At 33.9% G+C, this 72,089-nt stretch overlaps 4 protein-coding genes across 5 annotated transcripts in view; 1 reads left to right on the top strand and 3 right to left on the bottom strand.

The window, feature by feature from the left end:
* LOC110716949 overlaps positions 1-4,432 on the bottom strand; it is a 5,261-nt gene extending 829 nt beyond the window's left edge. Inside the window, exons 1-3 of one of the 2 annotated variants that reach the window (XM_021895601.1) lie at positions 4,338-4,432; positions 3,008-3,582; positions 331-397 (exon numbers count right to left, since the gene is read on the bottom strand). In XM_021895601.1, the coding sequence (XP_021751293.1) occupies positions 331-397; positions 3,008-3,573 (633 nt within the window). In that variant the 5' untranslated portion in view covers positions 3,574-3,582; positions 4,338-4,432. Of the gene's footprint in view, positions 1-330; positions 398-3,007; positions 3,590-4,337 lie in introns of both variants that reach the window. The other variant, XM_021895602.1, reaches the window with a different exon arrangement.
* Positions 4,433-36,815: 32,383 nt separating this feature from the next.
* LOC110716967 (23 kDa jasmonate-induced protein-like) lies at positions 36,816-38,232 on the bottom strand. Its single transcript, XM_021895617.1, has 2 exons — positions 37,611-38,232; positions 36,816-37,237 (listed from the first exon to the last, which is right to left on the bottom strand). Exons 1-2 carry the CDS (start codon positions 38,061-38,063, stop codon positions 37,055-37,057), a joined length of 636 nt encoding a protein of 211 aa, XP_021751309.1. The 5' UTR covers positions 38,064-38,232; the 3' UTR covers positions 36,816-37,054.
* A 15,276-nt stretch (positions 38,233-53,508) lies between these two features.
* On the top strand, positions 53,509-55,317 carry LOC110716950 (23 kDa jasmonate-induced protein-like). Its single transcript, XM_021895603.1, has 2 exons — positions 53,509-54,048; positions 54,827-55,317. The coding sequence occupies exons 1-2, from the start codon at positions 53,599-53,601 to the stop codon at positions 55,025-55,027; spliced, it is 651 nt and encodes a 216-aa protein (XP_021751295.1). The 5' UTR covers positions 53,509-53,598; the 3' UTR covers positions 55,028-55,317.
* A 7,994-nt stretch (positions 55,318-63,311) lies between these two features.
* On the bottom strand, positions 63,312-68,096 carry LOC110716909. The gene is made up of 3 exons (XM_021895562.1): positions 67,192-68,096; positions 63,976-64,017; positions 63,312-63,876 (listed from the first exon to the last, which is right to left on the bottom strand). Exons 1-3 carry the CDS (start codon positions 68,094-68,096, stop codon positions 63,312-63,314), a joined length of 1,512 nt encoding a protein of 503 aa, XP_021751254.1.
* Positions 68,097-72,089: the final 3,993 nt, after the last annotated feature.

Raw genomic sequence — 72,089 nt, 5'->3', positions numbered from 1 at the left:
GTAAGATAATGATGTCTAGGTAATTTGGTGGACATTTAAAATAAGATAGTGGGGGGAATGCTAGCTAGGATGTGTATCTCACATTGAAGAACAAAAAAAAGTTACTTTTAGTTATAGACTGATGAGCTACATCTCTCATTGCCATATAATTTTAAAGTGGATCTTATTTAGACTTATAAAGTGAATTCTCGTAACTGGTGCATGTTAGTTTAACATAATTTGATATAAGAGTAAAATGAGAATTTTATTTAGGGAGAAGAGTTTAGGCATGTTGAAAAGTTAATCTAACAAAAAAGTTACTCATATAAAATAAAATGATTGATTGCATACCAAAATCTTCTGAGCATCTTCCAATTCCTCAAATTCAATTGACGTATACCCAAGCCGGTTCTTGTAACTACAAGACATTGACAAAAGTTATTATTAGTCGTTGCTTGGCTAGTTGGCAACCACCAACTACTCCCTTTTTTTTTTTTGCCCTATTTGACTTTTTACGGTATTCAAGACGCATTTCAAAGTGTATATAACTTCATTTTTATACACGTAAAAATTGTAAGAACATGATTTTAATATAATATTCATTGAAACGAATCTAACAAAACCCAACATGACTATATTATCTCTTATTGGTTAATAAGAATAATTTATTGTAATTTTTATTGAAGTTTTAACCCATTTATTTGCAATGGGGCAAAAAAATGATGACATGGGGAGTATATATTAGCGAAAACTTAATATATACCTGAATCTATATTCTGATCTTCATTTCGAAATAATTATAACATAGTTTTTACATTCTCATAATTATTGCAACACTCGTCTATTAACTATTACTAAAACAGAAAATTGCTGACATCATCATCTCCCAAACTGTATACGTGTCGCTTTCTCATAAAAAAAATTCCCGCCTAATGCACTTATAATGTCATATATATTTTTGGTTATTTTTTATTTTTAATCATTTTCATTTCAATCTTTTGACTGTGTCAATAAATAAATAAATAATAATTATTTGTGGTAACTACGAATATTTTTTTATTATTATTTTTTATCTTTCTAAGGTGTTTTTTATTTTTATTTTTTTTTATTTTTTTTTACACAGGATTGTGCAAGCAACCTAACTATGAAGTTATACAAAAATGAACTAATGTTATCGGTAAATGTTTTCATTATTTTGTATTTCCAAGGTGCTTCTATTTATTTAAATTACAAGTATTTTTAATTTGTATTTCGAACTCTTAGATGACATATAAATTCATATGCATATGGTTTGATTAGATCAGATTGGTCGGCTTTCATTTTCATAATTTGTTACTTATGTAATTTATGATGATAGATATGTTTTTATGATCTAATTTATAAGTATGTCCGGAGAAATAAATAACAGAAATAAGTTATTTCATTCCAATAATTTTTTTAATCCGTGCATCGCACGGGCCTAATTCTAGTTTATTTAATAAGGACTCAATATTATTTTATTAAATATCTCTATCACTAACTCCATTTGCACAAATATTTTATTATTTTTTCTCCCCAATAACTCTACATTTATAAGAAGTATTATAAAATCCATTTTTTGTTCCCAACCTATAATTTTTCAAAAAATTTGTGCATAATTTCTCCGTGTTTAACTGTTTTATTTGTTTTTTAACAAAAAAAACTACATTTTGATGTTATATTTATCTCCTCTCATGATCTCCATGCACCCAATTTTTAAATATTTCTTTTCTCTTACATTCATTATTTTTCAATAAACTGGTAACCTTACTATTTTTGTTTGGGAAAATTGACAACAATAATCCCACCTTTAATAGACCTTCTCATATTAATCTCACCTTTTAATTAACTCAATATAATCCCACCTTTTAACATACTCTTTTTAAAATGATCCATTTTACAATATGACCTGCTATAATAGGTTACTATTTGATGTGTCATAATTTTTTTTTTTAAGGAAAGTCAACTAAGTCCCCAAGGCCCCAACTATCCAACAATTACAAGTTTCCCCTTTCACCCTCCGTATCCAACCATCAATTCCATCAACAATCATGGACGCCATTACTAAGGTATGTGATGTCACTTTTATGGAAGCTCGCCATTACTGAGGGCTTCTGCCGCTTCACTTGCGGGAAATTTGAGAAAATAAGATTGTCCCTTTTGAATTTTACTTCAATTTTTTTTATTTTATTTTTTTTTGGGGGGGGGGGGGGGTAGGGGGGCAAAGGATGGCTATTGATGTGTGTAATAATCGCAAGTTAATGATGTGAGTTCCTTATTTGGTTGAATTTATGGTGATTATTTTGTTTAATTTCTAATTTACAGTTTTATATTTAGAAATTTTTGAGTAATTTCAGAAAAGTTACATGTTGGGTTTTTTCTGTAAATAATTATGAATTTTGAGGTTTAATCGAAGAGTTGTGTAGTTGTTGTATTGTTGTTTGTTAGTTATGTAATTGCTGGCTGTTTCTTAATAGGCTTATAGATTGGATCGGAGGATGTTGATGCTACCATAGAACTTCTTGCCAACATTTGGCCTTGATCTAACAATACGCAAAACAAATTCGTTGTTGTACTGATAGTTGATATTCTACAAAGTTTTGAGCTTGAGAAAAATTGGAAGGGAAGAGAGATGTTATAATGTTTCTCTCTGTAAAAAGGTAATGGAAAAACAGAGGGGAAAGAAGGTGGGTTATAAGAAGCAAACATATTCCAATGGGGGCAACGCCACATCAGATGCTAACCTGTTATAGCAGGTCAAATTGTAAATGGGACCATTTTAAGAAGAAGGTGTTAAAATTGAGATTATATTGAGTTAATCAAAAGGTGGGACTAATATGAGAAGATCTATTAAAGGTGGGATTATTTCCATCAATTTTTCCTTTTTCTTTCTCATTTACCTCGTACTTTATTTAAGTCAATTGAATTGGCTAAAACAATATGCCAGTTAAAGTGTTACCTTTAAAAAAAACGGAGTAATAAATTTATAATTAGTATAGAATTCGCTTACTCATTGAGCATTTCCGGAAATGTGGTGCCTGTATCCTTGAGACTCTGGGAAAATATCTTTGAGAGAGCTCGAGCAGATCCACTTCTGCAGTTTTCAGCGGTCTCCAATGTCTGCTTTGCGTAAAGTTCTGCTTCTTCAAACAAACGTTGAATCTCAACCATGTCTCCGGGGTCTGTCTCCAAAAGTTTAGCAGCCATTTCGGTGTAGTGAGTACTAATTTTGCTAACAGCGCTCGCTCGCAAACAACAGTTTCTGATACACTGCATGCTCATATTAATGGCATATTTCAAATAATAATGGATGGTCTCAGCAACATCGGCTTTCGTTTTGTGATCTTCGGCCTTCGTTCTGTGATCTTCATACTTGCTCTTAATATCGTTGGCATTTTCAAGCAGACTAATCACTTTGTCATAGGATTCATTGCATTGTTTCAGGTATTTGTTACGTTCAGGCCCTGACTCTATATTTGCCATCAGCGATTCTTCTCGATTCAACAGTAGCTTAGCAAGCCTCCGCAGTTGCTTGTCGTCCACCAATATCGCAACGTCATCATTTTTTAATTCCATTTAGAGAGTCTAAAATCTCAAGTCAATAAAAGTGTGTCAAATAGATAATAGTAATAATACACAAGCTCTAGATGCAGTATGAAATTACCTAAATACAGGATTGTAAAATATAGCACATAAACATAAAGACTATTTCTTATATACTAATTTCCTATCCTCCATTATTAATTAAATTTAAAAAAATTTAACTATAATTTTGTACTTAATTCATTTTCTATTTGTATGTATTATTTCTGTTTCATTTGAATTATGTAATGTACGGAGTAAAACGACTGCATTGGCGACTCCTGCAGCCGGTATTAGCAGTAGTGGATTCTAGTAGTCTACTTTGGTTGCCGGATCTAAATCAAGTAGTGGAATTAAACTACGGGCTAGATGAGCCGGTATACCCTTTCAAAGTGTATTGTTATCTAGAGCATGACTAATGAAGTGATAATTGCAGGAAATGATAGTGGCATTAGAAGTGGGGATTAAGGATTTTGTGAAAGCAAAGTTAACACTAAATTTTTCAAAAATCGGAGAGTATTAACTACAGAATCGGATATAGCTTGATTGATGAAATTAATACAGTTCATTACTGGCCGTGAATCTGTAAGGAAAATTATAGGGTATCAAATAAGATGAATAGTTGTACAAGATAAATGTTACGGGGTTATTAAATAATTATCGATGAAAAGTATGTCCTTTAATTTTTCTCAACCAAAACACAATATTTATTGAATCGAATAGTGAATCATAATTGAAGTATGGGAAAAAGAACTTACGAGTTGAGTTATGGTCGACGTGTGAGGATTCTAGAAATATGCTTTATATGAAGTTGCAAATATAATGGGTTGAGTTCCAATGCCTTGATTAGCATTGCTATTTATCGTAGTTGGAGTTGATGACGAATTACAATACTTTTCTATTATCTGTGGATTACGAATTAAAATATTTGACCACAACCTTTTTTCTTTAAATAAAAGGAAAATAGACGGCTAATACTTCAACTTAAAATACTAGAGTTAAGCAAGTAGGAAGCTATTCAAATTAATAATTATTCTTGACGGAATTATTCAATAATTTTCTTCACATTACACCATTATTATCAATTTTCATTCCACGTGATGACGCGACTAAAATCTCACTTGAAGTTAATAAGGAAATATTTATGTAAATAACATAATCCGTGTGTAAATAATGATAAATTTAAAGTGTTGCAAGTAGGGGAAAAAAAAATCAAAGAAAGTATATACAAATTACAAAGTATTTGCTAAACAACAAAGGGCAGAACTATCAAATTATTTACGGGGACCTAATTCTCATTTGACTTTTGGAATAGCCAAGTAAAAAATATCTATATTCAAAAGTAATTTAAACATTTATACCTTATTTGATTTTTAAAATTCAAAAATTGAGGCCTGGGAGTTGCCGATTACCCATGAATACAACGTGAAATCGACAGACGTGTACCATGTACTTATGTGACTCTGAAGTTTATGAGAATATTTAAATAAATAAAAAAACATAATTTTTTATTTATTTTTGTTATTCTTGTGTCATTGTACCATATGTGATTAGTTAAAAAAAAAAAGTACCTTATTTGATTTTAACAATTCTCAATAGTTAACTAGTGTGTGGCCCGGACGATACTCCGAGATGCTAGTTTATACTCAATGCGTGGTTCCTATAGACACCTGTACGATGTGCTACATTCTGTAAAAAAAAAAAGACGGAGATAACATATTATAGAAAAGTAATGAACATATAGGTATAGTAAAAAGAACATACTATTAAAATGTAATGAATATATATCTAGAGTGAAAAGAACATATTTGCACCAAAAAAGAGTGAAAAGAACATATGTCAATGTTCTTTGATTGTCAGTGTAATATACTTATATTTATGACATGATATTTATTGCTTATTGTGAAATGTTTTTTTAATATTGTCTTTAAATTATGGTGGGTATATGTAAATAATATTCATTACATAATATTATCATGATGTTTCTACAATGGTCATCCTTAAAACAACCACCATTATTCTTAATTCTTATTGGCTAATTTTTCCTTTTTTTTTTTGGCTTGGTCAAACCTCTTTTTCGGTTTTTTTTATTTTTGAAATTCAATTTCTTTTTTTTGAAAATTAAATTCTGATTTTTCAAAAATCTATATTTTTTCATAATTATTTTATAAAAATTAGTTTTTAATAAAATCAAAAATAAATATTCAATTAAAAGAATTAAAATCAAAATATTGTTTTTCTATGTCATTCATCCATTGATGAAAATAACCATCATCATTAGAATCTTTGATCATCCTTAGATGAAAATAACCACCATTTATCATTAGAATCTTTGTTCATCCTTAGATAAAAATAATCACCATCATTAGAATCTTTGTCCCATAAGTAAACTCACACATCAATGCAAATTGAAAATAGGTCTCGATCTACATAGTAAATGCAAAATTTGAGTTCGTTCGAAATCGAGGTTCATGTGTACGAATTTGGGTTCGAATTAAATCCTAAAAAATACATGTTAATTGGACAATCACAATTAAGATATGCATAATCGCCAATTATATCTATGTGAAAATAAAAAATAAATAAATAAAAATAAAAAAATAAATCAATTTTTTGACAGTATGGGTTCGTGAGGCAAAGTGAAGAAGAAAGCATTTTATTTTTTCGAAAGCATGTTTGATCCAAAAAACAAAGATGGAATTTTAAAACTTGTTTGTGTATTCACTAATATGCTATTAGGACATTACCTGTAACTAACAAACAATTTTATTGTTTATTTGTTTGCAACGACCATAGGTTATTTTGGACATTTCCAATTATTATAATGTACTGCACTATATTACGATTGTCAATTCGTTGGAGAAAGATTTATACGAATCCTATATAATTATTTTTTTAAAAAAAAGTATGAACTTAATATCTTTTAATGTTAGAAAGATTATTTAATTTTTTGGAACCTTTTAAAACAACAATTATAATCGTGATATTTTCCTAATTTCTTATCTTACTATTTTAAAGAATATTATGACTTCAATATCTTCTTCTTTTTATTTTTTGTCAAAAAATATCTTTTAATATTTGAATATATAATTTTCAAATTTTTTAGGAATCTATAAAATATTAATTTTAATTAGGTTATTTTTTTATGAAGATGAGAATTTTAATGATTTGGGCATAGAAAATGAAGGTTCTGGAAAAGAATCTTCAATGATAATTAGGCATTATGCTTTTTTGTTAATTTAATTGTGATGTTACAACTTTATTAATACGATAACTTTAGTATGTAGGACCTCAGTTTACTTTGTAATGTAAATGTGGCTCTAACTTCTTTTTTTTTTTTTTCCTATTTATAAGTTTACTTTATGTTTCTAACTTAGTTTTTTCAAAAAAAAATTTGTATGGTGATTACTCTTAGCTTTCTTAATTTTTTCACATTAACCTATAGTTTATATGATACTTTTATCAACTTAAATTTACATGTTTTCAATGATACTCTTGCTTTAATTTTTTTTTTTTAAAAAAAATTACCCTATACATGATAATATACATGTTTTCAATAATACTTTTGTCAACTTAAATATTAAAACTCAAGACATTTATTTCTTTAATTTGCATGTAAATTTAATAATATCAATATATTAATACTTGTATATTACTTGTATTATTTATTTTTTGAAAGTTAAATTTTAAAAATAAATTTATATTAACATTTTTTTTTTTTGGACAAATATTAATTAATATCTCTTTTATATGAACTTAATTTAGGATCATTAAATATTCCATTCTATCAATTTATTAGGATAACATCAATATATGAAATACAATTTAGGATGTTAATAAGTAATTAACTATAATAACTCAATTTATTGAAGATGTTATCTTTTAAATTGGAATATTGTAAGATTTGTAACATAAGTTTGCCAATCTTTTGTCAAATGTTAAAAGGCATTTAGACTTCAATTGTTAAGTTGACCATACTCCCTCCATTCCTGAAAGTTCGACTCACTTTACATTTGTGCGGTCTCCAATGAACAATTTTGAGCATGATTATCTTCGGCTATGTATAAGTGAAAATTATAAAAAGTAGATATTTGAAAATTTTATAATAACAGGAATCTAAGATCTCATATGCTAATTTATTTATATAGTATAAGTCATTAAATGTGGTCAAAATTATTTTATTTTGACCCCATAAATAGTAAGTGATTCGAACTTTCAGAAACGGAGGTAGTATGATTGTTGATTAACCTTTTTTTGCGAAACAATGTTACAATTTCTTTCTTTTTTTGTTTAACTTTCAAAAATCACACCAGTGTTTTTTTTTTTTTTGGGCAAATGAGGATTAAACCAAAAAAACACAAAAACAAGCAAAATAAAACAACCAAATAATCTATCAAGGAGGCACAAAACGTAGGAAAGCCACACCTTGCACATCCTCACTAAGAATCCTACGAAGCTCCATAGGAGCGCTACCTAGAATAACATGATTAAATAAATTAAATAATTCATAGGTCGTTTATCGTTGATACTTAATTAGTTGAATCAAATTTCTAAATAAACACTTCATGACATAAGCTTGACATATTGTTTCATAATGTAATGACCTATAATATATACGATCATAACCTTCTGATCTTTATTGTTATAAACATGTTAAAGTTTTCATTGTAATTCAGATTAATTATTAATAGTTAAATTGAATTTTCATTGATAATCTAATGAAAATTGTTTTATAATTACATAAATATAATTACAAAAGTCGTCCTAATCATAGAATTTAATATGATTACAAAACTTCTTATGGTCATATATAGACGAATAAAAAATAAAACTATTTGTTATAGGTAATGACCTATTAGCATATTGGTAAATAACTTATACACAAACAAGTTTTAAATTCCAGCTTTGTTTTTTTGGATCAAACAGGCTTTCGGAAAAAATTATGGTTTCTTCTCCAATTTGCCTCACAAACCTAAACTATCAAAAAATTGAAATTTTTTTTTTTTCGCAAAAACATAATTGGTGATTAATGATTATGCATCCCTAACCTTGATTGTGATTGTCAAATTAGCATACATGTATTGTATTAGGATTTTAATAGAACCCAGGTTCGTACGAACCCCAATTTCGAGCGAACTCAAATTTCATATTTACTATATAGATCGATGCATAATTTCAATCTTCGTCGATGCGTGAGTGTCTTAGGGGATAAAGATTATGATAATGATAGATATTTTCATCTAAGGAAGAAGAACATGGAAGAAGATTAGAATCGATATTTAGATTTTTTAATTATGTTAATTCAATCTTTATTTTTTATTTTAATGAAAACTGATATTAGAAAAATAAAAAATAGATTTTTGATTAATAAGATATTAATTTTCGAAAATAAGAAAATCAATTAAAAAAGAAAAAAAATCCAAAAACAGGTTTGACCAAACCCAAAAAAAAACAAAAAAAGGAAAAATTTGACCAAACCCTAAAAAAAGGAAAAAATAGCCAACAAGAATTAAGAACAGTGACGATCATTTTAAGGATGACCATTGTAGAATTTTTCAATATTATCATGTTCTTTATTAATATTACAGATATTCTTTAATTATACAAAAAAAAAAAAAAAAAAAAAAAAAAACATAGAGCTGAATGTTCTTTACAAAATAGCAATATGTTCTTTACAAAATCGCTACATGTTCTTTCGACGTTTTTTGTCAGTACCAAACATAATACAGACGCCTATACCTTAAAATTTTCAGTTTGTACTTGGCTTGTTTAGTTTGCTAATTATGTTCGACTGTTTCATTACTTGAAAAAAGATTTGTAAACACTAATTATCTTATCCAAGATAACTATAAATCCGTTTGATAGAAAAGCATAATAAATGAATAGTTAAGATGGTAAGACTTGTAACTTAATACTTGGTTGGCTTAATTTCTTATGAGCATTCAAAATTCCCATGAATTTCATTTTGGACCTGTTGTTTTGTTGACACAAAAAAGTAAAATGGGGGCAATGACAATTCATGGGAATTTTGACTTGTAAGTTACAATTCATGGTAAGTTACAATTCCTATGGGAATTTACTTCCTCCATTTTCAACCAAACAAATTTGATAAATCCCCATGATTTTGATAAAGGAATTTAATTCCTACAATGGAAATTTTCACTTCCCTATTGAACCAAACAACCCCTAAGAGAAGAAAGAAATAATAAACAATAACATCTTCAAGAATGGAGTCAAGTTATGTGAGATGAATTGAAGCCTTGGAGAGACCAGAGACCAAAGAAAGGTTATCGTATTCATCAATTATTCAAGGATAACTCTTGTAAGGCCATATCTACGTGCGAGTCTGCCGTCACAACTAGTGGGAGGCAGGAGTTATATAATTTGTTATTTAACACATCAATTTGGGATATGACCCTAATTCTTAAATGTTGCATTCAGTCGTTGACATTTTATAGTCTTATCTAAGCAAATTGTTAATCTTACGGAATAGTTACTAATAATACAAAAAATTTGAAATTTGTACTATAACATAGAGGAAAAATTGTAAGAAATAATCTAAACTTTGTTGTATTTTCTTTTAATAATTCCAATTTTGGATTATTCTGAAATAATCTGAACTTTAGGGGCTGTTAACTTTCTTCATGATGTATTTTCTTTTAATAATTCCAATTTTGGATTATTCTGAAATAATCCGAACTTTAGGGACTGTTTACTTTCTTCAATTCCAAACCGATCAACAAAAGTCAATGACCTATTATATCAGGTCACGTGTATGTGGCTAAGCTGGATGTCATTTTGTAATCAAATCAACAAATTTTTCATTAAATGTTTATGCCACTATGTATATATCAATGAGATGTCTTTGATGCCACATACACGCACATTGAACACAAAGCGCACTCAATGGTAAATTTACTTATTAGACAATAATTATGAACGAAAAGTAATAACTCGAGTATTGCTAGGGACAATCACTAGATGTTTATTAGAAGATAGATAATTATTAGAGGGGTAACTTCGGGTAAGCGATTCGGTATCGAGTTAAAATGGGTCGGTGTATAAAGGGTTAATGACTAGCGGTTCAGGTCGGTTTTAAAAATTTACAGTTCAATTTGTTTTGTTTTGTTTTTATTTTTATTTTTATTTTTTTAATTGAAGTTCTATTCTTGCCAGGTCTTAATCGATTCGGGTCATAATTAGTTTGCGTTGAACTAGGTTGGGGTTGGAAACAGGTTTAGGTTGTTTGAAGCGAGTTTCTGCTTAAAACAGATCAGGTCCTAATCAAGTCGGGTTGTAATCGATTCGGGTTATAATCAGTTTTGGTTTAACTAGGTCGGTTTGAAAACAGATTTAGCAAGTTTAGAGCAAATTTCGGGTTAAAATAAACTAGGACAAGTTGGGTCGGGTTATTATCAGTTCAAGTCATAATCGGTTTGGGTTTAACTAGGTCCATTTGAAAACATGTTTACATAGTTTATTTGAAGCGGGTCTCAGTTCAAATTATATTGAGTTGATATCGAGTTGGGTCAATTAAATAACTGGTATGAACGGATCGGGTCACAATCGATTTAAGTTCTAAATAAGTTGTGTTTGTCAAGTAGTAGGTTGAAATGGGTCGGGTCAAAGTCAAAACGGTGTCTTACATGTTAGGTTAATCGACTAGCGGGTAAAACGAGTTAGAGTTATTTATACGCGTATACTAGGTGTGAGGAAAATATAATTAGTACAGTTGTACTTGGAGTTTTTAAATTTGTGTTTGTTTTATTTTTATTTTTATTTATTTATTTATGTATTTATTTTTTTATAATTATATTATACCATACTGTAAATATATAAATAATACTTGTACATGTATTAAAGTTTAGCCTAAAGACTAACTTTATACAAATTAAAGAAATAGCGCATAGTAAATGATTCTAAAACAATTGATTTGTACGGGTTATCTGGTTGAAATGGTTCCAATTGGACAGCTTGCAGGTTGTTAACGATTCAGATACAACGAGTTATTGGTTGAAATAGTTCGGGTTAAATAAATTGCGGGTTGTATTCATTCGGACATCTCGAGTTATAAACGAGTCATAACGAGTTGTATTCATTCGGACATAACGAGTTACGGGTTGTAAACGGTTCTGTTACAACGGGTTACGAATTGTAAACTATTCGGTAACAACGAATTACGAGTTGTAAAGGTTCGGTCACAACGGGTTTGACTTATAAATGATTCGGGTTAATCGAGTTTTTGTCGGGTTTAAACTGTTTTTGTTTAAAATTGTATTAAATAATCCCAACTTTGCTGTGTTTTCTTTAAATAATCCCAATTTTGGATTATTCTGAAATAATCCGAACTTTGGGGGCTGTTTATTTTCTTCAATCCCAAACCAGTCAACAAAAGTCAATGACCTATAATATCAGGTCACTTGACATGTGTCAAGTCCTGATTGGTCCAAAAAAATTTAAAAAAATTTAAAACAAAAACAAAAACAAAAAAAAAATAAAAAAAAAATAAAAAATCACAAATACCAGCTAGCCTCCCCTTCCCCCGCCGGCCTACCCTAATCTCCACCACCACTGCCAGCCCGACGACCATCCCTCGCCGGACCACCACCCCCACTCGCCGGCCTTACCCTGGCGTCGCCGTTTTCCCTTGAACCACCACCCCCAAATTACCAATGCAACCAGCCGCCACTAAACACCACCGCCTAGCTCCCCATCTCACCAATAATCACCAAATTCTGAAAGCTTCCTTCCTTGCCCCCAAAACCCCTCTCCCTCCCTTCCCCCGCCCCGTAAAAGACCCCTTTCCCTTCCCCTTTTTCGTTTTGGCTGCTCAAATTTCGAACTAAATTGGTTTAAGGGCCTAGGTTTCAACTTCAAAGTAAATCGATTTAGCAAACCACCGCGACGCGCAGTGGGTTGAGGGTTCAAATTTCGGCGGATTTCCCCTCCCCCGCGCCGGCTGTTGTTGGTTGTGCTGCTGTTGCGTGGGGTTGGGTAGTGTGGAGCTGCAGTTTGTTGCGTGAATTGTGGTTGCGAGGTGGGAGTGCAGGGAGGTGGATGTGTGTCTGGGGAATGGCTGAATGGGAGAGGGGCTGCGGCTGTTTACCGGCGTGGGGGAGAGAGGGGTGAGGTAGTGGGGGCGTCCAGCCGACCGACGTCAGTGGTTGGGTGGCCGGATCTTTTGGGTTGGTGTAGGGGTTTGGTTAGGTTGAGAAAAGTGAGGGGGCTGGGTGGATTCTTTTTTGGAAAAATTGTGAGGAAGGTCCATTTAAGGAGTCGACCTTGTGAGGAAGGTCCTTTTATGAACAAAGTGGTGAGGAAGGTCCTTTTATGACGTTTAGGTTGCGTGGAGGGTCCTTTGACCAAACTCCGGCGTTGACTTCCGTTTTCCGGCCAAAAAAAAGTCACGTGAGTTCTTAAATATGATTTTTTTTCTTTTTTTCCCTTTTCCTTCCCTTTCCCTCTCATCTTCAATCACCACCGTTTATCATCATTAACAATCATGTGCAAGTCTCGTGATAAGGTTCAAATTGAACCCAAATTGGGGCTTTTGAGGGCCGAATCGCAGCTACAATTAGTGCGGTGTTGGGGCGGTTTTGATTGATGCATTGTCAGGTGGTCAGGTGTTCACACTACTAGACATAGGCCGTTTCCGACGGACTGAAATTCCGTCGGAAAATTCGAATTTTCCGACAGAAATTGGACCTGTCGGAAAATTCCGCCGAAAAATGTTAGTTCCGACGAAAAATCCCTCGGAAGTATTCCAATGGGTTTTTTTTTTCCCTCGGAATTTACTGCTTCCGACGGAAATTTCCCTCGGAAAATTGCTTCCGACGGAAATTTCCGTCGGAAGCGGTCAATTCCGAGGGAAAAAAATCCGTTGGAACATATTAATTTCCTACAGATTTTAAATCTGTAGGAAAATCCGAGGGATTTTAATTCAGTCGGAAAGTTCCGTCGGAAATTTCCGACAGAATTTTAAGCTTTTCCGACGGATTTAATAATTAAAAAAAAAAAAGAACCATACAAAAACCCGGAAACCCTAAATTCCCCCTTCCCCTTTCATTTCTCTTTTCTCTCTCCTCTTTCCGCCTCTTTCCTCTTTCTCTTTCCTCTCCTCTTTCCTCTTCTCTTCCTCTCCGATTTCCTCTCCTCCTTCATTCTATCTTCTTTCTCTGTTCTTCATTCTCCTTCATTCTTCTTCTCCTTCTTTCTCATTCATTCTCTTTCTCCTTCGTTCTCTTTACTCTTTTCCTTTTTCGTTTTTTTTCGTTCTCCTTCATCCTCTTTTCCTTTTTCGCTTTCTTTTTCGTTTCCTTCATTTTCGTTTCCTTTTTCGTTTTCTTTTTTGTTTGCCTTCATTTTCGTTATCTTTTTCGTTTTCGTTAATTGTGGGCTGGTGGTCAGCAACAATTATGGTGTTTATGGTCAAATTCGACCATAAAAATTCCAGATCTGGAGTTTTTATGGTCGAATTTAACCATATTATCCCAAATTCAAGGTTTTGGAGGTGGAATTGAAGGTATGTCTTCATTTTGTTTCTAATAATTTGCTTTGTTTTTTTTTATATATATATTTATTATTATGGGTTAATTTCGATTGTGTGGTTAATGTTTGATTTCGTTGTTTAATTTGAGTTTATTTTTGTTGATTTATTTTTGTTGATTTATTTTTGCTTGGTTATTTTTTGTGTGATTTTTGTGGGTTTTTTTGTGGTGGCTGGTGGTGGTAGGTGGTTTACGGGGTGGAGCTGGGTGGTTTACGGTGGGTAGGGAGCAGTGGTATGTGTGGTTATGGGTTGGTGGTGGGGGTTGGTTGGGGTGGGTAGGGGCAGTGGTATGCGTGGGTAGGAGTGGGCTGGTGGTGTGGGTTGGTTGGGGTGGTGAGCAGGGGTGTGGGCTGGTGGTGTGGGTTGGTGGCAGGTTGTTTATTTTTTTTTATTTTTTTTTATTTACTTTTCCGACGGAATTTTCCGTCGGAATATACCTCCTCCGACAGAAAATTCTGTCCGAACATCGCCCTCACCAACGGAAATTTCCGTCAGAACGTATCCCACTCCGACGGAAATTTCCGTCAGAAGCTTGCGACAGATTTTCACTTAAAGTCAACAAAAGCGCCGACATAATGTAATCCGTCGGAAATTCCGTCGGAATAGACCTTTCCGACGGAATTTCCGACGAAATATTGCGAAATTCCTACAAAGTGTATTCCGACGTTGCTTTCCGATGGAATTTCGTCGGAAATGGGCATTTTCGACGGAATTTCAGGGTTTTTCGACGGATTTTTTTCCGTCGTTGATTGACTGTTTTCTAGTAGTGTCAGTGAAGGTTGCAATTTTGTGGGTTGCTAGGTGCGATGGAGTGCAGGGAAAGAAGATGGAAATGGGTGGCTGCAGCTGCGAAGTTAGGTTGTTGCGGGCTGGCTGTTGAGTGGCTGATCGCTGCTCTTGCGCTATTGTTGGTGGCTTGCGCTTGAGGTGGTGCAGTGATGATGGTGGTTGGTGGATGCGGTGAATTGGAGGTTCAGGGGCTGATTTGGGTGGTAATTTGGGCGGTCAAATGATGAATGGTGGTTCGGTTTGGTACTGGAAATTGCTGGTTGAGGTGGTCCGCAGTAAAGCAGGGGCTGCAGTTGTTGGAGTCGTGTGGGGGCGTAGCACCAGCTCGGTGTTGTGGTGGAGATGGTGAATTGGTTGCAGAGCGGCGGTGATTGAGAACGGTGGTGCGGTAGGTGGTGTGTAAAATAAGGGCAGCAGGTGGTTCGATGTGTGGCATGATAAGGAGAAGGAAAAGGGAAAAAAGGGAAAAAAAAAAAAGAAAAAAAAATCAGATTTAAGAGGTCACGTGACTTTTTTTTGGCCGGAAAACGGAAGTCAACGCCGGAATTTGGTCAAAGGACCCTCCACGCAACCCAAACGTCATAAAAGGACCTTTCTCACCACTTTATTCATAAAAGGACCTTCCTCACAAGGTCGAATCCTTAAAAGGACCTTCCTCGCAATTTTTCCTTCTTTTTTTAATTTTGCTTTTTTTTTTAATTTAAATATTTGGCTAATTAGTTCTTGACACGTGGCATTTATTAAAAAAAATTATCCTTTTCAACAGGTAACCAATAATTGGGATTGAAGAAAGTAAACAGCCCCTATAATTCGGATTATTTCAGAATAATCCAAAATTCAGATTATTAAAAGAAAATACAGCAAAGTTGGGATTATTTTTTAAAATTTTTCCTTGTTTAAATGGGTCAGGTTACTATTATGTTCGGTTGTAATTTGTTCGGGTTGTTCTCGAATTCGGGTTGTTACTGTTTGGCTTGATAACGGGTATTGGTCATTAATGGTTTGCAAAAATTCGGTTCAATTCAGTTTTGGGTTAGAAAAAATTAAGTCAAGTCGATATTTGGGTTTCAAAAACGGGTTTTTAACAGTTCAATGCCTTTTCGTATCGGTTTGAAACAATCGGATTCACTGGTTCGGATTGGAAATTGACAACTCTAATAATAATTGATGATTATCATGATCCATGTTTAATAATCCAAGTCAATTATCTTTAATCTATTTAGTCTAATAATGCGTTTAGACTATTAGTCAATTCTGACTTAAGTATAGTATTCCGATTCAGACGTGATCTGATTATGTGAATGTTTAATGCCTGACAGCAGGTTATCCTAAGATTCCTAACGCATCACACCTTAATCACCATCCTACGCAAGTTTAATTATTTAAGTCCACTTTATTAGTTCAATTTATTAGTATGATTTTCCCTGCTTCCTTCACTTCTTCTATCGTCCCTTCTAGCTTGCCAACCAAAAAACTGATATTTAAGTGTAACTTGACACGATTAGTGTATAAATCTAGGTCAGCAAGCATCAATTTTAAATCTTGAATCTTAATTTTATAATAATATAATTAGATTAATCTTCCATACCCCAACCTGGCTCTGATACAAATTTGTTATAACGGATGTTTGCAATGGAACGATTTAGGAAATCACCCTCAAACACAAAATAGAATAAATAGCAAAACACGGTAGTAAAAGAGACAATGTTTATGAGGAAATTTAAATTTCCTCCCCTCAAACAAAAATATTGTTTTATTAAGTTCCTACAAAATAAGACAATAACCCTCTTGATGATTTTCCTCACCAAGAAAACCATATTTTTCTCTATAAAAAATCATTGATGATTTTCAAACCATCATAATTTTCTATTAAGCCTAACCCCTCTTATATGGCTAACCAAGAAACCCATATCAATTAGAATTTTATTTGCTCCCCAAGTCTAAATAATCCTAGATTGATTATATACCTAAAATCTACCTAGATTCCTGATTACAATCTTCATCTAATTAGGAAAGCATAAAAGATAGAAATAAATAAAAGATACAATATAACTTTTCCCAAAACAAATTTCGTTGGTATTTGGTAAGTTTAGTTTATTTCCTAACAAACCTTCCTTTAAACTCAACTTACCAAACATCCACATGTACCAATGAACCTTTTTTCTCTAGTTGGGCTTGCAACCCTAACACGGTTCAGTTCGATTCCGGGTTAGAAAAAATTGGGTCAGGTCAATTTTCGGTTTTCAAAAATGGGGTTTTAACGGTTTAATGCCTTTTCATATTAGTTTGGTACAATGGAGTTCACCGGTTTAGATTAGTAATTGACAAGTGTAAGAATAATGGATGTTTATCATGATCCATGTTCAATAATCCAAGTCAATTATCTCCGGTCAATTAATTCGTTAAGAAAATACTTGTTTAAATTTACTTGTTGTATTAGAGTATTAGTCAATTCTGACTTAAGTATAGTATTCCGATTCAGATGTGATCTGATCATGTGAATGTTTAATGCCTGTCAGCAGGTTATCCTAAGATTCCTAACGCATCATACCCTTAATCACCATCCTACGCAAGTTTAATTATTTAAGTCCACTTTATTGGTTTAATTTATTAGTATGATTTTCCCTGCTTCCTTCACTTCTTCTATCTTCCCTTCTAGCTTGTCAACCAAAAAAACTGATATTTAAGTGTAACTTGGCACGATCAGTGCATAAATCTAGTTCAGCTAGCATCAATTTTAAATCTTGCATCTTAATTTTGTAATAATATAATTAGATTAATTTGGAAAATGAAATTAAATAAAGGAAAAGATAGAATCCAACCTATCGGAAAACCAATAGCCAACATACATAACTTCTTTCGTTTATTTTTTGTATTCTCATTTTGACTATGCATGTTGTCATTACATTTTTTCAATCATTAAAATCTTTAATATATCTTTTTAAAAAATTGTAAAATATAAATCACTAGTAGAATAAAAGAAATAGGCAACCCCCCTGTGGCAACGGTTCATGAAAACCGTTGCCAACTTAAGTGAGCGCCATTTTAAATATCAGAGTTGGCAACGGTTAACCGTTGCCAATTTTTTTTTTAAAAAAAAAAATGATTGACATTGGCAACAGTTAACCGTTGCCAACTGTGTATTTAAAAAAAAAATAATAATAATAATAAAAGGTAAAGGTTTGGCAACGGTTAACCGTTGCAAAATTTAAAAAAAAATTGCGGGTTTTCCCTACTCTCACTGTTCATCTATCGTCTTCATTCAATTGCAAAAAAAAAAAAAAAAAACCTTCTGTGTTTTCCCTCCTTCTGCGTTTTCCCTCCTCCTTCTTCATTCAACTTGCTCCCCTCTTTGTTCCTCCATTGAAGTGGCCTGGTGCGAGGTACCTCCATTGAAGACAATTTCCCCTCCTCTTCATTCAACTCATCTCCCCTGTTCATTGAAGACGTCTTTCTTCCTCATTCCTTCAATTCGTTTTGTCTTCAACTCCCACGCAATCCCTCTTCTCTTCTCCCTCCATCTCCATTGAAGGGCTGTGCGAGCTTTCTCACCTCCATTGAAGGGCTGTGTGAGCTTTCTCACCTCCATTGAAGAAGATACTGGACCTTCGTACTCCATACCCATCTCTCCTCCATTGAAGCAGCTTCAAGGTAAGTAGCTAGCAAATTAGGTTTTACTTACTCCATTGATGAATTCCTTCGTACTCTTGAGTTTTTTGAGGATTTGGTTTTCAATTTAGTAATTATAATTTTATTGTAATGTAGGGTTTGTCAATAGACGTGCATTGCTCCCCCTCCACAACGACCTAGCTTCTTGTCATGGTTAGTCTAAGGCTCCAATTTCAGTTACATTTCAACTTGGAAAATATGTGGTGGCTTGTTTGTATTTTTGTTCATGAAGACTTGGATATTTAAGAATGTCACAAGGTTTTTTTTATTTGGAATTATGCCATCATTTATAATGTGGACATTGTGTTGAAATAATAGTGAAGGAAGTTTTTTCATGCTAGCTATTAGACTTGTGTATTATATAATGACAAACTAAATACAACAATAAATATATGAAATGCTTGCATCATCATATGCCTAGATACCCGTTCAAGGCTTTCTTATTAGGAGAAAGTCTTGAATAGTCCCCGGTTGGGACTGTTCTTGAACGTTTACTCTCACTTAGGTGGTGAATGTATGTCTTTTTTTTCGATTTTAAGGAACATCTTGGCTTACCATTTCCTCGATCACCATGTTCTCTGGGTACATATGTGGGTAAGTAATTACCTACGTCGTGTACTTGGAGAAATGGGGGGAAATGCTGCCGGATTTTCCTTAAAATTGGAAAGTTGACATACATTCACTAGTGAGAGTAAACGTTCAAGGATGGGTTAGGTTGGAGTGATAAGGACCCTTTTGAAGCATATATTCATTTGTGTATGTATATGAAAGTTATATGCATGGTGTGTGTTTGAATTTGATTTATAAATATAGTAGATGTAGCAATTATACATTATTATTTGTAATATGTTGCCATGTTTAGAGACAATTTACTTAATGGAGAAGGATCGTGGATGGATGTATGGTAGACGTGATACATTGGAATTCTTTAATGGGGTTCAAGAGTTTTGCGAGACGGCTTCATCTTATCAGCGCATAATGGGTTTCGAGTGCCTCTATTGTCCTTGTGTTGATTGTAATAATGTGAAGGTGGTCAATAGTGTTGATATCATTAGAGATCATGTAGTTTGTCGTGGGTTTAGGGTTAAATATCATGTGTGGATTTGGCATGGTGAAGAAGGAGAGTACAGTGGGGATGTTATTGGGTATGATGTGCATGATGATAGAAGCAATGATATCCGTGTGGACGAGGAATACAAGAATGATGAACATATTGTTGATGATGGTGCTGAGGAGGGGTTTGAGGATGATCATGTGGATGAGGTTGAGGATGAAGGTGTAGATGAGATGATGCGTGGTTTTGAAGGTGACGTGTTTGAGTCATTATCGGAGGCTTCTAAAAAGCCTTTGTATCCTGGGTGCAAAAAATACTCCAAACTATCAGCCGTGCTTACTCTTTTTAACATTAAGTCGAAGCATGGGTGGACGGTCAGTAGTTTTACTTCCTTGTTGAGCGTGTTAAGTGAGATGTTGCCCGATGGGAATGAAATTCCTAAGTCTTACTATTATGCTAAGAAGCTCATGTGTCCATTTGGTTTGGAGTATAAGAAGATACATGCATGTCCTAATGATTGTATTCTTTACCGAAATGAATATAAACAATTGGAGGAGTGTCCAAGATGCAAGAAGTCGCGCTACAAGCGCAAGAGTTGCAATGCTGGTACGAAGGGACCTCCTGCTAAGGTGTTGTGGTATCTTCCCATAATTCCAAGGTTTAAGCGTCTATTCTCTTTACCAAAAGACGCTAAAAACCTGAGGTGGCATGCAGAGGGAAGAAAGAAAAACAGAATGCTGAAGCACCCAGCCGACTCCCCGCAATGGAAGAACCTTGATATGAAGTTTGGGGAATTTGGTGATGAAGTCAGAAATTTAAGGCTTGGTTTGTGCACGGACGGGATGAATCCATTTGGCACTCTTAGTACCCATCACAGCACATGGCCGGTACTTTTAGTGATCTACAATTTGCCTCCTTGGTTGCGCATGAAACGGAAATATGTAATTCTTTCACTCTTGATATCGGGGCCAAGGCAACCTGGAAACGACATAGATGTGTATCTTGCGCCATTGGTTGATGATTTGAGAAAGATGTGGGACGAAGGGGTTTCCGTGTTTGATGCTCATAAGAATGAGATGTTCACATTGCGTGTAGCTCTTATGTGGACCGTTAATGATTTTCCTGCATATGGCAACTTGTCTGGGTATAAGAATAAAGGGAAAAAGGCATGTCCCATTTGTATTGATGATACGCCAAGCAGACGCCTTGATCATTCTTTCAAACAAGTGTATTTGAGGACAAGAAGGTTGCTCAGGCGCGATCACCCGTACCGTCGGCAGAAAAAGGCTTTCGATGGGACGGTGGAAGAGGGGATTGCTCCTAGGCCACTGACTGGTGAGGAGGTTTACGCTCGGGTTAAGGGTGTACGAACAGTATTTGGGAAATCTGAAAAAGCGGCGGAATCAGTTGCTCTCTTTAAAAAAGAATCAATCTTTTGGCTGCTCCCGTACTGGAAAGAACATGACGTTAGGCACTGTCTTGATGTAATGCATATAGAGAAGAATGTGTGTGACGCTCTTGTGGGAACGCTGATGAATATTCAAAACAAGACAAAGGACGGAAAGGGTGCACGTTTAGATTTGGAAAGGATGGGGGTGCGTCCAGAATTGTGGGTTCAGCAAAGGGTTAGTAAGGGAAAGGAACAGGAAAAGGAAAAAGAAATGGGTTCGAAAAAGGGAAAGGGGAAGAGCAAGGGAAAGGGAAAGGCCGCGGATGCGTCGAAGAAGAAAAATGAGGGAAAAGCCAAAGAGGGGAAGGCCTATTTACCTCCGGCTTGCTACACATTGTCAAGGGTAGAAAAACGGATGTTTTATGAATGTCAGTATGGCATTAAGGTTCCATCAGGGTACGCATCTAATATGAAAAGATGTGTATCCTTAAATGGAGAATTGAAGCTGACAAGTATGAAATCCCATGATTGTCATGTTCTGATGCAAGTTTTTCTACCAATTGCAATACGTGGTATTTTGCTAAAGCACGTGAGGGAAGCTATTACAAGCCTCTGTTCGTTTTTCAATACAATATGTAGCAAAGTGCTTGATCCTTGTACACTTGATGCTTTACAGGCGGATGTGGTTGTGACTTTGTGCAAATTTGAGATGTACTTCCTGCCCTCGTTTTTCGACATAATGGTGCATTTGATTCTTGATTTGGTGCGTGAGATTAAGTTGTGCGGTCCAGTGTTCATGAGGTGGTGCTATCCTTTTGAAAGACACGTGGGTACATTGCAAGATAAAGTTAGGAATCGGGCTCACCCGGAAGGAAGTATGATTCAAGGGACCGTGGCCGAGGAGATTGGTAATTTTGTGGCCGACTATATAGCCGTTGCTGAACCTATTGGTATTCCTACTTCTCGACATGAAGGTAGACTTGATGGTCATGGCACAATCGGGTCGAAACGAATGTCACCTGATCAAGAGAAGTTCTTAAAAGCACACCTTTATGTGTTGCACCATGTTGCAGATGTTCACCCATATTTAGACGAACACATGGCTAGTTTGCGTGATGAGTTTCCGTCGAAAGGTGAAAGGGCACTGATGCAGTTGCACAATAAGAAGTTTGTGAGTTGGTTTCGTGATCGAGTGATGGGTGGAATGGATGAGAGTGTCACAGCTACAGTAAGGTGGCTTGCTTATGTTCCTAGGGATGATGTTCGCTCATTTGAGGGATATGACATAAATGGGTACACATTTTGGACTGAGCGTCAAGATTTGAAATCGTCCTCGACCCAAAACAGTGGTGTAACGGTTGTGGCATCGTCAAGGGAGTTTGCAAGTGCTAAGGATAAATCACCCGTTGATGCAGAGTTGTCATACTACGGTCGAATTCAAGAAATATGGGAGCTTGATTATTGTGACTTCACGATTGCTCTTTTCCGGTGTAAGTGGGTTAATAATATCAGGCGTAACGTCAAATTTGATGACTTTACTCTTGTAGATCTTGGCAACCTGAATGATAGTGCGGAACCATTCATCCTTGCATCTCAAGCTAAGCAGGTGTTTTACGTATCTGACCATGCCGACTCAAAATGGTCTATTGTGCTAGCCGGCAAAAGAAAAATCCTTGGCGTTGGAGATGTCGAGGATGAGGAAGAATATGATGCCTTTGATGACTCGGCACCTTTCACTGTTCCTAGACCTGCTGTGCCAAATGAGATAGACGACCAAGCCAATTACATGAGATCAGACCATGATGAAGGAATATTAGATTGAGGTACTGTATATTCTCTGTTAGTTTGAATTGCAGGCGTAGAAAGAGTTAAAAAATCACATTTTAGGTGAAACTGAATGAAATTGTTGAATTACTTGCCCATTTTTCTTATATTCTTTTAAATGTATAAAGTAACTTGCTTCACCATTTTCTATGTTTATTTGTATTATAATTCAGCAATTTATATATGATTATAAGTTTACCTTACAATTCAGCAGTTAATAACGTGTTATGTTTGTAATGACAGGTTTTAACATCTAATGGCGGACGATCAATACTCTATTCGAGTTGAGGATGTTGAATCTAATGATGATGATTCATCTAATGGTGGTGACCAGCTGTATGATGTGAACAAGGAACCTGATTTGGGTGAGCCAGAAGATCAGGCGCAAGATGTATTGGAGAGAATGATAGATGAGTTTGAAATTGCAGCTGAGCAAGCGCCTCCAATCGATAATTCCATTATGGAGCCATTTCGTGAGGATCAAAGTGGAGGGGGGGTGCAGGCACCAGCGAAGAAAAAGCAGAGGGGTCCGACGACAGCTTTCAAGAAACCTGTCGGTCCTATGGTCTTGGAGTATGACAGGGTAGGGCAACCCTCAGGTAAATGGCGTCGTCAGTATGCTGGTCAAGTTGGGATTTGTGCGCGCAAAATCCCCATTACGCTTCGTATGAGCGACGTACCTACAGGCTTGATTGACACGTTTTGGAATGATACCAGGGTAAGTTTTTTTTATGTGATTATTTATAAACAATTTCAATTTATTGTTATGTTTTTGGCTACCTAATAATGTTTGTTATTTGTGCTTGTAGAGTCTATTTAACATTCCAAATGAGTACGCCAAGCGAAGGGTGTTTGAATCCTTACTTGCGGCAAGATTCAGAAGCTTCAAGTGTAACTTAGTTCGTCGGTTTATCACAAAGAAACTTGTGAGGAAACCAAAGAACAAGAAAGGAGGTGGCAGTGATGATGATGTCATCGATGAAGAGAAACTCCCTTGGCAAATATGGCCTAGCATATCGAAGGATGATTGGGAAGCTTTCATTCTTCAAAAATGTAAAAAAGAAGAAATTGTAAGTTTAAAGAACTCTGATGAAAATTGTGTTGTAATTTATCGTCTTTTTTATTAGTAATGAAACTAACATATCTTTTTATGTAGGAAATGAGGGAGCAGAATTCCAAGAATGCATTGCAAAAGCAATACCACCATCATATGGGAGCAATGACGTATGATGAATGGAGGGATACGTGGGTGAGTGAAGGAGTATACCCCACTGCGCTTCTAGGGTCCTCCACAGCGCCATCTGACTCCACGACCAGTACTTTGGTAAGTCGTGCTCGGGATTTCTTTTGCTCTATGCATTCGCGGGACAAGAAAACCGGAAAATGGTCCATCAAGGCTCCGGAAACCAAAGAAATGACAGATAAGCTAGTAAGCAACTATGAACTAGTGAACTACTTTATTCATTTGCATGTATATCACTTTATATAAACACTTACTTCATGTTGCCATTTTGTTTTTGCTACAGCTTGAGTACACTGGAGAGCTTGTTGAAGGCAAGCTTGTCCCGACGGTAGAGAAGGATCCCTTCACCTTGGCTATGGGAAAGCCCTACCATCCAGGACGGGTATTAGGTGCTGGGGGGAGCTTGCTAGGATGGGAGAAGGTAATGGGTCCCGAATATACCAAATCTGGAAGATCCCGAGCAAGTGTGAACTCGCCACAGAACTTCGATGCCACAGTGGCATCAATAAAAGAACAAGTGCGCAATGAGATGCGTGAAGAGTTCAATGCATGGGCGAAGCAAATGAATTTTCCGACCTTGCCCTTTTCCTCGACAACACCGGCCGACTCAAGTAGCCACCCACGAAGAGAAGGAGAATAGGAGATAAATGCACGCGAGGAGGTACGTGATTAGAATTCAACTCTATAAGTTTTGATATGTTGAGTTACGTGGGTACGGTTCTAATTAATGTTTCACTATCAATACACTATTGCAGATTGGTACTCCTTCACATGCGAACTCAAGGGGGCTTGATACTCCGACACCTCATGACTTTCCTATTCTACAGGTGATTTTTTACTTACTTGTTTGGATAATGATATTGGTTTTTGGATTATGTTGTGAAATGGTTAAGTTGGCTGTGAAATGGTGTTTCTTCGCTGTGTTGTGATGTTGGTGTTGCTCTTCCTTCTCCTTCTCCTCCTCCTTCTCTTTCTTCTCCTTCTCCTCCTCCTCCTTCTCTTTCTTCTCCTTCTCCTTCTCTTTCTCCTTCTCCTTCTCCTTCTCCTTCTCCTTCTCATTGGGAATCACGCGAGGAGGCTGCAGCTGCACTGCAGCAGCTGTGCAGCCTCCTCGCTGTGCACACGCTGCCCTTCCCGCCCGGTTTTTGTTTTTTTTTTTGCACTCGTTTTGGTTTTTTTCTTCTTTTTTTTTTTGCGCCTAAGATACTTAGTTATAAATATTTATGGCTTTAAACAACATAAAAAAGCAATTTCACAAGTTTTAGGTTCATTTAAAGTGTTTATGGTTCAAAATGGGCAAAATGAGTTCTAACTTGCCCATTTTTCATGATTTTAGCTCAATGTTTGAATTAACTCCTATATTACACCTAAGATACTTAGTTATGAATATTTATGGCTTGAAACAACATAAAAAAAGCAATTTCACAAGTTTTAGGTTCATTTAAAGTGTTAATGGTTCAAAATGGCCTAAATGAGTTCTAACTTGCCCATTTTTCATGATTTTAGCTCAATGCTTGAATTAACTCCTATATTACACCTAAGATACTTAGTTATGAATATTTAAATGAAGTATCTTCCTAATTGGTGCAGGAAGAGACCCGTTGTGAACTTCTTCACCCGGGCGAATCATATGATGGACCTTTGAATGTTGTTGCCTATGGTAGTGCACAACCGGCCGAACAAGGTACGGTCCATCTTCGACCTCTTCTGCTTGAGCATTATTCTGTCGGGATCCATTCTGTGGTTCCCGGGTCCGAGGACATCTTAATACCTGTGCCCGTGGAGGAGGATGAGTTCACTACACTCTGGGCAGCAAAAGGTAGTTTTGTGCAATGGCCATCTGCTTGGATACGGTTGATGAACCAGGTAATTAAGATTTAGATTTCACGCTTTAATCTTTTCTTCCCAAGAGTTGGATGGAAATCTTTTCTAACCATTTGTGTGATTTGTCTTATTAGCCATTGAGGAAAAGCCAAACTCCAAAGAAGAGGGTGGAGGGGCCAAAGAACAGAAGTGAACATGGCTCGGTGAGTGGAAAAGCGTCGATGAAGAGCCCTTCACGAGGTTCAGCTACCCTAGCTACTCCATTAGTTGAAGACACGGTGCTTCAATCGCTATCTCAGGAGTTAGCTTATTTGCACAACCGTGTTTGCGTGTTGCCTAATGACAACCCCATCCAAATCCAACTTCCTAAGGAAATGTTCCACTACGATGATGATGCAACGGCATGGCTATTCAAAGAAGATGTGAAGGAATTTCTAAGTGGTGCAATGCTTAACATTTCCCTCATTCAAATATCCATGAGGTAATTCAACTGGTACTCAATTTATGTTATTCAGTTTAGTGGTGTTTGTCGTTTGGTTTTCGATTAACATTTTGTTATCATGCATGCAGAGCACTCCAGGAGAAAATATAGGAGCTTGAATCTCCTTGTCAAGTTGGGTGGTTGTGCCCTGAGCAGATGTCCACTGCTAGAATCTTAGGCAACTCCGCTGACGTGTTGTACTATGCTGAACGGGGTATTAGGCAATCAGTGAGTGCGGGAGACAAGTTTATATTCGTCCCATACTATGAGGAGTACGTCTGATTATGCTAGTCAAGTTCATTTGTTTTCCCAGTTTATTTGTTGTAATAGGCTAACTATTGATTTGTTTGTCTCGTGTGTAGTTATCATTGGACCCTACTTGTGATTTTTGTTTCCAGTAACACAATCTTCTACTTTGATTCTGCTCGGTTACCTCAAGTAAGAAAGCGCTTCGTGAGGTCCATACTGCAAAAGTAAGCATCTAGTTTGTTTCACTTCTTGTTATTCATTTTCATATCTTAACTCATATGTATTGATTATACTAGTCAAATTTGAACTTATTACTTTGATTTTTTGTAGTACCATGAAGAAGATAAATCCTCGATCTCCTCGAGGTCCTACATGGAAAGCACCCAAGGTAATTCACCCATGATGTTGTGATTTTCTTACTTTACAATGCTTAAGATGTTGCTTATTTGCTATGCATTTTGATTCATGTGCTTTGTTCCTCATGCTAGTGCGCACAACAGGAAAACGGAGTTGACAGTGGCCTATACGTGATGAGATTCATGTATGACATAGTGATGAGTCATTGTACAGACACACGTCAGCTTGAAGAGGTATGCCATTTTGGTTGAAATTGCGTTCCAAAACCACTTACTTGCTCTTTTCTTGTAATCTCAAGCATTAGTCACCTATAACTAAGTGATTATGACATGTTTTAACTAGTTATGAGTTCAATAGACAAGAAATGTAGAAAATAGGCATCCTAGTAGCCAAAATGACCTTACTTGGGCTATTTTGATCGAAAATGCGACCTAAACCCTCATATTGCTATTTTCTTGTAATTTCATTCCTTAGTCACATATAACTAAGTAATAATGTCATGTTTTAACTAGTTATGAGTTCAATAAACAAGAATTATAGAAAATAGGCATCCTAGTAGCCAAAATGGCCTTACTTGAGCCATTTTGGTTGAAATTGCGTCCCAAAACCACTTACTTGCTCTTTTCTTGTAATCTCAAGCATTAGTCACCTATAACTTAGTGATTATGACATGTTTTAACAAGTTATGAGTTCAATAGACAAGAAATATAGAAAATAGGCATACTAGTAGCCAAAATGGCCTTACTTGGGCCATTTTGGTTGAAATTGCGTCCCAAAACCTCTTACTTGCTCTTTTCTTGTAATCTCAAGCATTAGTCACCTATAACTAAGTGATAATGACATGTCCCATACTATGAGTTCAATAGACAAGAAATATAGAAAATAGGCATCATAGAAGCCAAAATTGCCTTACTTGGGCTATTTTGATCGAAAATGCGACCTAAACCCTCATATTGCTATTTTCTTGTAATTTCATTCCTTAGTCACACATATAACTAAGTAATAATGTCATGTTTTAACTATTTATGAGTTCAATAGACAAGAATTATAGAAAATAGGCATCATAGTAGCCAAAATGGCCTTACTTGAGCCATTTTGGTTGAAATTGCATCCCAATACCACTTACTTGCTCTTTTCTTGTAATCTCAAGCATTAGTCACATTTAACTAACCCCAATTATTATTAATTCACTTCTATTAAATCACGTTTTGTGTATTCTAAGTTTTGCAAGGGGCAAACGGGACAGCCATACATGAGCGAGGAACTCCATGTAATTCGGGAGATGTTGGCGACCTACATCACATTTAATTTGTAAATATCGTTTACTAGCTAGCTACTACATCAATCCTAGCCTTAGCTTACTAATTATGTACTATACATGAAACATTTTTCTAATTTATATCATCTCTTGCGATTGTTATTATTATTTATGTTTTGTTATTAATAATACTAATTATTGTTACTATTATCATAATAATTATTATTATTATTACTATTATAATATTAATAATTATTATTATTAATATTAATATTAATATTATAATAATAATAATTATTATTATTAATATTAATATTATAATAATATTAATTATTTTTATTAATATTAATATTATAATATTAATAATATTGCAGCCAAAAAAAAAAATACAGTTCAATATTGCAGCAAAAAAAAATACAAGTCAATGGCAACGGTTAACCGTTGCCAATATTTAAAAAAAAAAAAAAAAAAAAGCGCGCCATTGTATTTGGCAACGGTTAACCGTTGTCAACTCAAGCAATTGGCAACGGTTAACCGTTGCCAATTATTTTTAAAAACAAAAAAAAAGGGCGCCATGGTCAATGGCACGGTTAACTGTTGCCAATTGCTTGAGTTGGCAGCGGTTTTGAACCGTTGCCAATTATTTTGGGATTTGGCAACCCTCAAATACTCAACGGTTCAAAACCGTTGCCTTTGAGGGGGTTTGAACCGTTGCCAATTTGCTCTTTTCGTGTAGTGAATTAACTTAATTTCTAAAAATATATATGACTATATTTTTCTTATAACCGTAGAAAATTAGCTCAAATTGCGAATAGTTATACGAATTAAAGTAATACTCCAAAATAAAAAGAAATAAAGAAAGAAAGGGATAGAAAAAAAATATATATATATTGGTTATTATCTAACTTAGTACTACCCTTAATTGTGGGCAGCGCACCCAAGACATTAATCAATAAACATTTTCATTTTATATATATTATAAGTTAGTTAGATAATAATTGATGTTTGCTATTATCCATGTTTATTAATCCAAGTCAATAATATACATAGTCTACTCCATGTGTTTTAAAATTACTAAAAAAAAAATGGTCAATTATCTATTTAGTCTACTTAATGTGTTAAAACATATATCACTTCTTTAAATCTACTTGTATTAGTCAATTCTGACTTAAATATAGTAATCCGATACAAATGTGATTATGTGAATGTTTATTGCCTGTCTAACGCATTATTAACGCGTCATACCCTTAATCATCTTCATACGCAAGTTGTATTATTTATGTCCGCCTTATTAGTTGTATTAATTAGTATTATGACTTGAAGAGTCTTTCTCAGCTTCCATCACTTCTTCTATCTTCCCTTTTGGCTTGTCAACAACAAAAAAATTGATATTAAAGTGTAACTTGATACGATTATTGTATGGTGAATTGGTAAGCTAGCATCAATATTAAATCTTCTATCTTAATTTTGTAAAAATATAAATAAATTTACTGAGAAATTAAAGGGAAAAAAAAAAAGAAAGGGAAAAGCATCCTATCTTTCGGGAAATCAAAAGCCAATTTTAATATAATTGTTACTTGTATTTGTAAATAAAAATTACTAAGTACAGAATACTAGATGAAGCTCATGCTATGCTCGGTTTGTTTGTATTTTTTAAAATAAATATTTTTTGTATTTATGTGATAAAATTTGTTATTTGCTCCCCAAGTCTAAATAATCCTAGATTGAATATATACCTAAAATCTATCTAGTTTCCTGATTACATCTTCATCTAACTAGGAAAGCATAAAAGATAGAAATAAATAAAAGATACAATATATCTTTTCCCAAAACAAATTTCGTTGGTATTTGGTAAGTTTAGTTTATTTCCTAACAAACCTTCCTTTAAACTCAACTTACCAAACATCCACATGTACCAATGAACCTTTTTTCTCTTGTTGGGCTTGCAACCCTAACACAGTTCAGTGCGATTCCGGGTTAGAAAAAATTGGTTCAGGTCAATTTTCGGTTTTCAAAAATGGGATTTTAACGATTTAATGCCTTTTCATATCAGTTCGGTACAATGAAGTTCACCGGTTTAGGGTAGAAATTGACGTGTAAGAATAATGGATGTTTATCATGATCCATGTTTAATAATCCAAGTCAATTATCTCCAGTCAATTAATTCGTTAAGAAAATACTTGTTTAAATTTACTTGTTATATTAGATTTTTAGTCAATTCTGACTTAAGTATAGTATTCCGATTCAGATGTGATATGATCATGTGAATGTTTAATGCCTGTCAGCAGGTTATCCTAAGATTCCTAACGCATCATACCCTTAATCACCATCCTACGCAAGTTTAATTATTTAAGTCCACTTTATTAGTTTAATTTATTAGTATGATTTTCCCTGCTTCCTTCACTTCTTCTATCTTCCCTTCTAGCTTGTCAACCAAAAAAACTGATATTTAAGTATAACTTGGCACGATCAGTGTATAAATCTAGGTCAGCTAGCATTAATTTTAGATCTTGCATCTTAATTTTGTAATTATATAATTAGATTAATTTGGAAAATGAAATTAAATTAAGGAAAAGATCGAATCCAACCTATCGGAAAACCACTAGCCAATATAGATATGTAACTTCTTTCATTTCTTTTTTGTATTCTCATCACTAGATTAGAACCCGTGTGATGCACTGTTTACATAAAATCTATTTTTATAATTTGTACATTCTAAAAAAAATGTATAAATATAAATAAGAATTATACACGTTGTACAAAAATATTTGTAATTTTAAAATTTTAGATTTTCATCAAATTATGATATAATACTTGTTCAACATCGCCTAATACATATTTCAATGTGGGAGTCCATTTACTAGTGTTCTATTTACAATTGTTTCATTTTTTTAGGATAAAATTGTTAGGCTGAAATTGTAATGTAGAAGTTTCTAATATTCAAATTTCAAAATTGTTAAATATGCCAAAAAAAAAGAAAAAAAAAGGTGACATCATCCTTGCATTTAGGCGGGAAAAAATTTATTATGAGAGTGACATGTGGATAGTGTTGACGTCAGCAACGCTTTGTTTTAGTAATAGTTAATAGATTTGTCATTATATTCGATCATTAAACTCTTTAAATATATAATTTTTTAAAAATTCTGCATTATTCATTAATCGAATTTCTACAAATATATATGACTATATTATTCTAATAATAGATGTTGGAAATAATGAACCGTAAAATTATCTCAAATTGTGAATAATTATACCAATTAATCTTTATTATAATTTAATAATTTTTTTCTTAACTTTTCACTATAGCATTTGAAACTCTATCTTTGCAATTCTAGCCCATTTATGTTCAAATCCTAAACAGATCGGGTCCTAATCAGGTCGGCATATAATCGGCTCAGATTGTAACCAATTTGGTTGGGCTGAACTGGGATGGTTTCAAACAAATTTAGCTAGTTTAAAGCGGATTTTGGCTCAAAAAGATGAGGTCAAATCGGGTTTGGTCATTATCGGTTCAGGTCATAATCGATTTCGATTGAAATGACCCGATTTGAAAATAGACTTATCCATTTAAAGTGGGTTTCGTTCAAATTATATCGAATTAATATCGAGTCGGGTTGGGTCGGTTTTATTAGACAACGGATAAGAACGAATCGGGTCATAATCGGATTAAGTCCTAAATAAGTTGGATTTATCAAGTAAAAGGGTTGAAACGGGTCGGGTCAATATCACGACTGGTTTTGAACATCTTGGGTTAATGGAATGGCGAGTAAGAACGAGTCAGAGTTGTTCACTTGTTCATATGCGTATACAACTAGATGTGAGGAAAGTACAATTAGTACTTGTAGTTTTAAATTAGTAATTGGTGTTTTATTTTACTAATATTTTACTATACAGTAAATATATAAATAATATATATGTATTAAAGTTCAGTCTAAAGACTATAAATAATAATATATTTAAATTTCCGTCAAAAAAGAATAATGTATACAAATCAAAGAAATAATGTATAGTAAATGATTCGAAAACAATTGGTTTGTACTGATTAGCGGATTGAAATGTTTAGATTGGACATGTTGCGGGTTGTTAATGGTTCGGATACAATGGGTTATTAGTTGAAATGGTTCAGATTAAACAAATTGTGGGTTGTATTTGGACATTACGGGTTATATAGGTTGTAAACGGTACGGTCACAACAGGTTATGGATTGTAAACAGTTCAGTCACAACGGATTACGGGTTGTAATCGATTCCGGTTGTTCTCGATTTCAGGTTATTATGATTCAACTTGATAACGAATGCAAGTCATTAACGGTTTGTGAAAAAATCGGTTCGGTTCAGTTCGGTTTTGGGTTGAAAAATTAGGTTGGGTCGGTTTTCAAAAATGGGTTTTGAACAGTTTGGTTCCTTTTCGGATCGGTTCGAAACAGTCGGTTCACCGGTTCGGCTTAGAAATTGACACCTCTACTAATGATTGATGTTTGTCATGATCCATGTTTAATAATCCAAGTAAATTATATTTAGTCTACTAATGCGTAAAAAAAAAAAAAAAGTGTTTAAATTTTTTTGACAAGAAAAACTTGTTTAAATTTACTTAACTTGTATTAGACAATTAATTAGTCAATGCTGACTTAAGTATAGCATTCCGATTCAGATGTGATTATGTGAATGTATATTGCCTGTCAGGTTATCCTAACACGTCATAACCTTAATCACTATCATACATAAGTTTGATTATTTATGTCCACTCTATTAGTTTAATCTATTAGTAATTTAGTATGACTTTCCCTGCTTCCGTCACTTCTATCTTCCCTTCTAGCTTGTCAACCATAAAAAAAAAATTGTTATTTAATTTGACTATGCACTTTGTCATTACATATTTTCGATCAATCAAATCTTTAATTATATCTTTTTAAAAAATTATGAAGTATAAATTAATTGAATTTCTAAAACTTAATATGATATTATATTTGTCATACGGAGTAATGTATTTTCAGCGCCTTTTTGGTGCAGCAGGCCACATCGTGTGGCCTGCTACCAACTAAGCAAAAATAACGGAGTCTGACACTCACACGTAATTTCAAGTAACACCTAATTTCAAGTAATCCATATTATAAGTGGAAAAAATATCTTTGCTTCGGGATTGGGTATATTTGGAGAGGTCCATTTTTGTGGTCTATTTTTGTTCTTAGGGTTGTCCTGGCTTGTCATTTGAGTAATACTTCTTTTGATTTGTTCAATCTAGAGAATAATGGAAGGATATATGTTGGTAAAAAGAATTTGGGTCATATTCCATGTTGATAACAATAATAAAACACATAAATATTAGGAAAAATTGTAAAAAATAATCCCAACTTTGTTGTATTTTCTTTTAATAATCTGAATTTTGGATTATTCTGAAATAATCCGAATTTTAGGGGCTGTTTACTTTCTTCAATCCCAATTACTGCTTACCTGTTGAAAAGGTTAATTCTTTTAATTAAATGCCACATGTCAAGAACTAATTAGCCAAATATTTAAATTTAAAAAAAAAACAAAATTAAAAAAAGAATCCACCCAGCACCCTCACGTTTCTCAACCCAACCAAACCCCAACCCCAACCCAAAAGATCCGGCCACCCAACCACTAACGTCGGTCGGCCGGCCGCCCCCACTACCTCACCCCTCTCTCCCCCATGCCGGTAAACAGCCGCAGCCCCTTTCCCATTCAGCCATTCCCCAAACGCACATCCACCTCCCTGCACTCCCACCTCGCAACCACAATTCGCGCAACAAACAAAAGCTCCACACTACCCAACCCCATGCAACAACTGCTTCTCATTCGGCGCGGGGGAGGGGAAATCCGCCGAAATTTGAACCCTCAACCCACTGCGCGTCGCGGTGGTCTGCTAAATCGATTTACTTTGAAGTTGAAACCTAGACCCTTAAACCAATTTACTTTGAAATTTGAGTAGCCAAAACGAAGAAGGGGAAGGGAAAGGGGCATTTTACAGGACGGGGAAGGGAGGGGGAGGGGTTTTGGGGGCAAGGAAGGAAGTTTTCAGAAATTGGTGGTTATTGGTGAGATGGGGAGCTAGGCGGTGGTGTTTAGTGGCAACTGGTTGCATTGGAAATTTGGGGGTGGTGGTTCAAGGGAAAACAGCGACGCCAGGGTAAGTGGGGACGCGACGGTCCAGCGAGGGATGGTCGTCGGTCTGGCAGTGATGGTGGAGGTTAGGGTAGGCCGGTGGGGAAAGGGGAGGCTAGCTGGTATTTGTGATTTTTTTATTTTTTTTGTTTTTGTTTTTGTTTTAAATTTTTTTTAAATTTTTTGGACCAATCAGGACTTGACACATGTCAAGTGACCTAATGTAATAGGTCATTGACTTTTATTGACCGGTTTGGGATTGAAGAAAGTAAATAGCCCCCAAAGTTCGGATTATTTCAGAATAATCCAAAATTGGGATTATTAAAAGAAAATACAGCAAAGTTGGGATTATTTTTTACAATTTTAAACAAAAATAGTTTAAACCCGACAAAAACTTGATTATTTATAAGTCAAACCCGTTGTGACCGAACCTTTACAACTCGTAATTCGTTGTTACCGAATAGTTTACAATTCGTAACCCGTTGTAACATAACCGTTTACAACCCGTAACTCGTTATGTCCGAATGAATACAACTTGTTATGACTTGTTTATAACTCGATATGTCCGAATGAATACAACCCGCCATTTATTTAACCCGAACTATTTCAACCGATAACTCGTTGTATCTGATCGTTAACAACCTGCAAGCTGTCCAATTGGAACCATTTCAACCAGATAACCCGTACAAACCAATTGTTTTCGAATCATTTACTATGCGCTATTTCTGTAATTTGTATAAAGTTAGTCTTTAGGCTAAACTTTAATACATGTACAAGTATTATTTATATATTTACAGTATGGTATAATATAATTATACAAAAATAAATACATAAATAAATAAATACAAATAAAAATAAAACAAACACAAATTTAAAAACTCCAAGTACTACTGTACTAGTTATATTTTCCTCCCACCTAGTTGTATACGCGTATAAATAACTTTAACTCGTTCTTACCCACTATTTGATTAACCCAACATGTTAGACACCGTTTTGACTTTGACCCGACCCGTTTCAACCTACTACTTGACAAACACAACTTATTTAGAACTTAAATCGATTGTGATCGGACCCGTTCATAGCAGTTATTTAATTGACCCAACTCGATATCAACTCAATATAATTTGAACTGAGACCCGCTTCAAATAAACTACGTAAACATGTTTTCAAATGGACCTAGTTAAACCCAAACCGATTATGACTTGAACTGATAGTAACCCGACCCAACTTGACTTAGTTTATTTTAACCCGAAATTTGCTTTAAACTTGCTAAATTTGTTTTCAAACCGACCTAGTTAAACCAAAACTGATTATAACCCGAATCGATTACAACCCGACTTGGTTAGGACCTGATCTGTTTTAAGCAGAAACTCGCTTCAAACAAGCTAAACCTGTTTCCAACCCCAACCTAGTTCGACGCAAACTAATTATGACCCGAACCGATTAAGACCTGGCACGAATAGAACTTCAATTAAAAAAATAAAAATAAAAATAAAAACAAAACAAAACAAATCGAACCGTAAATTTTTAAAACCCACCTGAACCGCTAGTCATTAACCTTTATACACCGACCATTATAACCCGAAACCGAATCACTTATCCGAAGTGACGCCTCTAATAATTATCTATCTTCTAATAAACAACTAGTGAGTGTCCCTAGCAATACTCGAGTTATTACTTTTCGTTCGTAATTTTTGTCTAATAAGTAAATTTACCATTGAGTGCGCTTTGTGTTCAATGTGCGTGTATGTGGCATCAAAGATATCTCATTGATATATACATAGTGGCATAAACATTTAATGGAAAATTTGTTGATTTGATTACAAAATGACATCCAGCTTAACCAATTGCTTACAAAAGTTTACAACAATAAAACTTGTGTACACCAAATTTTCAATAATAATCCAGCGATCTCAATATAATAGACACAGTCAAACTTAGAACACATCGCAATGCACTAATTTGACCTTAAGTATATATAATTTAATTTAATATTTTTTAGAAAACATTAGAAATGGTTGATATCAAAATACTTTTTATATTAATGTTTAGGGACCATAAAAGAGATAGAAATGATAAAATAATTTAGGTGAGGTTTTAAAGAAGAGATAGTAATATAATATTAATATATGATATAAAATAACTAAATATAAAAGTGATACAAATATTAAGAAAATCCAAAAGTAGCAAGTGAAAATTAAGAAAAAAGAGGGAGTCGTAGTTAGTGTATTAACCCTGAACTGTGCATCGGGTTGGTACGAGGGCCAGTTAGGCACGACACGAAACAATTTTCTAATACTTCAACTACCTACTTATCTCTTATTTTATATAAGTCAATTAAATTGCCTAAAATTATATGTTAGTCAAAGTGTAACACTTATTAATATACGGAGGGAGTATTTGATATCAATAAATTGAATTGAAAAACGATTTCCAAAGAACAAGAATATATAATACATCACAACTTTTTATTGAAAATAAGCACACAAGGAGTAAGAGCAAGTACATTGATGCTCAAATTTCAGGAACAACATTCACAAAACAAAAATGGAGAAAAAAAAAATGAACTGATCAAACAGCAGACTATAGAACGAAAAAGTCAAAGGAAATCAAAGATGATAATTTTATTTTGAGGGCTAGCCTCGCTCTTTTGTTTTGATCGATTTTCATGGACCAAAAGGGATCTGGATTATTGCCTTGAATATGGGTGCTCCGCCGCTAGCAGTGTCTACCTGTATATGTATTCCATTTGCGTCGGTTGTTTTGGAATAGTCGCCGTTGTTAATATTATCATATATATTATCCCAACGCCTCTGAAAAGTGTCAACTCCACCCTCCTCACAGTAAGCCTGCACCAACAAAATTACTAGTTAGTCGTCGAATTCTGTTTTTTAGTCAAATATGATAGACAATAGACGAGGGAGCCCCAATTTCTCATTATGAGAAACAAAATTGTTTCTCATAATGGCATTTTGGAAAATAATGTGATGTTTTTCACTGGTGGGGACCGCGTATGTGTCATGAGTGAGAGCTCCAAATCTTGACACATACCCCATGAAAAACAAAACTTGTTTGTCACAATGAGAAACAGAGAATTACCCATTAAAAACGGAGGAAATATTTGTTTTTTTTTTTTTTCCTTTTTTTTAAAGATTATTATGCACAACAATTGATACTTTTAGTACACCATATCATCAAATTTAAAGAAATAATTGGTTATACCTTGTTTTTGTACCAAATGCCAAATGGTGTAGACCAAGCTAGCAAAAAGTCACGGTCATTTCCATACATGTTCTTGCCACGGTACACAACCGCGGCCTCAGAACCAGTAGCATCACTGGTCTTGTGGACATGAAGGAAAGCCGCCCACTGACCATTTCCGATCTTGACAGGGTATGGTGTGCGGCCAATATTACTATTCATCCAGTCATTGTCGACTACATGGTACAAAGTGTCTCCGGTTGCGTTGTAAACCAGGCACAACGTCGAGACACCTGAACCATAATCGTCTTTCAAATCCCGCACATATTTTTCAGCATCTATACTTTTGTTTCCATCGCTAATCAGATTCATAGCTTCCCTAGCTCGGTCTTCCTGGGATTTGGGTTTGTCGAGATACCTATCGAATTCGTCTAATTTCAGATCATCAACTTCAACACCAAAGCAATTTGCCATTTCTTTGTGTTTTGTTTGTTTTTGTTTTTGTTTTCCTTTCTTTACTTTTTGGGGTTTTCTTTTTCTTTTTTCCTTTTCTTTTTGAGAGTTAAGCTACACTTCTTGTTTGTGACTATCAACAACTATCGACATAAATATTTATATAGACAGGGAGTTCTTAATTTTCTCTTTAAAAGTTTTTGATTGAGTTAATGTACTCTATTAGAAAAGTTAAAATAATTTACGTGGGTAACATATAGTGTTAATTTATAATATAACCATGCATCTAAAATACTAGTTTGAAATAAAAATAAATAAGTAAAACAAGTTACTCTTCCCGCGTACAACTTTTAACCTCTCATTCGAGCTGGTTGGGTTTAATTATTAAAATAGTTTTTGGGTCTAGACACTATTACTCCCTCCGTGATTCTTTTAAGTGTAACACTTTGATCGGCATAGATTTTTATACGGTTGAGTTAAATTTTATAAAATATTGTGTAAATGGGGTTTGTTAGAGACTTAAAAAATTATAAGATAAAATAATAGTAGGTGAATAATTCATTTTAAAATAAGGGATGCGAGAAAAGAATAATATTAAAGATGTTTGAGTGAATAATCCATGTATGGTTCTTTTTTTTTTTTTTGTGAAGATAGAACCATGGTTCTAAGAAGTATTGCTTTTCAAAATGAAAAAAAAAATTATGGTATAATACATTATTACATTAATACTTATTTTAAAAAATTACATGATAATATTTAACTTTGATAAATTAGTAAAAAAATCAAATATGAAAAGTCAGACTATGTTAATTATTCTGAAATTAATGTAATAATTTAGGATTGTTTCCAAATTTTAGGAATTTTCATTTATTATATTGTAATATAATTTGTTTGTTTGGTTTGCAATGATTGAAAAGCATGCATGTGCAGTATAACTTACCTCAATGGTTAAATATATCATGCTTGAGAATTGAGAGTAACAAACAATTTTAATAATTATAATTACTCCCTCTATCCTGAAATAGTAATATCGTTTTCTTTTTGCACAAATTACTAGACAGGCCGGTGAATAAAATCATAAAGTAGTGGGATTGGGTAATTAAAAGTAATTAAAAAGGCGAAGAAAGTGAATTTCTGATGATTAAAGTAAATAAATATATAGTTAAAATTAAAATGAAATATTTAGTATCGTACAAGTATTTTGGGTAAATTTGATCTTTTATTTTATTTATTTATTCGGGGAAGGGAGGAATTTAATAAACAAAAACAAATGTTTATTGAGAATTAGAGGGAAAGATGGATCAATGCCACGTCATGTCAAATCTCGTGCCAAGCACATGTGCTTTGGGATAGGTAAATATAAAGACGGACATGGGCCTCCGTGTAGGTCCATGTGCCATGTCAACGTGATTCATGCTCAAATAGGTCGCATCTAAAACAGATAAATTAATAGTGATGTGCCAAGACTTTGCCAACCTTTCATAAACGAAGTCCACGCACAGCTCAACCCACGTGTCATGCTACCAGGTTTCTAATATTTCATTTATTTAATACTTGGTTCAAAATAAGGGGGCTATCACCTGGGTCGGTCCTTTGTGCTCGTGCCAGGTTCGTACAAATTTTAAAAATGGATCAAAATGCATAGCCCATGTGCGACGTGCCAAGCTTGCAACTGGTTCGTGCCAAGTCGAGTCATTTTCATGTCGTGCCTAACCGGCTCTCGTGTCAGCCCGGTACACAGTCCAGGATAAAAACGCACTAACTACTACTCTCTCCATTTTTAATTAACACTTGCTATTTTGGGATTTTTTTTTTTTTGGGCATATGTGTCACTACAAAAAAAATGTCCATATACAAACAGAATTCTAGCAACGGAATTCAATCCGTTTCTTAATTAGAGACGAAATTAAAAAAATCCATCTCTAAATTAATTTAGAAACGGAATTAAAAAATCTGTTTCTAAATTAAAGACAGAAATAAAAAAATCCGTCTCTAAATTAGAAACGAAATTCAAAATCCGTCTCTAAATTAGAAACGGATTTTTTTCCATTCATAAATTTGAAATGGATTTTTATCCGTTACTAAATTTGGAGACGGATTTTTTTTTTCGTTACCAAAGTTAATAATTTAATAGTTCAACTATAAGTTTATATGCTAAAATCATGAAAATATAGTTTATAACATGAAATTCCAGCAGCTTTAAGGTAAGAACATAATCTGAAAATTTAGTTTAAAATAATAAAACAACCTCATAGACATCTCTACTTGAAATAATCATTATGTAGTAGGTTAGTATGTTAAAAACCAAAAAATCCATCATAAAACCATGATTTAAAACCTTTAAAACCAAGATTAAAAATCTAAAAATTTAATTTAATAGTAGAATGTGTGAATACAACAATCTAAACTTAAAATATATAATTAGAATTCAATTAGTTTCATAAAAACTCAATCAAACCTTTAAATTTCACAACTTATACTCTAAAATAAACATAATTCAAATCTGAAAATTAATTTAAAAAAGAAGATAATTGAATTTAAACATAATTTACACATAATATAATTAGATAACTTAATTAACTCGTTTTAAACCCTAAAACCATGAAAAATCCACATTTAAACCCTTAATTATTCTTGATTAAACCAAATCTGAAATTTTATTCCATAAATCAAACATAGTATAATTCATAAATTTATAATCTTTTAGGATAATTAAACCATAAAAATAGCAATTCAAAACAAAAACTTAATAAAGATTATAACTTGAAATAATTTAACAAAAGGAAGGAAATAAGGAAGGGGAGAGAGGGGCGAACTACGGTGGTCAAGGGTGGCTATGGTGGACGCCAGTGCAGCAGGTGGGCACGACAGTGGCCTGAAGTCAGCGGCAGCAACACGGCAGCGTTCGAAGTTTTTTTTTTTTTTTTTTTTTTTTTATCATGAGAAGTAAAAGGGGAAGACAATAGAGTAAAATGAATCTTGAGGAGGGGGAAAGCTTGAGGGGTTACGTGAGATTAGAGGGGAAATAAGGATCTTGAGTTTCCTAGTTCTAATAAAACTAGGATTGTTACTTGGGCTTAACGTGAGTGGGTTTTAGAAAAAAGAATAGGCTTAATAATTAATGGGTTGGACTTAGCTTGCATAATAATTCATGATTAAAATATTGGTAGTGAAATAATTTAATGAAATAATTTTATTAAATTTATAAACATCAATTTTATTTGCTTAAATCATAGTAAAATAAATTATGTAAATAAATAATCATAATTAAATATTCACATAAATATGTAAAAATATAATTTTAAATTTCACAAAATTACGGGGGATTACATATATGAGTAGTGAAAAAATTCCAACGTCCTAGATATTCTGGGATGGATTTTTTTCTTTTTTGTTTTTCCGTTGCTAAGTTAGAGACGGATTTTTTTTTTCCGTTGCTGATATGAGCGACGGATTTTTAATTACGTTTCTAAATTATTTTTGAAATGAATTATGTAAAATATTCCTTTAGAGACGAATTATGTAAACTAAAAATCTTTCTCTAAACTAGAAACAGATTTGAAAATCCATCTCTAAACTAGAGATGGATTTGATAATCCGTTTCTAAACTAGAAACGGATTTTAAATTCCATCTTTAATATTTCTTTCACTTATTATCAATTATGTGCGTAGAAGTAAACAAATAATATTTGGTATAGTTGGTAAGAGTTTCACTATGTGACTTTGAGGTCACGGGTTCGACTTCTACATATTGGGATTCTTGAGATTGGGGATTCAAGGAGCCTTACATGCAAAGCCAAGTCGGGTTGACCCGAGTGAGACAAATTTTTTCCGTTGCTAAATTTAGAGACAGATTTTTTTTTTACCGTTGCTAAATTTAGAGACGGATTTTTTTTTTCCGTTGCTGATATGAGTAACGGATTTTTTTTTCCCGTTGCTAAATTTAGGATGGATTTTTTTTCCATTGCTAAAACCAGCGACGGAAATAAAAATCCGTTGCTAAGTTCAGCAACAGAAAACAAATACAACGTCGCTAGTCTCATTTAGCGACAACAATTTTGCCAACGGAGTAATTCCGTTTCAAAATGTGACGCTACCTATATTTAGCGACAGAAAAGTACAATCTAGCAACGAAATTGATCTATTGCTAAATGTCTATTTTTTTGTAGTGTGTCAAGTTTGACTGCGTTAATAATTATTGTAGGATAAAGGGATTATTATTGTAAACTATGTACACAATTGTAACAGTTCTTGTTGTTGTAAACTTTTGTAAACGAATTGTTAAGCTAGCGCTGGTTGTCATTTTTGTTATCAAATCAACAAATTTTCATAAAATGTGGATCTCATTATGCTACTAGGTATCAATGAGACTTCTTTGATGCCACACGCACATTGAATGCAAAGCATACTCAATGGCAAATTTACTTATTAGACAGTAGTTACGAACGAAAAGTAATAACTCGATTATTGTCCGGACACTCACTAGTTGTTATTAGAAGTTACATAATAATTAGAGGTGTCAATTTGGTTACACGGTTTGATTTCGGGTTATAATGGGCCGGTTTATAACGGGTTCAAATGACTACTAGTTCTAGTCAGTTTTGAAAATTTTCGGTTCGATTTTGTTTTTTTTTTTTCTTTATAGAAGTTCTATTCGTTTTGGGTCCTAATCGGCTTAGGTTGTAATCAGTTTAGGTCATAATTAGTTTGCATTGAATTAGGTCGGTTTGGAATTGGGTTTAGCCAGTTTGAAGCGATTTTCTGTTCAAAACAGATCGGGTCCTAATCGAGTTGGGTTGCAATCGCTTCGAGTTATAATCAGATTTAGTTGAATTAGGTCGGTTTGAAAACGGATTTAGCAAGCTTAAAGTAGGTTTCGATTAAAAACAAACTAGGTCTAATCGAGTTGGGTCATTATCGGTTCATGTCATAATCGGTTTGGGTTAAACTAGTTCGATTTGAAAACAGGTCTACCTAATTTGAAGCAAGTTCCGGTTCAAATTATATAGTGTTAATATCAAGTTGGGTCAATCAGATAACTAGTAGTAATGGGTTGGGTCATAATCTATCGTAAGTTGTGTTTGTCAAGTAGTAGGTTGAAACGGGTCGGATCAAAATCAAGACGGGTTTTAAACATGTTGGGTTAATCGATCGAGTAACGGGTAAAAACGAGTCAGAGTTGTTTATATGCGTATTCAACTAGGTGTGAGGGAAATATAATTAGTACTTGTAGTTTTGAAATTAATTAGTACTTGGTTCTTTTTTAAAAAACTTATATTATAATACTCCCTTCGTCCGAGAATATATGATACAATTAACATTGCGCACATGCCAATACACTAGTTTGACTTTATTTTTTTATATAATTAAATATTAATGAAAATTATTTTTAAAATTATATTATGAAACTTTATATTAATACCTATCTAACAACATACTTTATGATAAAATATGTTTTTATTATGTTAGTAAAAAATTATGGTCAAAGCTAATATATTGTAACACCCCAATAATTCTCTCTTAAAAACCTATAAATACCTTTGATAAATTGCAAGAGAATTACTGACGTGCTACCGCCACGTGTTCAAACTTTAAGGCTAGTTCAGAATTTAGCAGCGGAAAAACTAACTAAGTTATCAATAAGTTTCAAAACCAATAAACAAAAACAAATTTAGTCTTACAATTTGGAACCATTAAGGCCCTTATTCAAAACCCAACAAAAGTAGTAAATAAATCAAACCAGAGTTTAAATAAATCCAAACTTATGAAATGAAATAAACTGTGGAAATATCCAACACTCCACTCAAAATCCCACCACCTTGATGCAAGTTCTGATTATAAAAATAACTATTATTAATCTGCTCCCCAATATTACAAGTGTAAAAATTGGATCAATACAGGGTCATTAAAAGGTGAAGGCCATAACCAAGAAAAGACACACAAAAGCACGCAATCAACAATGCTGAGTACATACAAGCTACAAAATATAATAAAGAATTCCTAGCATGCTACTAATAATCATTCATCACACACAATTTAATTATTGACTCATACACACTACTCAACTGTTAACAATACTAAGACTTCACCAATTAATAGTAATTAATTCATTTCATTTCATTCATTGGATTAAGCAATAGACAAGGTTGTCTCCCCATGCTCCAATTTGGAACATCAATAAAAGAAAAACTCCATGCCTCCTTTCGGAAACATCAATAAACATCCAATGGCAACAGGCGTGACTCCGTGGCCATAACTAGTATGAGATCTCATCTAACTCCTTATAGTTTTAAAAAGCATTTGTAAACAAGAGACTCGTAGATCAGACGACCTCTAGAAAGTACATGGCTAAGACCCCGTGAACCCCAACCTCTGATTGTCAATACTCTAGACGTGCACAAATCCAGAGCTTTATTGCTCATCCATCTTGTACTTTACGTGATTTACAAGTTTGGACTTGGTGATGACTCAATGCAAAGCAATTCAACCAATCAAACATTTATCATTCAAGCAATCCAAATTTCCAATTCAATTCTTGATTTATTAGTGACAAACAATTTTTTTTTATTATTGAATCCCTTGACTACCTCGGTGTATAAACACCTTAAGTGCATAAGGCACCTCAAATCCTCAACCTCGTCTTATAAGACTTTAATTCTCCCTTTACTCATTCCATTTCAATAAACATGAACGAGTATTAAAATAATTCATTCCACATATTTACGTACCTTTGCCTCTAAACTCATCTTACAAGTTAATGCATAAATATTACTTACAAGATAAATCAATGCGCATTTTTCATACACGAATCAAAACCAATCATCACATTAATCACCAATCAAACTTACTACCATACAATTTCAACCAATCCACAAGTTTCCTAACAGGATTCTAAGTTTTCCAAGTCCTTAAACATGCTCCTAAAGTTAAGGTTTTTGTATCCTTATACGTATCTTGAGTAAACGAGTTAGTTGGCCACTTTAGAAACTAGAAATCGCCTTCTACAAAGCCCTCTCCTAAACCAAACAATAATAATTCAATCAATTCCCAAGCAATATAATTTACAGCAATACCAAACTACTTTTAAACCCCTTAAACCATTGAAATAATGCCTTTAAATTGTTCTCAATAGCCAAAGTTAATAATTTAATAGTTCAACTATAAGTTTATATGCTAAAATCATGAAATTATATCTTATAATATGAAATTCCAGAAATTTTAAGGTAAGAACATAATCTGAAAATTTAGTTTTAAATTATAAAACAACCTCATAGACATGTCTACTTGAAATAATCATTATGTAGTAGGTTACTATGTTAAAAACCTAAAAATCCATCATAAAACCATGATTTAAAACCTTTAAAACTAAGATTAAAAATCTGAAAATTTAATTTAACAGTAGAATGTATGAATACAACAATCTAAACTTGAAATATATAATTAGAATTCAATTAGTTTCATAAAAATTCAATCAAACCTTCAAATTTCACATTAAACCCTAAAATAAATATAATTCAAATCTGAAAATAAATTTAAAAACCAAGATAATTGAATTTAAACATAATTTACACATAATATAATTATATAACTTAATTAACACATTTTAAACCCTAAAACCATGAAAATCCACATTTAAACCCTTAATTCTTGATTAAACCAAATCTGAAATTTTATTCCATAAATCAGACATAATATAATTCATAAATTTATAATCTTTTAGGATAATTAAACCATAAAATAGCAATTCAAAACAAAAACTTAATAAAGATTATAACTTGAAATAATTTAACAAAAAGGAAGGAAAGAAGGAAGGAGAGAGAGAGGGGCGAACTACGGTGGTCGAGGGTGGTTGCGGTGGACGCCAGTGTAGCAAGTAGGCATGGCAGTAGCCTGAATTCGGTGGCAGCAACACGGCAGCGTTCGAAGTTTTTATTTTTTATTTTTTATTTTTTATCATGAGAAGTAAGAGGGAAAGACAGTAGAGTAAAATAAATCTTGAGGAGGGGGAAGGCTTGAGGGTTTACGTGAGATTAGAGGGGAAATAAGGGTCTTGGGTTTCCTAGTTCTAATAAAACTAGGATTGTTACTTGGGCTTAAAGTGAGTGGGTTTAGAAAAAAGAATAGGCTTAATAATTAATGGGTTGGACTTAGCTTGCATTATAATTCATGATTAAAATATTGGTAGTGATATAATTTAATGAAATAATTTTGATTAACTTTATAAACATCAATTTTATTTGCTTAAATCATAGTAAAATAAATTATGTAAATAAATAATCATAATTAAAAATTCACATAAATATGTTAAAATATAATTTTTAAATTTCACAAAATTACGGGATAAATGTCCAACGTCCTACATATTCTGGGACGGAGGAAGTATACTGTAAATGTGTAAATAATACTTGTATATTTATTAATGTTAAGTCTAAAGACTATAAAATTAATACAAATTAAAGAAATAGCACATAGTAAATGATTCGAAAATAATTGGTGTGTACGGGTTGTCTGCTTCAAATGGTTTAGTTTGGAAATGTTGTGGGTTGTTAACGATTAGGATTAAATGGGTTATTGGTTGAAACGGTTCGGGTTAATCAAGTTGTGGGTTGTATTCATTCGGACATAACGAGTTATAGATTGTAAACGATTCAGTCACAATGAGTTACGAGTTGTAAACGGTTCGGTCACAACAGTTAGGGTTATAAACTATTCGAGTTATCAGGTTATTGTCGGGTTTAACCGGTTTTGGTTAAAATTGGGTTGGCTTACTATCGGGTTCGGGCGTAACTGGTTCGGGTTGTTCTTAGTTTCAGGTTGGTACGGTTCGGCTTGATAATGGATACTGGTCATTCACGATTTGCAAAAATTCGGTTTGTTATAACGGATGTTTACAATGTAACGATTTGGGAACTCACCCTCAAAACAAAATAAAATAAATAGACAAACACGATAATAAAATAGACAATGTTTATGAGGAAATTTAGATTTCATCCCCTCAAACAAAAATACTATTGTTTTATTAAGTTCCTACAAAATAAGACAATAACCCTCTTGATGATTTTCCTCCTCAATAGACCATCAATGATGATTTTCCTCCTCAATAAACCATCATTGATGATTTTCAAACCATCATAATTTTCTAGTAAGCCTAACCCCTCTTATATAGGCTAACCACGAAATTAAATCCACATCAATTAGAATTTTACTTGCTCTCCAAGCCTGAATAATCCTAGATTGATTATATACCTAAAATCTATCTATTTTCCTAAATACAATCCTCCTCTAATTAGGAAAGCATAAAAGATAGATTTAAATAAAAGTTACAATATATCTTTTCCCAAAACAAATTTCGTTGGTATTTGGTAAGTTTAGTTTATTTCCTAACAAACCTTCTCTTAAACTCAACTTGCCAAACATCCACATGTACCAACGAACCTTTTATCTCTTGTTGGGCTTGCAACCCCAACAAACCTCCCTTTAGCCCAACATGGCTTCCAACTCGACCAACTCGCGATTGAACGCCTTCCCTTAAACTCGAACATCTTCTTCCATCCATGAAGTAATTTTTCTCGTTCCTTTTTGGAGACTCCAACTAGTGATTTTATGCGTCGGAAAAATCACAAGAAAACCATCCAACCGATCATTAGTTTTTGAGGCCAAAACTCTAAACTCTCCAACATGTAATTTTTTCAAGGACAAAACTACAAACCCTCCAATATGTAATTTTTTAAAGGACAAAACTACAAACCCTCCAACATGTAATTTTTTAAAGGACAAAATTATAAACCCCCCAACTGTGTCTTCAACCATTGTCCAGACCAATACCTTCACCGTACTTTGCCATAACGAGAAATTCGTCTTCCCGTTAAATAATTCTACTTTTTATTCGTTCCCAAAATCTTCCATGCCCCAACCTGCCTCTGGTAGAAATTTGTTATAACTAACGGATGTTTGCAATGGAACGATTTGGGAACTCACCCTCAAACACAAAATAAAATAAATAGCAAAACACGATAATAAAAGAGACAATATTTATGAGGAAATTTAGAATTCCTCCCCTTAAACAAAAATATTGTTTTATTAAGTTCCTACAAAATAAGACAATAACTCTCTTGATGGTTTCCTCCTCAATAGACCATCAATGATGATTTTCCTCCTCAATAAAATATAATTGATGATTTTCAAACCATCATAATTTTCTATTAAGCCTAACCCATCTTTAGGCTAACCAAGAAACGCACATCAATTAGAATTTTATTTGCTCCCTAAGCCTAAATAATCCTAGATTGATTATATACCTAAAATCTATCTAGTTTCCTATAATCTTCATCTAACTAGGCAAGCATAAAAGATAGAAATAAATAAAAGATACAATATATCTTTTCCCAAAATAAATTTCGTTGGTATTTGGTAAGTTTAGTTTATTTCCTAACAAACCTTCCCTTAAACTCAACTTACCAAACATCCACATGTACCAACGAACCTTTATCCTCTTGTTGGGCTTGCAACCCTAACACAGTTCAGTTCGATTCCGGGTTAGAAAAAATTGGGTCAGGTCAATTTTCGCTTTTCAAGAATGGGGTTTTAACGGTTTAATGCTTTTTCATATCAGTTCGGTACAATAGAGTTCACCGGTTTAGGTTAGAAATTGACAAGTGTAAGAATAATGGATGTTTCTCATGATCCATGTTTAATAATCCAAGCCAATTATCTCCACTCAATTAATTCGTTAAGAAAATACTTGTTTAAATTTACTTGTTGTATTAGAGTATTAGTCAATTCTGACTTAAGTATAGTATTCCGATTCAGATGTGATCTGATAATGTGAATGTTTAATGCCTGTCAGCACGTTATCCTAAAATTCCTAACGCATCATACCCTTAATCACCATCCTACGCAAGTTTAATTATTTAAGTCCACTTTATTAGTTTAATTTATTAGTATGATTTTCCCTGCTTCCTTCACTTCTTCTATCTTCCCTTCTAGCTTGTCAACCAAAAAACTGATATTTAAGTGTAACTTGGCACGATCAGTGTATAAATCTAGGTCAGGTAGCATCAATTTTAAATCTTGCATCTTAATTTTGTAACAATATAATTAGATTAATTTGGAAAATGAAATTAAACAAAGGAAAAGATCGAATCCAACCTATCGGAAAACCAATAGCCAACATACATAACTTCCTTCGTTTCTTTTTTGTATTCTCATTTTGACTATGCATGTTGTCATTACATTTTTTCAATCATTAAAATCTTTAATTATATCTTCTTAAATTATAAAATATAAATTAAATTAATTTCTAAAAAAATATATGACTATATTTTTCTTATAACCGTAGAAAATTATCTCAAATTGCGAATAGTTATACGAATTAAAGTAATACTCCAAAATAAAAAGAAATAAATAAAGAAAGGGATAGAGAAAAAATATATATATATTGGTTATTATCTAACTTAGTACTACCCTTAATTGTGGGCACCCTAGACATAAATTAATAAACATTTTCATTGTATATATAATATAAGTTAGTTAGATAATAATTGATGTTTGCTATTATCCATGTTTATTAATCCAAGTCAATAATATACATAGTCTACTCCATGTGTTTTAAAATTACTAAAAAAAAATGGTCAATTATCTATTTAGTCTACTTAATGTGTTAAAACATATATCACTTCTTTAAATCTACTTGTATTAGTCAATTCTGACTTAAATATATTAATCCGATACAAATGTGATTATGTGAATGTTTATTGCCTGTCTAACGCATTATTAACGCGTCATACCCTTAATCATCTTCATACGCAAGTTGTATTATTTATGTCCGCCTTATTAGTGGTATTAATTAGTATTATGACTTGAAGAGTCTTTCTCAGCTTCCATCACTTCTTCTATCTTCCCTTTTGGCTTGTCAACAACAAAAAAATTGGTATTAAAGTGTAACTTGATACGATTATTGTATGGTGAATTGGTAAGCTAGCATCAATATTAAATCTTCTATCTTAATTTTGTAAAAATATAAATAAATTAATTGAGAAATTAAAAGGGAAAAAAAAAAAGGAAAAGCATCCTATCTTTCGGGAAATCAAAAGCCAATTTTAATATAATTGTTACTTGTATTTGTAAATAAAAACTACAAAGTACAGAATACTAGATGAACCTCATGCGATGCACAGTTTGTTTGTATTTTTTAAAATAAATATTTTTTGTATTTATGTGATAAGTTTTGTTGTTTTATTCATTATACATTGTATACCATTTAATATATTTAATTTAAAATAAATTGTGAATTTCTTCTCATTCGTTATATATTGAGATAAAATTCCTAATTTCAAAAGATAATATGTTATATTTAATTAATTTAAACTTTAAATCTCATTCGCCAATTTTGCTTATGTGGCATGTGAATTATATAATTCTAAAAGAAATTACAAATCTCTTATTTGATTGGCTATCATTAAAACTTAAAATCCTATATGGCGCGTTAAGAAAATTTTATCCTACGTGGCTCTCTAAAAACTCGGGAAAAAACTCCCCTTTATATATATACTAGTTTGGTGCCCGTGCGATGCTCTTATTGAATTTTAAGATAAACTTTTTATCTATGTATTAAGTTTTAAAATATATCATTTTACAAAATTAGTTAGTAATTGATGTGATTTTGTGACGATTTAAATTATGTATAATCTATATATATACATATAGAGCAAAGTAAGCTTGAAATATTAAAAATTAGCCAAAAATAAATTAAACAAAAAACTTGTTCGAAGCCCGTTGGGTTGACCTGTTCTCGATATTTTATCTGAAATAAAACTCTAAACCAATAATTTTATCCTATAATCTATCCAAATTTCATTGAAAACAAAACTCTAAACTAACCTTTTTTATCCTACAAAATTTGTTCAAGTTTTTATCCTAATAAATAAATACAACTTTTTTACTTATAAAAAATATATCCAATTAAATCCTACATATCATACTAATATCTAATTTTTGTCTACGTGCCACGAAACTTGGCGAAAAGTTAAACTGTCAAGTGTCGCTGTCTCGTAGCCTGACTAAAAGTTAAGCTTTATATATTAGTTACTAGTTTTTTGCCTCGGGCGATGACCGGGTTTTTTTATTGATTTTTAGGATAAACCTTTCGGCTTGAATGTCAAATACGGTCATATAATCACTTTTGATAATGCAGGATATTTAGACATGCGATATCATACTTAAATTATATTTACTAAACTGAAAGTATTTTTACCAATTAAAACTTGTTTTTACTAATTCTCTATTATTTTAATTATATTATGAATGGATCTTATCTTAAATAACCTTTTAAAACGATTTTTATGATGGAAATGGAACCGAGTTATTAGACTTTTATTAAAAGTTAGGATTAATTTTGAATATATGAAATGGTAGTAGTGTACCGATAATAAAACTTTATACAACATTTTTATCTTCAAAAATCTATCCAAAATACGATTATTTAGCATCCTATTTGTCGCCTATGTGGCACGACATTTGGCGAAAAACTGGAATGTCTAGTGTCGCTGTCTCGTAGCCTGGCTGCGAGATCGGCTTTATTTATTAGTGAGTAGTTTTGTGCCTGGGCGATGCCCATATTGTTGATAAAATTTTAGAATACTTTTTGGCTTAAATGTTAAATACGGTCCTATAATTTCTTTTGATAATGCATGATATTTAGACATACAATATCATATTGTTTATTTATATAATAGTGTACTTTTTGTAGTTTTGTTTGTAAATAGATATCTATGTTATTGTTGACTTGAAATTATTTTTATTAAATTTATATTATTTTTACTGAAGTAAAAGTATTTTTACCAAATTAAAATTATTTTTACTGATAGGTATCTAGTTTTATATCCGGTGATGCCCAGATTGTTGATAAAATTTCAGTATAAACATTTTTACTTGAATGTTAAATATGGTCTTACAATCCCTTTTGATATTATAGGTATTTAGACATACGATGTCATATCGCTTATTTAATTAAATAATAGTGTACTTTGTGAGTATCTATGTTATTATTGACTTGAAATTATTTTTATTGAACTAAAATTATTATTTTTTTTATATTAATTCTCTATTACTTTTTTGAACTGAATTAAATATATTATAAATCGATCTTATTTTAAAGAACTTTTTGAAACGAATTTTATGATGGAAATTAAACCGAGTTATACGATATTTATTAAAAGTTATGATTAATTTTGTATATATGAAGTATTAGAAGTATAGTGATAATAAAACTGTATACAACAATCTTATCTTTAAAAAAACTATCCAAAATTCATTTACTTAGCATCATATGTATCACAATAATACCTATTTGTCGTCTACGTGGCGCTTGGTGAAAAACTGGAATGTCAAGTGTCACTGTCTCGTGGTTTGGCTGCGAGACCGGCTTCATATATTAGTGATGTGATATGATATGATATTAGATTTGAATTTCTTAAAATGAATCAAATAAAACCAAATTATATTTTTCTAATATTTTGAAAGTAATGTATTGAAAATTATCTCAAATTGTAAATAGTTATACGAATTAATACTCAAAAATAAAATGATCAAAGAAAGAAAAATATAGAGACAAGAGTAATATACATACAGACCAATGATTGAATACCTCTAAAGCAACATAGTGTCATAGTCCACAGGTTCTCTAGAAAGAAAGAAAAAAAAAAAAGCATTTATTTACAATTTACTTACGTTGTTAGTCATTTTGATGCTGATCTAAATTATTTCTACATTTCCATTTTAATTTTCTTAAATTTTTTCTTATCTAAATCTTGATGTAAGTTTTTACGTTTGAATATATGATTAAAAACTTAAAATAAAGGGTAGGGAGTAACATTCAAAGTAGATTAAATTTATTCCGTCCCACTGTATGTGCCTTCTTTCATGACGCGCATTTTTTCGTAGATAAGTGTTTTTTTTTTTTTTTTTTTTTTTTGTTTTTTTTTTTAATAATTGGTTAATATACAGTGTGGTTAGTCATTATAGGGGCTATTTCGTTAATGTTATAAGGGTTAATCAGTCAGTGTGGATTAATAAAACAAGCGACATTACGGTGTGGCCAGCCGCACAAAACGTGTTGTTGATTAATAAAAATTCACAATTTTATTTTTAAGAGAAATAAAATTATTCATGATCAAACATATATATAGCAACTGAATCAAATAAAAACGGTCTTTTAACAAAACTACGATCGTTGTTTCTTATCAAACAGTTTTTATACCCTATTTTATATCGCTCTGATTTACCACATTCTCCAATTGAGGGGATATGGACACGCGTATTAAAAAAAATCTAGTACAATGGGTTCAATCCGTTACATATGAATTCTAAACGGAAAAATAGAAAGAAAAAAAAAATGTACAACCAACAATCCAAAAATGACCCTTTAGTCCTTAGCCCTTGTTTGTTTTCCAGTATAAATATGTTACATGCATACATCTATTTGAGGAAACAAAGTAGATACTAATAATTGGCTAAGTAAAGAGAGCATAAAAAAAAAAACAAAAGGAAAGAAAGAAAAATGAGCGCTTATGGGGCACCAATCACAAATGACACCTTAAAGGAATTGCGTAGGTATAAAGGTAAAACAATAACACAAGAAGATAGAGCAAGAGAAGCAATAAGGTATATACAAGCAGGAAAAAAGAATACAGATGCTTTGAACCATGCTTTAAAGCTTAAGTATGATTACGGTGATGGAGTTTCTACACTTTGTCTACTTTATAATGCTACAGGTGACACTCTTAAGCTTGTAGAGGACCAAAAAAAAGATTGGAATGGTCAAATTTATAAAGAGGAACCACCACGTTCCTTTGAAAATGGACAGTGGATCGCGTTCCTCCATGTTCACCCAGGCCCAAAACCTTCTGGTAGCGAAGCTGCTCGGGTGTACCGTGGCAAGAATATCAACGGAGAAACTCGGGATTTCTTGGTTGCTTGGATGACACCATGGAGTGTCGACCAAAACTCGGTAAGTGTCTCCATTTCTAAATTTCTTAATTATCCCTTTCCTTAAGCTTCTTTCATTTGCAGTATTGCAGTCTATCTCCTTTGATGTGTTATATGTATGTGGTTATAAATCTACGGTATAAAATATTGGTAAGGAATTTTGTTACAAAATACAAGTATTGTTCTTTACCAATTGATGCTTTTAAAGTGGGTGATAATGAAAATTTATGTAAATAAAGTTAGGTATTTAATTATTTATTTAGGATGTAGTAGACTCACTTTATCATGAATATATATTGATGTAAGTTTAGGTTTTTTTTTTTTTTTTTTTTGGTTTACAAATTACTCCTGTGTATGTGTCTAATAATCTAAAATAATTGGTTAACAGACAACAATAATACCTAGAATCATTATCTAATCAAAACCAAACCTTTTGTTTTTTTTATTAGAATCAATTAAAATTGACCTGTATTGGTTGTCAAAAAAAAAAAATGACCTTGTAAATATAAAATTTTAAGTAACTGGTCAAAAAAATTAAAAGTGAGTGTGTTGCTCTTTGACTTCTATGCACCCTATCGTTGTAGTCATTATCAACAACGTACTCTCTCCGATTTTTTTAAGAATATCCTAATTTGGCTTTAGCAATATTCATATTCACGCAGACTTTTAATCAACATTGATAATCTATATAAAATTAAATACAGTCATGTTAATTCCAAATTCAAACCTTATTACATACGGAGTATCTCCTTCATTGGCAATTGAGGAGTATAATGAGTTAATGACCATTTAAAATGCAGGCTTATACTGAGGTCCGGGAGGAAAATCACTTTCCTCAATACTGGGATTACATTAAAGAGGAAAAGCTAGAAAAGGCAGGCAAAATCACCAAAGATGAGACTGACGCTCACTTGGTATCAACTGTTAGTATTGGTGGTCTCACTTCCCCTGAATTTATTTGCGTGATGGAGCACAGATACGGTCCATTGAAATCTGCTTAGCAATGAACCTCCACTGATTTCAATGTTGCTCTTCATTTCAACTTCAGTTTGTTTTTTTTTTTTTTTTTCTTTTTTCAGTTGCTACTTCTTAAAAGGGTCAGGGTTCTATACCCAACCTCTTAATGGATGTGGATCATGACTTTCGTCTTTTCCTTAATGATTCCGAATAAACGGGTCACTCATGTGTGGCTCGGTTGATGTATCGTGTTGTTTGAACAATTAAACTAGCAAGTTGAACTTTTGAAAGTCTTTATTTATTAATACATACTATTCAATTTGTGTATTGTATATATATTTTTGTAACCTACTTTCTCTATTTTTTTTAGTTGTATTACCTTTGTTTTCATGGACTCCTTGACAATTTTTGGAGTAGAGAGAGGTTGAGAGAAAAAATAAATGCGGTCTATGTAGTAGGAGAGAGATAGAGAGAATTTTTTAGTTAAAAAGGAAAGTGATGCAACTAATTTAAAAATTCCTTTTTAGGAAAGTGATGCAACTAAAAGAACGGAAGAAGTATAATATTTTTAGTCTCTTCACCCCCTTTATCTCAAATAGTCAAATTAAGTATTCCCTCTTTCCCTTATTTTTTGCCTCATATGACTCATAAATCTCTCAAGTGGGTCATGGAGCAAACAAAAAGAGAATGAGAGAGTAACTTCTTTTTTTTTTTTTAACAAATTAAGGGTTTGTTCAGTTTACCTTATTTTCACTTATTTCAGGTGTAATAAATTCAGATAAGTTCAGTTAAATTCAAGTAAGTACACATCGGGAAAAATAAAATCTAATAAGGGTTAGCCAAGTATAAATTACAACTAAAATAAGTTTAGATAAGTTCAGGTAAGTTCAGATAAATTTAAATAGGTAAAAATCAGGTGAATAAAATACCCCCTAAGTAACTTTGAAAATAATGGTCATACGTTGGTGCAATACTACTTTAAGAAAAATATCTTATATTGCTATATTTGTTAGGATTAGGGATGGCAATGGGTCGGATCAGGGTCAAGCCCAGACCCAGATTTTTGGAGGCGGACCCAGATGCGACCCATACCCAGTGGGTCCATATAAATCAAACCTATATCCACTGGGTCTAGCGGCTCTTGGATCTAAAACGGGTCCAAAATGGGTCTAATAATTATGATTTTTTAAAAAAATTTTAATCACTTATATTTTTTTATTTGTTATAATTATCCAATTTTTTGTGTTACTATAAATATAGATATATTGAACAATCTTGTTGTATAGTGCATATCAAAATAAATTTCATATATAGAAAAAAAAGATATAATAAAAAAAATATACTACTTAAACTAGTACTTCCTTCGTTCTGGGTAGGTCAATGGACTTGACAAGAGTAAGAACTAGGAGTCATTTGACTTGAAGCCCTTGGAGGAGTGGCAGTTGTAGTTTGAAATTAGATTTTTTGTGGTTATTCTTTTATTTGATTCTCTAGATTAGATAACTTATGATTTATTTATTTTTATTTTTATTTTTTTTTAAAAAAATATATCTTCGAGTCTATGGGTTGGATCTGGGTCAAGTCTGGTCAGAAAAGTTTAAAAAAGACCCAAACCCAGATCCACTGGGTCCAAAAATTTTAGACCCAGACCCTAAAATATGGGTCGGGTCTAACTAATTCTGGGTCGGGTCCTGGATCCATGCCATCCCTAAATACGATGCATATTTATAGGTCAATTTCTTATAAGTTATAATAACATGAATAAAAAAATATCAATGGTCAAAATTGTAATCTTAGACATCAATGTAAGTTAAATTGTGGCACTAAATTTTGGATGGGGGTAGTATCTTTTAGATTCAAGCTATTTTCTCTTCACTTTACTTTTGTTGAACTAACATTAATATTTCAAACTTAAATTATTTTGGCTAATTAAAATTTATTTTACGGATTTTCTATTAGATTGGTTCTTTAAAGTAATTATTTTTATTGATTAAAACTTACTTTTACTGAACCAATATTATTTTTGCTAAACTATACTTATTATTACTAAATAGAAATTATTGTTACTAATGTATTTTTTTATTTTATTTTATTTTTTTTTAGTGGAGAGAAGATAACCAATTGTTTACCTAAATGGAGAACCATACTCAAAAAGTCAAATGTTGAAAGATCAATGCGGGGAAAAAGAAAAATCCAATAGGATGATTCACTCCTATTCCAAGAACGATCTGGCTAGTTAAAATCATGATGGGTTGGTCCATAGTCCATCAACTGCCAGCCTTAGCCAACTGGATATGAGATTGCCAAACACTAGCTCGGCTCATTATCAAATTTGACTGGACCTGAACTGTACCCAAAACTAGACTACCCCATAGGCCCATAGTACCTTTTTTTTTTTTTTTTTTTTTTTTTTTGAGGAAGACAACCCCATAATATGGAGTGTGACTGCAAATAATCTCCTTTTTCATAAACAGATTGAATGAACAATTGAACATAGACCCAAATACGAGCCGGCGACAATCAAATAGCTCATTGGTCATCACCCACTAGGAATGTCACCCTAGGGCCTTGTTGACACAGCAGTATAGCACCCACTGCCAATGAGCCAATTCCCTCCACACAACTTCTCTATCAAAGCCTTTATTAATCCGCCAAATTGATCCAGTTCTTATAGGGTGAGGAAACAGTACAAACCTTGCATAGCAAGACCAAAGGTAAAGCTAGGCACATGCCAGGCCATGCAAGCCCACATGTGCCATATCAATGTGTCTATTGATCAAGCAAGTCGTGCCTGAATAAGCAAAGACAAGTTATTTTGGGCTAAGCTCATGCTAATCTTTCATAAACAAAACTCTTGCATGACTCAGCTCACGTTTATGTCGAGTCATGCCATTATGTGTTGTACCAATGAGTCCCTTAATAAATCTTTAATTTTTGATAAATTGGTCAAAAAATAAACGGGTCAACTTGTGCCAAATTTTTAAAATGATATCCATGCATGCCCATCGTGCCTCTTGTGTCTTGCAGTGGTATAATCATGCCAGGTTGGACCATTTTCATGTCATGCATTACCGGCACTCATGTCAACCCAGCCCATTCACTAACCATAAGCTTCCAAGCACGGACTACTAAGCAGTAGTGAATACTGGATACTGACGGAAATGGCCTGAAGTGAAGTCCTGGGTGAGAATTCAATAATTCATCAATGATGTAAAGAATCAAGTTCACAGTTACCAAATCTAAAATCAATGATGCAACAAATAGCCCCAATCCAGCTTATATCATGCAAATTGCAAAAACAACAAATCTCTGGTCTTTAACAGACTGAGAATAGACAGATAGTCTCCCAACATGTGAGACTTTTAATGTAATGAAAAATAGTGTCCAATATTTGATCACCATACACGTCTACTTAACCAAATAATGGCTCTATTACTATCAAGCCCCACTCTCAATATACCTCCAAATTTCTAATCATGCACCACCCACTAGACCCGTCAAAGATTTGAAAATGATCTGCCTTCAGACACTTTTCTATGGTCCGTCCTTGTAATTTTCTCTCATTCACCTCATGGGTTTCGGGTCAATCAGGGTCGGGCTTTCAGAGCCCGAGTTTAGGCTGGCCTCAAGGGCGAGGCTCTTTTTAACACCTCTAGTTCAACCTAATCCTCACCTGATTTTCCGTCTCCTCAACCACTAGATAGATCAATAACAAATTGCACGTCAATTCAATTGATTACCACACAGAAGCAAATCTTGTAGTCTATGATAGACAATGAAAACTAATGTATGTCAATTCATATATAGTTGAAACCATGATTAATGTGGTGGTCCTAAGCTATCTAATAATTTCTACTCAAACTCGTAGACATACATAAAGGGGGGTAGAGAGGAGGGAGGCAAATAGAGTTGAATAACGGACACCTCTTTATAAGGTATTCTATCCGATTCTTTTAATTCAAAACTCATAGCCACCCATCTATCAGAATGAAACATTCTCGCATAATTCTATACTTCATCATTATTATTACAACTTTCTGTTTCTTCACCAAATACACAAGCCTATCCTCATCGGTTCTATTTTCTGTAGAGTCTCCTACAAACGATCTACAAGGACTAGCATCAAGGAGAGCTTTGAGCAGACATCTCACTCAACATGAATCAAGAGCAGTTAAGGTGAGCTTATGAATAATTGTGACATTTTATATACCATCATGAAGTTCATAGCTTACTATCATTCACAAGACAGTATAAAGTATCGGCATCATAATAAACATGCAGGTTTTGGATGCAACGAAGCACTCACCTCATCAAAAAGCATACAGAAGAGAAGATCCCCTGAAGAACGGCAACGGCAGTGATGATGGTGAAGATGAATTAGTCTATCATATAGATTATCATGGCGTGACAACCCATCCTGGTCCAAATCCTAAACATGGAAAACCATAGAACAGTCATCAGGTTGTAACTTGTCATCAACTATATTGAATACATGTAACATGATATAGATAATCAATGCCGTTATTAAGATTTTATTTTTACATCGAACAATATTAGCCTATTCTTTATGTAAAAATATTAGAGATCACTGCATACCTCAAAAGCCTCAATCATGTCACTTCTTTTGTATTCAACAGCTTATGCAAGACTGAAATCTTAGCAATATAGCATGCACAATAGCAGTGTAAGAAAATGAATCCTTCTGCAAAATATCAGTGCTCATAGCCAAGTTTATATTGAAAAGGGTAAGTTACCACAATCAGAATAAAGCTTTGTTGATCAGAGCTTGTAGAGAAGATAGATAAGCATAAATAGAGATACACATCAGTCTGACAGGTAATGGTGAAACCAAAATTCGAAAAAAAAATAAAAATGGTTTGTTAAGTAATATGGTTAATTAATAATGTAAGGAAAGCATTCCATTAATATATCTGATGTGGATTCTAACCCCTTGTTTAGTCAAGATTTTAGAAAATCCACAATCTTGAAGTAACGATCCAATCTTGAAGGATTTCTTTAAGATTGAATAAAAACGAACCGATATTTCTCCTCACAAGATCACTCCTGAAACTTATGATTCGAATCCCCAAATTAATTAACCCACTCCTGGACGCTAATTATTTTGAGATTAAACTCTTAGCCTACTCCTAGACACTAAGTGTTTAATGTTCTAATCTTCAACCAACTCCTTGAATTGAAAACTAGCAAAAGAATTTGTAAGCAATTAAGCAAAACAAACAATAAACTTGTATTAAATTTTCTGGTTTTGATATGTTCTTCAAAGCCACGAAAATAAGCTTTTAAAAGCCTCAAAAGAGGTCTCCTAGTCCTCCTAGAAGTAGAAGATCTAACCTAGATAGGATTCTAATAATCCTACATAAGATAGAATTTCAATCCTATCAAAGATAAGATTGCTAGGTAGTTTATTCCTAATCAAACTCTAACTAACTAAAAACTTTCCTAATCACCTTATGAAGTTTATAGCAACTAAATGACAGAAAAATAAACTTATCTTAATTGCTTAAACCAAGAAAAACCCTTTCAAGTGAAAGGTAAAAACTTGCAAGCAAAACTCTAGAAAAAACTAAGTAAAGAAAATCTTTCTTTTTGTACTGCCGCCGAACTACCACCTCACGCGCCTCCATCCTCGACACGCGCCCCACCACCGTGTAGCTGGACTCAGGCCGGAGCTAGGAAGCCGGCGCGTGGCACCCAGATCGGCGCGTCGCCACCGCTGTTGTCGTCGGAACCCAACTGGTCCTTGACTTCTTCTTCAATGGCTGCGCATGTTAACCATTCTTGATTCTTTGCTCCAAGCTCGAACCCTAATGGCCTTAAAACCAATATGATTGGCTCTTCAAAAGAATTTCCCTCTTGATTCACATCATTCTCCCCCTCTTCAAAAGAATTTGTCCTCAAATTCACTTCATCCATGTAAGGAGAACAATTCCATGAAACCATCCAAATTCGACGAATACAAGCCAAAAGAACTATTACATCAATGCTAGCAATTTTAAGCAATGTAACAACATCACCACGAGCAAGGCAATATTTTAGAAACAACCAATTCTCAATTTGGTCCTTGGTCTTCGAAGTTGACCATAAGAACACTTTAGGCTTCATGATATTTTTCTCATGTATGACTAACAATTTCTTCTCTTTATGCATGCCTAATGAATCCACCACTTCTAAAGAAACCATTAAATTATTATCTTGATTCACGAATGGCTCCTCAATAGTATCAAAAACCTTTTCCGACACCACCATTGGTAGATCATTATGAATAATCTGATCTTGAACAACGTCACACACAATTGGAACATCAATTGTTTCACTCACCTTTTCTTCGAGCTCTTTAGCACCTACATGTTCCTCTTCCTTATCCTTTTGACAATCTTCCTCCACCTCTTTAACTTTAACGCGGCATGGAATAATAGTTAAAGGCATAAGTTTGAACCTCTTGTTTCCCACCTTGACCGAATATGTGTTGGCCACACCATCATGTTTAACATGTCGATCAAATTGCCATGGTCTTCCTAAAAGAACGTGACAAGCACTCATAGGAATCACATCGCACCATAATTCTTCCTTGTAATTGCCAATGGAGAAATTCACCAAAGCTTGTTGTTCTACATGAAAACCCATAGAATTATCTAGCCAACCCAACTTATATGGTTTTTCATGATCTCTTGTAGGAAGTTGGAGTTTAGTAACCATCTCTGTAGACGCTACATTGGTACACGAACCACTATCAATGATCACCCTACAAGTTCTATCAACAACTTTGCATCGAGTATGAAACAAACTATCTTGTTGACCTTGAAAAATAATTTCTTCATGTAAATTCAGTCGCTCCATAAGCATATGTTTGTTACCAAAGCCAAAATCTACGTTATCATCTTCATGTTTTTTCTTCTTTTTATGACCTTGAAGTAACTTTGCAAATTCATCCATAGATTTGCTCAAAGCTTCCTCCATAATTATAAGACAAAAACAGACTTAAAAGACCCCAAAACACACAGGAATAACCCTCAAAAATCGCAACACAACTTGGAAGAAAATCGCACACAAAGAGCAGTAAGTATTAAATCGGACCAAAACTGACACAGTTGCGGAAAACAGTCCAGTTTAATAGCACACGAACTCGAAAAATTCCGAAATTTCACAGGCAGAAAGTAGACAAAATTTCACCCAAAATCAAAAAAAGAATCACCTGAAAAGACTTTGTAACGAAGGAGAACGAGCCTTCTGAAGTTGACAGAAAAACTGGTTATCCGAGAACAAGTGCGATTTGATGAACGAAGTGTTGAACGATCAAAAACCCCTGAAATCTGATACCAATTTGATGTGGTATCACACAAGCTCTGATACCAATTTGATGTGGATTCTAACCCCTTGTTTAGTCAAGATTTTAGAAAATCCACAATCTTGAAGTAACGATCCAATCTTGAAGGATTTCTTTAAGATTGAATAAAAACGAACCGATATTTCTCCTCACAAGATCACTCCTGAAACTTATGATTCGAATCCCCAAATTAATTAACCCACTCCTGGACGCTAATTATTTTGAGATTAAACTCTTAGCCTACTCCTAGACACTAAGTGTTTAATGTTCTAATCTTCAACCAACTCCTTGAATTGAAAACTAGCAAAAGAATTTGTAAGCAATTAAGCAAAACAAACAATAAACTTGTATTAAATTTTCTGGTTTTGATATGTTCTTCAAAGCCACGAAAATAAGCTTTTAAAAGCCTCAAAAGAGGTCTCCTAGTCCTCCTAGAAGTAGAAGATCTAACCTAGATAGGATTCTAATAATCCTACATAAGATAGAATTTCAATCCTATCAAAGATAAGATTGCTAGGTAGTTTATTCCTAATCAAACTCTAACTAACTAAAAACTTTCCTAATCACCTTATGAAGTTTATAGCAACTAAATGACAGAAAAATAAACTTATCCTAATTGCTTAAACCAAGAAAAACCCTTTCAAGTGAAAGGTAAAAACTTGCAAGCAAAACTCTAGAAAAAACTAAGTAAAGAAAATCTTTCTTTTTGTACTGCCGCCGAACTACCACCTCACGCGCCTCCATCCTCGACACGCGCCCCACCACCGTGTAGCTGGACTCAGGCCGGAGCTAGGAAGCCGGCGCGTGGCACCCAGATCGGCGCGTCGCCACCGCTGTTGTCGTCGGAACCCAACTGGTCCTTGACTTCTTCTTCAATGGCTGCGCATGTTAACCATTCTTGATTCTTTGCTCCAAGCTCGAACCCTAATGGCCTTAAAACCAATATGATTGGCTCTTCAAAAGAATTTCCCTCTTGATTCACATCAATATCGCAGTCGGGCATCCTTGTACAAGGCATGCAAAGTCTTAAAGCTCTCTTTTGCATCGTCAAAGAGATCTTCATTACAAAACTTTGACTTAACATGGGCAAATGCAGCTTCTGCATCATCCTTGTGTTGATTAATAAATGATAAAATGTTACAAATTCGATCTGAAGTAAAGTTACAAAAATTATGTACATGTACTTCTCTCCCATTGAGATGCTGAAGCCATCTAAGCCAATGAAAAGGATCATCATCTCTTTCAACAGCTTTTTGCAAATATTCGAGAGAATCTGTGAAGCTGCATAGTTCATTGATTTTATCACTTACTAGTTTGAAAGTGGCTCTCTGGTTCTTTTCATGCCATTCTATAGTGTCAATAGGCAAGGAACTAGCAGCAGCCAAGCAAGCTTTTCGAAACACTGGCTCAGTACTGCTAAGAAGCCTCATTGCAACATGCAAAATATTCACAGAAATGGATAGCATCCCAGAAGCATCATGGGCAAAAGTATCAGATCCTTTTTTCTGGCTCCATAGATAAAGTGCAATATGGGCAAATCCTTCCCACCTGTGATTTTCAAAATTGAGTCAGCCGAAAAGGCAATCAGTAAAATTGTTAACGCTAATGATATTTGGAAGTTTGCTCTGAACCAGAAGAATTTCATACCCAATAGAAGGCAAGAATGCTAATGAGCTCAATGAATGAACACTGAGAATGATATCCAGGATGTAATATAGCAAAAACAAAGAAATAAAAAATTGCATGACCACTGCTGCCTAAACATGGTGGAGCCCCTCATTGGGTTTTGCAACAAGATGATTAGAATTGGACTCAAAACTAAACATGCATGTGGTTATAAAGCCAACATTATTTGAGGGTAAAGAATAAAGATATTGACCAATAACTGTGTCTATACTCTAAACTGCATCAATAAGATATTGTCATATTAATCTCAGAACGAGGACATGAAGTTAGATCTATAGATACAAAAAATCGGAATGAACAACGAATTAATCAGATATGAAATGAAGTAACATCCACTGGCGGTTATAGCTCTACAAGTTAATACCAGAAATGCAGTTGGTTTGATACATTAGGGAAGAAACTAAAATAGTTCATAGCATAGAAAGATCATAACAAAGGATTACAAATGGAATGGGGCCAGTGTAGAAGAATTGGGATGTTTATCATACACTTATGGCTAAAAAAAAAAATTGATGCGATTTAGAGATCTTCTAAGTCTCATTTAATAATCCTAGGAAGGGGGCCTCTTTTTGCAAATTTTGATCAATCACATAGCTTTGATTTGACATAATGTTTTGCATCATTAGCATTATTTCCACTTCGTATTAATTGCTCCTCTGACATTGAAAAAAGTAAACATTTCACTTTTTTTTCTTTTTTGAAATCAAACTATTTTGTAATCACTTTTAATCATTGTCTTACTAAAAGTTATCAAATTCTAGTCTTTTGGCACATGTCTTTGGATAAATCTATAGTCTTTTAGCACATGTCTTTGGATAAATCTAACAAAGATATTTCTACCAAGAACGACCCCTATCTCATGATTCCCATCACCATCACACTAGAATCATTGTAGTACTTAACTTCCATGCATATAATTAAAATAAAAAAATCAAAAAAAAAAAAAAGATTAAAAGTTTTTAGAACTTTGGAAAAAGAGTTAAAGATTCTTTATTTTATTTTATTTTGTTAAATGTCAAACAAAATAAGCAAAGCTTTTATTTTTTTACATTAAATAACCTACTTTTTATTTTCTCTTCAGCACTAAACAGGTAGTACTATAATAGGTCATCGCAGATTGCATTTCTACTTGTGAGGGTGAGATTGTGCACATATTAGCATCCTCAAACCCTATAAGCATGGAGTAGGAAACAAGCTAGGTAGTGATGCTGCTGCACTTTGCAAATCTGCACTATTTACTACTAAAGCAAGATAGAACACTGTAGTCAACTGCTCAGACCATAATATGCTATAATTATTAAAGAAACTAGAGAACTAGAAGATCCTAGGCAAGGTCGATAAATAGATTTCAGTTCTATTGCAATGACAAGTGCAACATGCTTTAGTACTCAACAGAAAGGCTAATTGACGAGTTCTGTGACAGATATTCCAAGCACATTTGGCCCAACACTACAAAGCTCATCACCCAAAGTACAGGACATGTATCAATGTATGATTCAATTAGCTATGGTTTCTGGACTGTAGACAGTGTAAATTCACTTCTCAAGCTGATTTAAGAGTGTAGTGCTAGCTTGCTAGGAAAAAGAGTCTGGAAAAATCTTAATCTCAGATTGCCCTTGGCATTGATTTCTTTTGCTGCAACATGGAGAAAATTGACAAAGTCAATCCAACACGTTGAATATGGCTTAGTAATTGTCATTTGTGGCTTGGTACCTATTTTGTATTCTTCAATTAACCCCTAATTAAACCAGACATACAACAAATTGTGTAACCTTTAATACTTCCTTCCTAATCTTTTTAGCTCAAGAGAATTTACCTAAGATTGATTTTTATCACTTTTAAGACAATGCGCAAGGGAATACAGAGCTACTTGGAAGAAGTTATCCTAGGTCAATTGGTATTATGTTATGCATCAGGAATTTGAAGAAAAATGACAGAGATGAAAATGGTGACTATCACAGGAATTTGAAGATAAATGTAAAATATTTGAGAGACTGGACGCTCTCTCAAAGCTTACATAAATTAAGCTAAAATAAACTTCTCAATTCTTTTCATAATCCTTCACTTCCTACACTCCTCTATTTATACAGACTTCTGAATTCCCCTTTCCCTCTAACTTGATTCCAGCCTTTTTTTCTCAAGCTTCCTCACTGATTCATTTTGCATTTGTGATTAAGATTATGCACATTCTATGGCTGGTTCATTAAATATTAGAGAAAAGTCTCTGGACGGCTCTCGCATTGCTTCCATCACCATCACCATATATGCGAATTATCAACACCAAAATGAGTCCCCAGAGAACAAAACAAACAGTGAATAAATCATCACATAGATTTAAAGCCTTCATATTGGCCCCCTTAATCACACTAGACTCATGCTCTCAATACCTTATATTGAAATTCTATGTTACATGGACTCGGGAACGGGTGTCGGACACTGACACATGTCCAAGTGTCCGATCCGGCAAGTTCCAAAATTTTAGGACACGGGAACTCTGTCCGGTATTTGAACACGGGTACGGGGACCACGTCAATACGTCACTTAAATATATATATATAATTTATATATTACAAAAGCTTCAAATTTTTCATTAAGTCCGCCCCTATTTTTTTTTATTTTAATTCTTTCCTTGGTAAATTTTCCTAATAAATGGCAATCTTCTTCTCTCCATCTTCTCTATATGGACTATATCAATGGTGGTCTTTGAAGAAGATGTGTTTTTCTTTCATATTTCTCCTCTATTTTCCTCTCCACTCTTAATAAAAGTATCCGAGTGCACAGTGAAGAGTCGGACACGTGTCCCATGTCGGTGTCGTGTTGTGTCGTGTCGACACGGACACTTTGCGATTTTAGCCGTGTCCGATTAACATAGTTGAAATTTAATATAGAAAAACCAGCATTAATTGAACAAGATTGTTGTAGATCTCTGGCACCAATATCTAAAAGCATAATTCACCACACAATAATTATACTGTAAATTAATTGCACAGCACTTGTTCAAAATACAGTTTCTTAAACTGAGGTCAAAGCAATCATCGCATAGGCCTTTGATTTTTAGAGAATTCTTTACTAATTTTTTACACTCACAAGATAAACCATTGAACATTGTTTATAGAGATAATGTAGAATGAGCAATAATCAAGTTCTACATTGTCACAAGGAGGTTCAGTGACTTACTCAAAAGGAGGCTCAACCTCAATCGCAAGAGTAAGATGTACAGAGGACTTATTAAACTTGCTGCTTTCACCGAGATCTACAACTGTGCATGCTTCATGAGCAAAACCCCTTGGAAGATATAGGACATCACCTTCTGTTAGCAAAATTTGTCTGCTTTGCACCAGTAACTCCTGAGGAACTTCAAGACACTCATATAGACGAGGTAATTCGATAATTGGTTTCGGATAGACTGTCCACTGTTTAGCCCCATAAAGTTGACAGACAAAGACACAATGATCATCATAATGGCAGGATAAACCTTGAGAATCAGGTGGTGTAACATATAGATTAGCACCTACTGATAATTGACCAAACATAGAAGCAATTACTCGTGTGACTGCAGCAATATCACTATTGCGGAACTCCATACCACGTACAGCTGTAGTATAACCCTCCCTGTATGCTCCCTCACACTTTAAGATGTCCTCCGTGGAGAAAGATCTTGGACCTTCAATGCCATTGCTTGAACATTCCTGAAAGTAATGCTCCTCAAGTTTAGAATGCATGCTAGTCTTTACCAAACGTATGTCCTGCTGATATATTATTGGGGAACCAAGTGTGTCCCTTACATCATTAAGTAAACTCAAGCAGTCTATTTCATTTAAAGCTACAGGGGGACAGGAAACCATTTCTCGTAGGATAGAAGATAGACCTTTAGGCAATGCTTCTTCAGATGTAAGTGAATGCATAAATGAGCTGAAAATGGCATGTGGTGCCTCCAGATATTTTGGTTGATTCCTAATCAGAAAAGGTGATGATTCCCAGTGCTCCAACATGAAGTTTGTAAAACTTGTTGACGAAGGCCCAAATATGTGTCCAATGACAACTTCTGAAGGCATGGAGTTAATAATATCAGGGGCATCCATTGACAGCCTAAAAATGCTTTCTGCCAAGCTCTTAGCTAACTAAACATGCAATCACATAATTAAATAACAAAAGGAGAGTGAAAGAGAAAAGACTATTGTACCCTTGACGCGTGCTTCGCTCGCTTACGAGCTCTTACTTGAAAGCTCTAGCCTCGTAAGTGCGTAGGCCTCCGACGGCTCCCACCCTCGACCCGACCCAAGCGGTCTCTACCCCGAAGTTTAGTCGGGGCTAGACCAAAGAAAAACTAGAGTATTACGAATTTAAAGGTTTTCTCACTTTCAAGGAGATGCCTTATTGAATTCAACTCAAGTGCTTTTTCCCAAACCCAAAACTTGGGTATTTATAGGGAAGGGAGCCTTGATTTCCCATTCCCCATCAATGTGGGAGAATTGCATTTTTCCCAATTTATTTTAATTTAAAAACAAATTAAAAAGCAAATCAATCAACAAGCACCAAGTGGCACATGGTGAGCAAGGGTAGTTAAGGACCACCAAAGGGGAGGGGGACCAAAGCCCCCTTGCTCCCCAAGCAATCCCCTTAAAACCGGTCCCCTCCAAAGCCCATGAGCTGGCCACGCAAAGCTGGCTGCTAGCTCGCCATGGCTGCCAAGGCCGCCTAGCTGGCGGCTGACACCTTGGCTGGGCTAGCAGGCCAGCTCGCACTCGCATGCGCACAGCAAGCAAGCCACGCATGAAAGGAATGATGTCCTTCCAACAAGTATATTATTCCGGCCGATAGAGGGTTCGGAATTATTAGAAAGCTAATTCTTCAGTGAGGTCAAGTGATCGGAATGCCTAGGTGGAGGCCGCTTCCGATCAGTAATATTAATGTATTATTAATGTTACGGCTTAATCTTGACTTAACCCTTCGGGTCGCACCCCAATCGAATAACCGATCTGAGACGACGAATCAATCCGAAGGATTAGATGAGTCATTGGAATAATAAACTTAAGCTACCTTAGCCCTTACCGAGCCACTTAGCTTCCACTGAGCCAATGAGCTCCCACTGAGGCTAAGAGCCCTAGACATATGCTTGAAAAGACGCTAGAAACTATTTCTATCCATAACTGAATATGGTGTCTTTTCTTAGCTTCGACAATTTTATTTAGTGTAACATTAGTCATTTGTGCATAACTCTAAGAACGTTATAGCAAGGGATGTGATTCATCATCGTTCGAGTCATTTCCAAATGGCTGCGAGGTCTTCGTCAAGATATATTATATCCTTTGTGGAGCTGATATGAAATTCCAATTTCATAACATTGAGATGATCACTCTTGGCTCAAGCAAACATCGCTCGATCTAATTTAGACGTTTTGATATCTTACTAAGTCGATTATATACTTCACTTGAACTTTAGAGCTATTCAAGATCAAGTTTGTTCACATTTGACGAATATAGCCATATTCTTTCAAATTCTTGTGAAAACATTAAAGTAATGGAATTCTCTTTAGCTTTCGGAGTCAATTGTCTATACCAAGCACAATAGCTCCTTTCTTTGTCAGTTTCAACAAGTAAGACTTCCTTGCCTTAGAACGATTTCGAATCGATCAACTTTCAAGAGTCTATCTAATAGAGCCTTGAGTATGTTCTTGTTGATGTGACATTGCTAAAGATAGACGGAACACAAAGCATGTCCATGACTTGTAACTTGTGAGTTTTCATGTTAGAGAAATTTTTGTTTATAATTAAACATCCTTGACTCATGGCTTAGACAACCATGCCATTCAAATAAAACAAACAACTATTATTTGTTTCAGCCTTAGCTTTAAAAGGTCTTTAAACAAAGCAGATGACCTTACAGCTGACACCTACTTGCTTCATTCCAAGCTCGTAAGTCAATAACTTAGCTTAACTTCATTTGTTTTGAGGTCACATCGAAAGTGGAACTCTAAAGCAGTATCTAATACTTGTGAAGTTAAGTTAATAAGTTTAACTACGATAACATGAACTCTTAGGTAGAATTGGAACCTCAAATTCCTTTTCTTTGTTCCTTTTTTCCTATATTTGTTATCATACATCATCTTATAACTTTAAGAACCTTTTATTTAAGTACTTTGACTTTTACACTTTGTTAGACATAATCAAATATCTAATGCGCCGTAAAACAAAGTCCTACTGATTATTGTATAAAATGAAAAGATATGTTGGTTGTCAACTATTGACAATTTGAGTTTTCAACTCAATACTTCATGTTTATCAAAACTACCTAGTATTTTGAATACATGATGTCCAACCGTCCTTTCGGAGTAAGCCAGAAAAATCATTTATGAGAATTTGTATTTCAGAAATGCCTCTTCTTTCCTTGAGAACCATTCTCAAAAGATTTCCTTTTACCAATCGTTAGAAACATTATAATTTGATTTAGAATTCTACAAATATAAGTGCAAAGTATAACCATTTATCAAGATAACATAATAAGCATTAAAATACATGCAAACTAGTAATTTCAATTAAGTTATTAACGTTCTATTCACACATTTATAAATTTGTCCCTATTAAGTGAGAGTAAAACGATTCCAAGATCCTAAAAATCGATATGTGATTAAGCATGCTTTGGCTTGTCTTAACACTTAATATTTTAAGGTAAGAAATCCAATTGCTAATGACTCTAAGCAATTCTTGGTTCGATAAAATGTCGCATCTAATGCTTTCTTGACGTTTATCTCCATTGCCACGACATCTAAGGACTCCGTACCGATATCATTGAATTAAACCAAAACTAACGTGTATACCTAGTTAGTATACCTTAATTCTCTAGGAGAGTGGTAATGCCTTGCTTTGGCATAGCCCATTACCTACTTTCAAAGTTTCGGTAAGTGATATTTTGGAATGACAAATTTTAACTCAATATTCTTTAGGACTTAGAGTTTCTAGGTTGGTTGATTTAAGTGAACTACATTAATAATTCAACATTCAAAATACTAAACATGAATTTAATGTCGCAATTATATACATAAGCAAATATATATAAAAGATAATTAAAGACGCATTGGCAAACTAGCATGACCCCTTGAAACTTGAAGCATCCAATCTTCAAAGGCCTTCATTGCATCTTCTTGGCTTCGTCTTTTAGAAACGCCGTCTTGAGACTTCACCACCAATTATGCAATTACAAGTGACTAGGACTAATCTAAATAATTTAAGTAAAAATTACTTAATGACACGCACTCCGTATTTAGATTTAAAAAAATACAAAAAGGAACGCAGTCCGTATTTACTATTCCAGTCTGACCATACTAGTTGCCATTTTGTAAAACCTGCATTAGAATATCTACAAAATTCCATTCAGCCATTTACTTCTAAAGCGAATGGCCCATGCATTTTATAAATAATTCAAACAACACCAAACGTTGCATCAAATCGAGCACATACTAGTTACTAACTTAGGTGGTTAATCCGATTAACACGCCTAATTAAAACTAGTCAAGTTGTTTATCCAATTATGTGAACTAACGCAATAACAAAAGCACAACAAGGCTTAATAAAGCTCAAAACAATTAATGAAGCTCCCACTAAATTCCACATCCAACTTAATTAAAATTAATCCAATTGAAATTAATTAAGCCGATCAATTAAAATTTTTGTCTAAAATTTGCAAGTACGTGAAAAACCGAGGCCTAGCCTTGTTTTACTTAAAACCAAAAAATAGCAAGCCCCCAAGGCCGAGTGCCTAACATCCAAGCCATAGGACTAGGGTTTCTAGGCACCTTAGCCAAAAATTATGTGCGGGTGCTAGCACGCACAATTAACAGCGCACGAGGCACCTGCTGGCACCAGCGGCCTGGCATGCATGCATGGTACTGGCGCTGGCAGCGTGCTGCAGTGCCTGGTAGTGCTCGCAATGCGTGCTCCCCAGCAGCCCTGGCCTTTGCGGGCTGGGCGTTGCTTGGCAGAGGGCAACCTTGCCGCACCATCCCTCGCATCAGCTCGCAGCCACATTTGCACGCACACACATGCACCAAGCCTCGGCAGCAACATGTCGGGCTGTGC

This window comes from Chenopodium quinoa, unplaced genomic scaffold (genome assembly GCF_001683475.1).
Source record: "Chenopodium quinoa cultivar QQ74 unplaced genomic scaffold, ASM168347v1, whole genome shotgun sequence".
Classification (NCBI taxonomy): domain Eukaryota; kingdom Viridiplantae; phylum Streptophyta; class Magnoliopsida; order Caryophyllales; family Amaranthaceae; genus Chenopodium; species Chenopodium quinoa.
This window is presented reverse-complemented; position numbering and strand designations above follow the sequence as displayed.

What these genes read in the sequence shown, in the direction of transcription:
- LOC110716967 (XM_021895617.1), bottom strand. Translation starts at nt 38,063, where the DNA reads ATGGCAAATTGCTTTGGTGTTGAAGTTGATGATCTGAAATTAGACGAA. An exon ending in GCATTTGGTACAAAAACAAG is followed by an intron (nt 37,238 to 37,610) that starts GTATAACCAATT and finishes TTGTTGGTGCAG; the next exon opens with GCTTACTGTGAGGAGGGTGG.
- LOC110716909 (XM_021895562.1), bottom strand. Translation starts at nt 68,096, where the DNA reads ATGGATGCCCCTGATATTATTAACTCCATGCCTTCAGAAGTTGTCATT. An exon ending in GAGGTTGAGCCTCCTTTTGA is followed by an intron (nt 64,018 to 67,191) that starts GTAAGTCACTGA and finishes TATCATTCTCAG; the next exon opens with TGTTCATTCATTGAGCTCAT. An exon ending in GCATTCTTGCCTTCTATTGG is followed by an intron (nt 63,877 to 63,975) that starts GTATGAAATTCT and finishes TGAAAATCACAG; the next exon opens with GTGGGAAGGATTTGCCCATA.
- LOC110716950 (XM_021895603.1), top strand. Translation starts at nt 53,599, where the DNA reads ATGAGCGCTTATGGGGCACCAATCACAAATGACACCTTAAAGGAATTG. An exon ending in GGAGTGTCGACCAAAACTCG is followed by an intron (nt 54,049 to 54,826) that starts GTAAGTGTCTCC and finishes TTTAAAATGCAG; the next exon opens with GCTTATACTGAGGTCCGGGA.